General features: G+C 30.6%; 3 protein-coding genes across 3 annotated transcripts; all 3 read left to right on the top strand.

The window, feature by feature from the left end:
* Nucleotides 1-28,151: 28,151 nt before the first annotated feature.
* LOC112747212 (heavy metal-associated isoprenylated plant protein 16-like) lies at nt 28,152-29,090 on the top strand. Its single transcript, XM_072217090.1, has 3 exons — nt 28,152-28,197; nt 28,274-28,352; nt 28,423-29,090. Exons 1-3 carry the CDS (start codon nt 28,192-28,194, stop codon nt 28,770-28,772), a joined length of 435 nt encoding a protein of 144 aa, XP_072073191.1. The 5' UTR covers nt 28,152-28,191; the 3' UTR covers nt 28,773-29,090.
* An 8,688-nt stretch (nt 29,091-37,778) lies between these two features.
* Nucleotides 37,779-48,821, top strand: LOC112751059 (uncharacterized). The gene is made up of 8 exons (XM_025800053.3): nt 37,779-38,134; nt 40,359-40,417; nt 40,722-40,853; nt 45,482-45,939; nt 46,028-46,154; nt 46,537-46,815; nt 47,792-47,899; nt 47,996-48,821. Exons 4-8 carry the CDS (start codon nt 45,485-45,487, stop codon nt 48,641-48,643), a joined length of 1,617 nt encoding a protein of 538 aa, XP_025655838.2. The 5' UTR covers nt 37,779-38,134; nt 40,359-40,417; nt 40,722-40,853; nt 45,482-45,484; the 3' UTR covers nt 48,644-48,821.
* On the top strand, nt 41,651-44,267 carry LOC112749133 (uncharacterized). Its single transcript, XM_025797401.1, has 2 exons — nt 41,651-43,711; nt 43,800-44,267. The coding sequence occupies exons 1-2, from the start codon at nt 41,651-41,653 to the stop codon at nt 44,265-44,267; spliced, it is 2,529 nt and encodes an 842-aa protein (XP_025653186.1).
* Nucleotides 48,822-72,089: the final 23,268 nt, after the last annotated feature.

The following is a 72,089-nucleotide window of genomic DNA, read 5'->3' as shown; positions in this document are numbered from 1 at the left end:
CTGCTTGACCTTATCTTTTGACATATAAACATCAACGAAAATAAAGCAAGGAACACCAACTTTTTGCTGCATCATACCTAAGATCAGGGTTGTTTAGTTCCAATAGTTTGCCAACAACAACATCACCCTCAACTCCCGCATTGGTTTCAATTGTGTGCAGAGGAGTCTGGGATGTTTTTTGATACAGTGATACCTGCTTCATTTATTTATTTGATGTTAAATTAAATTGAATCTGAAAACAGCTTTAACAATTTTGATTAGGTTAGATTGGGATTGGGATTGGGATCGGGATCGAGTACTTTCCCGTACTTTTGAGAGAGGGCGTGCACTTCCTCTGCGATCTCAGATATGATATTTTGCGCCACCACCTTGCCATCGATTACGGAGCGACAACGGCGCAAGTGTGACGGAGCGACGACATGCACGAGAGCAGCAGAGCGACGAGAGGGGGCAGTGGAGCGAAGATGGCGCGGGGGCAGTGGAGAGGGAAGGTTAGTGAAATAGTGGAGGTGAAATGGAGAAGGCACAAATTGGGGTTAGTTAATTTTTTATGTAAAATGTAAGAAACGAGGGACGCAGGAAGTAAAAGCGGTTGTAATTTTTTGTTGATAAAAATCGACAGTAATGTCGTCGATTTTAGTTAAATAAAAAATCAACACTTTAACCATCTATTTTATATAATAAATCTACATCATTCGTCTAATTTTAAAAAGAGATCTTCATTGTCTAAATTTGTCAACGACAAAAGCTGTCGATATTATAGTTATTAAAATAGACAACCTGTTTGTAGATTTTTTTAAAAAAAATTTTAACCCACTACTCTATCGACAGTGTGACGATAAAAGGGAAGGTGTTAGAAGATTGCAAAAACAATAGACGATATGGCCGTTGATGAGCGGATAATTTATACGCTTTTTGGCATTATTTTTAGTATGTTTTTAGTATATTTTAATAGGTTTTTATTATGTTTTCATTAGTTTTTAAATAAAAATCACATTTCTGGACTTTACTATGAGTTTGTGTGTTTTTCTGTGATTTCATGTATTTTCTGGCTGAAATTGAGGGACCTGAGCAAAAATCTGATTCAGAGGCTGAAAAAGGACTGCAGATGCTGTTGGATTCTGACCTCCCTGCATTCGAAGTGGATTTTCTAGAGTTTCAGAAGCCCAATTGGCGCGATCTCAATTGCGTTGGAAAGTAGACATTCTGGGCTTTCCAGAAATATATAATAGTCCATACTTTACCCGAGATTTGATGGCCCAAACAGGCGTTCCAAGTCAGCTCAAGAATTCTGGCGTTTAACGCCGGAACTGGCACAAAAGCTGGAGTTAAACGCCCAAACTGGCACAAAAGCTGGCGTTTAACTCCAAGAAAAGTCTCTACACATGGAAGCTTCAATGCTCAGCCCAAGCACACACCAAGTGGGTCCGGAAGAAGATTTCTGCATTAATTACCTATTTCTGTAACCCTAGGCTACTAGTTTTCTATAAATAGGACCTTTTGCTATTTTATTTGGGGGGGAGATCTTTGGACGTCTAGTCCCTAGACCTTCGGAGGCTGGCCATTCGGCCATGCTTACACCATTATCACTTTTGTATTTTCAACGGTGGAGTTTCTACACACCATAGATTAAGATGTGGAGCTCTGCTGTTCTTCATGAATTAATACAAGTACTATTGTTTTTCTATTCAACTCAAGTCTATTTCTTCTCCAAGATATTCATTCGCACCCAAGAACATGATGAATGTGATGATTATGTGACACTCATCACCATTCTCACATATGAACGCGTGACTGACAACCACTTCCGTTCTACATGCAAACAAGCTTGAATGTGTATCTCTTGGGTTTCTAATCTAAGATTGGAACCTTCGTGGTATAGGCTAGAATTATTGGCGGCCATTCCTGAGATCCGGAACGTCTAAACCTTGTCTGTGGTATTCTGAGTAGGATCTGGGAAGGGATGACTGTGACGAGCTTCAAACTCGCGATTGTTGGGCGTGTGACAGACGCAAAAGGATCAATGGATCCTATTCCAGCATGATCGAGAACTGACAGATGATTAGTCGTGCGGTGACAGCGCATTTGGAACGTTTTCACTGAGAGGACGGGAAGTAGCCATTGACAACGGTGATTCCCAACATAAAGCTTGCCATGGAAAGGAGTATGAATGATTGGAAGAAGGCAATAGGAAAGCAGAGGTTCAGGAGGAACAAAGCATCTTCATACGCTTATCTGAAATTCCAACCAAAGAATTACATAAGTATCTCTATCTTTATTTTATGTTTTATTTATCTTTTAATTATCAATTCTCCATCACCATCTGAATTCGCCTGACTGAGATTTACAAGGTGACCATAGCTTGCTTCAAGCCGACAGTCTCCGTGGGATCGACCCTTACTCACGTAAGGTATTACTTGGACGACCCAGTGCACTTACTGGTTAGTTGTGCGGAATTGTGACAAAGTGTGATTCATGTTTAAGAGCTCCAAGTCCCTTGGTGCCATTGTTGATGATCACAATTTCGTGCACCAGCCGTCGATTTTAATATTTTATTTCTAATAATTTCTTTTTCATTTTATCGATGACAAGCCATCCAAAAATATCGATGAAAAATCTGACCATCGATTTTTAGTGTCGATAATTACGCTGTTTCTTTTAGTGAATAGACATAGAGGCATATTGGCGTGCACATACATCAAAGATGAAAAATCAATGCAACTAAGTAAAAGTTGATATTTCAAATTCAAGTCAATGCTATTCAACTAAATTTCAGCAATTGTTCAACAAAACAAATAGTTTTTTAACATCAATTCACACAAATTCAGCATATTCAACACAAATTTAACAACATTATCCATCAATTCTGTCAACTTCTAATACTTTCAATAATATAACACAAACTAATAATCCTAAAACTAACCTATCTTAACCACCTAAAATCTACTAAAATAAAAAAAAAAAACTCTAACTAAATTAACTAACTAAAATTAGAATAATAAAACAACGTAACCAAAATAGAATTTGAAGAAGAAAGAGAAACAGAGTTTAAAGAAAATTGGAATGCAGAACAAGGAGAGAACAGAGAAGAGGTGAAGATGCAGAGGCACTATGCTGTTGCCGGAGCTAGAGGTGGTGGAAGGGTGGTCGCCATAGGCTGGGAAACTCGCCGAATGCTGGGCAGCAGCGACGCGATGATAGTGGGGGCGACGGTGGTTTGACGACACAAAGAGAAAGGAGAAGTGGGAAAGAAGGAGAAGAAGGAGGGGTCGACAGTGAGTTGACGGCGACGAAGAGGGGCTATGATGGTGGTGGTCTCGGCAGTGGCGGCAGATAATGGTGGTGATGGAGATAGTGGAAGAAGTGAGAGAGGGGGATGGTGATGATGGTGGTGAATCTCGAACAAGGGGGAAGAGGGTTCATGATTTGAATTTACGCTCTATTATCGTCGGATTTACCGTAAGAGAAATTCGACGGTATACCATTGCGGTAACCAAAATGCAACGTTTCACTAATTGGGGTTACTGTCGAATTTTTCCGACGATAATTTCGATGATAAAGGACGTGCCAGTTTAATTTTTTTCCCTCCAAATATTACCGGTAGATTTACCATCGGAAACCTAAATCTACTGGTAATTACTTAACCTTACAAATTTGACGTCGTTACCGCCGGTAAATCCGCCGCTACTCTGTGACGCTAAATCCGACGGTATTCAACATTTTTCTGGTAGTGAAATGAATAAGAATAATAGAAATTCAAATTTTGTATTTTAGTCCAAATATCAGAAAATCTACACTTTTATAAACTTATGAATTTAAAATGGAATAATAAACGATTCCTAAAAATTCATTAAAAATAATCATTTAACTCATTAGCATCTAAAGAATTATTACCGAGACTTTTGATGTTAAAAAAAATTAATATAAAGTATAAGCTTTTAAGATGATATATGAACTCAAACTTAGATTTTTCAGAGTTAGAAGTAACACATAACGTCATCAAAGCATTTGTTCTACACTTAATTTTACAAATTATAAAAAAATGATAATTTAATTGATATAATACTTTAATTATTTTTCAAATTATATCTTGTATAAATATAAAGTTGATTTTTTATATAATATTATTTTTGATTTAATAGGTCCGACTGATATTTTTACCGATTAACTACTAATAACCTATCAGTATTTTTGCAAGTCCATTATATTAACGAGTTTTTTTTTGTTAGAGTCAATTTTGATATTTTTTTATTTTTTTACAGTATCTCTAAAATGATAAGTTAAAAATTATTCTACTAGAGATATCTAAGCTTTATTTAAATATTTATTATTGGTCAATAAATTAATACATGCATAAGACAAAATTCAAAAGATTGAACTTTGATATTTATTCTCCTTATTATGTGAATCAAGCTAGTGGACTCCACGAACAAAAAGGAAAACAACTTAGTTGACCCAATGATTAATACTTCAAAAGGTTTTCAATTTTCATAGTCTATGCCCACATCTCAATATCTCATGGACCCTTGACGATTTTCTATTAAAATAAAAGCCCAATAGATCAACATCGGATGAAGGAAAAAGAGCACTTCTCAATCATTGGTGCCAGAGATTATTCGAGACTCCAATAGCAGACAACAATAAGATATGGGGTTTATATGTGGGGTTGAAGATGACAAGTGAATTCTATCATCAAAATGAATTCTTTGTTTGCGATCCAACTGATTAACAGTGCCTTTGTGCAGCAACATCACTCCTCCACCTCTTTGATTCGGGCAATTCAGTCCCTACTTGCGAAGCCTGAAAACTAAAAACTTCAGCATGCATCATCATGTCTTTAGAGAGGCTAACCAAGTCTTCTCATTAGTGCTTCAATGAAGCTTCTTTCCTTTATCCTAGGGCTTTTGTTGTTTAGTCATTTTCTTTTTCTTTGTGCTTGTGGCCCCGTACCTTATCAGAAAATATTTAAGAAGTAAGAACACACATTTTTTATATATTTTTTCAAAAAATAATTTTTCAAATGTTTTATGGTTTAGAATTGATTTAATTCAAATCTATTAACTTTAATTGTTAAAAAATAAGTCTAAAAATATATTTTTCATAATCTAAATGAGTTTTTTCTTTTCGATAGTTCAATACAAATTCTATTATTTTAATATGTTTTAATTATATCTCTAGATAAGACAATATATAATGTTATATTCTATACTAACATGCATGTTACTGACACGTTAAATAATAGTTATAATTGTCATGCTAACATTATTATTAATGGTATTAACGTTTAAAAATATAATTAAAATATATTAAAAATATTAGGAAAAAATTAAAATAAATTAAATATTAAAAATAGTTTTAAAATTTGGAAAATGTGAGTAACAAAGATATATTTTAGCTGGCCCTTCTTAAATAATTGTTACATGTTAAAACGTGCTTTCTAGAGTAAAAACCCATGAACCCACTTGCTGCCTTGTGACTTGTGAGTTTTTTTTTTTATGATTTTGACATTTTTAATTTTCTTTCCCTCTAGTTTACGCTGCTTCACATTTATTTGTAGCTTCTCTAGTTCTCTTCCGTCTTTCAACTTCTGCCATCGCCTAGAGCCCGAATGCGAGACTGTTAGTCCTCTACGATAATAAAGTTGCATTTGTTTGTCAACTCCGCCAAAAAATATAAAAAATCTAAATAATGTGAATAATGCACTAAAAAATAAAAAATATTATATAAATTATCTAAATAAAAAAATAATTAGTTATTCCAAAAAAAATAACCATTTCAAATTTTAATTTACTAAAATATTTCACTCCAATATTTTCTTCTTTTTTAATTGGCTGTCACTCCCACCTTCATCAATAATCATCCTATTTTACTGTCATTGCTTGGCTTGTCACACGCTATCACCGACGTTCCTCACCTGTAATAAAAATAACCATCCACTACTTAAGGATAAAAATAATCATCCGCATACCTAATGAATTGAACATCCAACATATTTTAATTATATATAACTAAACCCAATTCAATCAAAATAATCATCCACATAAGAATTAAAATAACCATCTACATACTTACTAAAATTACCATCATAAACTGACTATTGAAGTAGAAGAAGAAGGAGATGAATGAACAGAACCAGCAACCATGATCAAGCTCCATTCACTCTACGTAAGGGTGATGAACGTACCAAAATACAGCTGCGTATGACAACGTATGTTGTTCAGACCTGTCGCGGAAGGTGACGTTATCAGCTGAAGGATGGGCGGCAGCGGCTGGCATCTGGGCGGCAGTGGGCTACGGGGGAGGATGCACGGCATGCGGCAGGTAGGCAGTGCGAAGGAGGCTGCCCGGAGCTTGTGCGGCGCGATCACACGTTCACGGAAAGGTTGATCGCATGTTTGCGAAGAGGTGTGACGCTGTCGGCTGAACGATGGGAGGCGACGGCTAGGGTCTAGGCGGCAGTGGGCTGAGGGGGAGGATGCATGGCCGGTGGCGGTTGGGCAGCACGAAGGAGGCTATTCGGGGCTTGTGCGGCACGATCGGACGTTAGCGGAGAGGCTGGGCGGCTTCGAGTGGAGTCTGGGCGGCAGGGGCTGGAATCTGGGCGGCGACGACGAGAATCTGGGCAACATCTGACCGGAGATCGAGGAAGTGAAGTAGCGGCTGGTTACTATGCAGACTGGAGTTTGCGAATAGAGGAGGGAGGTTAGCGTGATAATGGGTGTAACTGATTTGGTTTAATTTAAAATTCTTATTTTTTAAATTCCAAAATCTGAAATAATTAATAATTAATTAATAAAAAAATTTATTCCGTTTTTTTTTTTTATTCCATTCTTCATATTGTTTACCTCTCATTGTTTTCTCGTGCTTTTTCTTTGTTTATAGGTACTAAACATTAAAACAAATTAGAGATACTGAATTAATATATTTTGTATCATTCTTAATAGGAAAAAGAAAAAAGAACCCAAAGACGATTATAAGAAATATAACTTATTTTTTATTTTTTATTTTATTATTTTTATCAATTTTTAATAATTATATTTTTATCATTGTATTTTTTTAATTTTTTGTATGAAAAAATAAAAACTTTTATAATTTATTATAATTTATTATTAAATAAAATATAAAAATATTAATTTTTATATTTTTATGTCTTATTTTTAGTGTTTTGACTTGTTTTATTCTCAAAATCAAATGCAGTCTAAACGAATAAACTTTTCCAATAATAAAAGTCATTAAAACAAGATGAAAGATAATTTTCCGAAGAATGATATAATTGTTTTGGAAAAGAAATTGTTGCCTACATTAATAAATTAAAGTCACTTTAGATATGATAATTAATGAGTTTATCATCAGCCACAATTGAAAATAGGATATCAAATTTAAGGTATGTTTACTATCATACCAATCTTATATTGTTCTACTTGTACTTCCATAATTTATGTTTTTATAAGTTGTATAATATATATTATGATTCTATATAATTTATATGAATGTTTTAATTTTTAGGTGTTTGCTACGGTAAGATGATAAATTCATATGTATCGATACGTTTAAAATATAGACAAATAATAATAAGACATGTGGAATTTATTTTTCACGTCAGCATTTAATTTTTTCTTTTTTAAATATATAGTATATCACCACTTTTACTAAAACACCCTTTTAATTAAATAAAAATAAAAAAACATTTATTTATTTAATTTTATAAAAAGACTTAAACATCCTTCCTTTATTTGATTAGACAAAATATCTTTTTAAATTAATCAACTTTTAGAATTCAATTAATCCTAATTTTATAGTTTCAAATAATTGAAACAACAAAACAAAAACACATTAAAAAAACAAAAAATCAAAATTATTCTTCATCTGTATTAAACATATTAAAAAAACAAAAAACCAAAATTGTTCTTCATCTGGGTTCAGAAACCTTCTCGTGCAACAATCCACAACGCTATCAAAGCCAAGGATAACTTCATCATCTGCAGAGTCTCGCAGCGCCACGTCGCTTAAATACGAATTAGCGCACGTGCGTCGATCATCATCAACCTCCTGTAACGGCTTGAGGCAAGGCTTCTCTGTGGAGAATTTGGCTTCATCGTCGGATTCAAACAACACAATGGGATCAATGGCGACGTCTCTGGATGGCGGAACTTTGGAACCACGCGCAACTGCATGGAACCGGAAATCACATAACAAGAAGGTTAAGAATAACAATGGACAGTGAAACGAGGAAGAGTGAGTGAGACTCACATGCTTGGAGGAAATTGTATTTGGTAACGGGGGAAGTACGATCACGAGAACGAGTGTCTCTAGGGTTCGAGAACTTGCTGAGGATGCGGCTAGAAGCATTCTCGATGTGCTCGTCATCTCCGCCGAACTCGAACACATTGAATTTGCTGCTTGAAGCTGCGGAAGAAGACGATGATCGCGTGCGACGAGTCATGGAGCGAGTTCACTGAGTGGGACTTCTGAACCTAGATGAAGAACAATTTTAGTTTTTTGTTTTTTTAATATATTTAACACAGATGAAGAATAATTTTGATTTTTTGTTTTTTTAATGTGTTTTTATTTTGTTGTTTCAATTATTTGAAACTATAAAATTAGGATTAATTGAATTCTAAAATTTGATTAATTTAAAAGAGTATTTTTGTTTAATCAAATAAAGGAAGAATGTTTAAGTCTTTTTATAAAATTAAATAAATAAATATTTTTTATTTTTATTTAATTAAAAATGTGTTTTAGTAAAAGTTGTGATATACTATATATCTAAAAGAGAAAAAATTAAATGCTGACGTGGAAAATAAATTCCACATGTCTTATTGTTATTTGTCTATATTTTAAACATATCGATACGTATGAATTTATCATCGTATCGTAGCAAACACCTAACTTTTATATTTTATCCATACTGTTAGTTTGAACCCATCTTCATAAAATTCTAATTCCATTGTTATCTGGTTCGCCCATAAGAGGGATTATTGAAACGAACGAAAGTAGCAAGTAGTTGTATGTCATGTTCAGCCAAGTCGTCTAGAGTCAATTTGTCTTATATCAACCAACCTTTTTCTAATGTCCGGCGTGGGACATGAATAGGGAAACAAATTAACTAGGAAAAGATGTGGCCATATGTGTCATTACTAGGAAATTTTCCATTATTTTATTTTATTTATTTTTAATTAGACTTTATAGTTTAAAATTAAATTTTTTTTTATTATAAAATAAAAATATCTTTATTTTTGAAAACAAATTAACTAGCATTATATTTCAGAAATTTTTTTTTTAGTTTTCGTAAAGTTCACCTAACTATCTCTCGACAGATGTTATCAATTTTTTTAAAGTTCGTCCAACTTTTCGTGAACATCTAAAAATTACATTATATTCTTTATTCTTCTTTTTTTATCATTATATTTAATTGTATTCATCTATTTTATATCATAATTAAATACTCCTTATTTTATAAAAATATTAATGAATACAATAAAAATAATTATTTATTAACATTTTTTTATAATATTTTTATTATACTTATTAATATATGACTAGACTTTTATGATAGAAAATTATAAATATTTTGATAAGTGCTGATTAAAGTAGAGAACATACCCTCATATTAGATAGGGGCCATTATTTTATTTTACAATAAGAAACTATCGGAAGTATTAGTAAAGTAGTCCTTAAAATTTTGATCCATTATTACTTCAAATCCCAGGTCGTAATAATTAATAGGAAAAGTATGAGGAGCCAATATAATTACTCTACAATGTGTACAATGAGAATAATTTTGTAATTAAAATTAAATGATAATTAAAATAATTAATTATTATTTATTTATTTCAAATTTTAAATTTGAATGAAATTAGGATTCTCCCTTTGTTATTATCTCATTCATCTAATCCTCCCTCTCCTGTTGACCTAGCAGAAACCCCCTCCCCCAATTTGACCAAGTAGCCACCGAAGAGAGCCCCACCGCCGACGCTGGAGAACCAACCCCCATGAAATCCGTTGTAACCTGAGCAGTCGGCGCTACCCAACCGGTCTTCCCGCACGATTGGAGTGTTTTCTTCAAGCTTGGTGTTCGCTGCTGCCATCGTCCCGCGCGCCTCCCTCGTGCTACCGTCGAGCGTCAGTCGTCGACTAGGAGCTCCCCGTCACCGTCGCCTGGCCGCCGGACATCCGCACACCCGTGTGGACCTGTGTCGCACCATACTCATCTCTGAACGCCGCGTGTTCTTTGCGTTGTCTGTGGTCTGCCGTCAACGAATCTAACGCCACCGTTTCCTCTGCCTGATCGCGACGCTTCTCTTCGTCCCCCTCTTGGACTACAAAAGGTCAGTATAAAGCTATCGTTCTACTCTATAGTGTATGTTTGTTTGACACCTAGGCTTCAGATGTTCTTTGATTAGGTGTATGCTGATTTTGAAGTTTATGGTGGTGTAATGGGATTGAGTTCTTGTTGTTTATATATGGTGGGGCTCCATACCAGACTCAGGAGAGTAAGCTTAGGAGAGGCGTTGATATTGTTGTTGGCACTCCAGGTCGCGTGAAGGTATTGCCTTTATAATATTTGTTGGTTTCATATAATGGTTTTTCATTTTTGCAATATGATTCATACCTATTGCCAATGTTGATAATGGAAGCTTCAGTCTATTTAATGGCTATTGTTGATTTTATATAAGATCATATAGAGAGGAGAAATATTGACCTAAGCCAGCTAAAGTTCCATGTCCTTAATGAGGCTAATGAGATGCTCAGAATGGGTTTTGTTGAAGATGTGGAACTAATTCTAAGTATTTAGTTTGGTTTTTGCCTCTTTAGCTAAATTTCATTTTTTTAAATCTATAATTTATAAATTATTTGAGACCACTGATGTTCCATGCCAGTATTTGATTTTTTACTTTGTAGCTTCATTTTTTCCAGTATAACAATGGTCCTTGATTTTTACAGGCAAGGTACAAGATGTTAGCAAAGTTTAGACACTTATTTTCAGTGCTGCTTTGCCAGATTGGGTTAAGCATGTATGTATTGTCATCATCCTATGTTTCAGTGCTACTTTGCTAGCTATTTCTTAGGTAAAAAACCTAGCAATGATTCAAAAAAAGTGCAGCCAAAGAATTTAATACCAAACCAGCAGAATGGAGAGCCACCTCAAGAGAAGATATTTGACATAACAATGGATCCAAGATGAAAGAAGGAACATGATCATGCTAATTTGTTACATTTTTTTTTTTGTTGTTTAGTTTAGGTGTGATTGTAACAATCTTTTTTGTCTTTGTTAATCTCGTTTGACAAAAGTTAGAATATGTTGGACATGGGTGTGCTTGCGTTTATTTTTCATCTCGATGTATATATGGTTTTGATTCGTATTCATTTATTATCAAGCATAGATGAAGAGGGTGGGATTATATTATAAAGATATAGTTTTCAGGTTTGTATGCAATTGTTGCAAGAATCTATACTTGATTTATTTCAATGAACCATTTTACTTTGGCCAGAATGAACCATTTTACTTTATTAATTTCAATGAATTATATATATATGATTAGACATGATAGTTATTCTTTATCTTACAAGTAAGGTTAGTAAATTTGTTGCAAATTACTTTATGCTATACTAACTAGTCATTCGGTACGTAGCGGGTCATTTTAGATAGTGAATACATAGTTATCATTATTTGAGATACATTGGATGTTCATTTTTATACGTGATCGGATGTTCACTTTCGTTGTGAACGTGGATGGTTATTCTTGGATTCTTAGTTTTATTTGATGCGTGATGCTGGATCTGATTATCATGGTTATCCAATTTGTTACAAGTTTCAGATTGTTATTTAACATAGTCTTTTGATATATAGCTGGTCGTTTTAGAAAATAATTACATTGTTATTTTTACACATTTATGTTGGATGTTCGTTTCTATATGATATTGGATGTTCACTTTTACAGTATTCGTGAATGGTTATTCTCCGTGTTATTCAACTCATACTACCTGTAGCATGCATTCCAAAGAAATCATTGGATCTTGTGTCATGAACACTGATCATGTTGTCCAAAATCATAACAGATTCAAGTCAAATCTGAAAATATGAAAGAGATATCTCTATTCTAAGACATAACAAACTGGGTATTCGGTTCAGTATGTAATTGGATGGTTACTTTCATAAATAAAATAGATGGTCATTTTGACTCACTCGGAGGTGTGTCATGCCTGAATAACTGTACACCAATAAATTTACAGAAGTTTAAAAAAAAGGTATTCACTGGAAACAAGTCCTCCAAAAGTATCATAAATAAATCCCCAAGACTCTAAGCGGTAAGTAATTTATATAACTCAAGGTAATTAAATTCACAGTAGTTAAACCCTATTATGCTACTTCTTCCTCCCTTTGTTCTTCCTCCCATTTAGTAAATCTTCGGCATGTTGTATCAATGTCCTCATGCTAGGTGCCGTGAATAGTGATCTAACTTCCTCGTGCTAGTTCCTCTGAAATCCAATGCAAGTTTCTATTCAGTTTGTAACCAACAAAGGAAGATTATAAGAACATGAGCAAAAAACCTTATAGTCATTACAGATGCTAATACAAAAAATAATCATAAGAGCCATTAAGAGAAAAGACTTCCATAGCAAGAATTTAAGTGGTCTGAGAGACCGACTCCTCCAATTATAAACACAACAACCATAAAGGTAAATTAGATTCACACAAAGCAATAACATGGCACACCTAAACAGTAGGGTAATAAATGTAACTCAACCATCCAGGTATTTATTGAAGTAACCATCCGTACCACGTCGATCCAGAAATGAATATCCGAATTCGGAGTACGCTATAGGGACCAAATGTTCTATAATTAAATAAACTTATTTAACACCAAATATAAGAAAATTAATCTCTTTATGTGATATGTTCATAATAAAAATTAAAGTAAGTCGTATGTGTGATAGTGAATTTCTAGCTTGGACTTCTTCAAACAAAATAAAAATGGAACATCAATTAAAAAATGGAACATCAATTACAACTTTTCAAAATCTAAGCATTAGTGTAGCAAGCAAGGAAAATAAAAAAAAAAAAACAGACCAAAAAACATAATAATTAGAAAGGCTTTATATAGTGCTATGGCAGTTTCTAACTCTTCTTTCCAGAGTTGGAAAAAAAGCCATACAGAACTCAACAACTCAATAGTAAAAAGGAAAAAACCTTTTTTCCCCTTCCCCAAAAGGAAAGCTATCATATACAAGAAAAATGAACCGGGTGAACCCTATTCAGTGAATGATTTACTATCACAATGATTAGAACAAAGATAATAATAAAAAAAGGAGCATGCTTTTACTTTTTGAATGGAACAAGAAGATTAAATTAGAGATATGTACATGGTTTTCCAACCAAAAAAAAAAATTGAAGCTGAACTTGATGTATATGATAGTCTTTATTTCTTTAATTCATTAGATAATTCTAAATACATCCTGCAAACTCAAAACTTGACAGCTTAAGAAAATCAACTGAAGAATTAATTCAAATGCTGTGTTGTATATCTTAAGTTTTGAATAAGCGTAGGACAAGCCACCAAGAAAAATTCTCTTACACATTTCTTAAAAATTACGTCTTGAACTAGGAGAAGATGATGCATATTAAACACAAGTGATTTTCTTTTCTTTTCCAAAAAACCGTTTTTATGTCAGTCCAAGAAAAACTGATCATCACAAAAACCAATCACCACCATAATTGTTTTATCTAAATATCTCATTTCATTCATCATTTCCATCTTCATTATATTAAGGCCATGATACAAAATATGATCACAATTCATTATAAATAACATAAATCAACAAACCCAGAAAATCAAACCAGTTTTTTTAAATTAAAATAACCGATCAAAAGGAAAGCTAAAATAATAATAACAACAAAAGAGAGAGACCCTTACACCTAATCCAAAACTGGGCTAAATCACTAAATTATCCAACTTTACCAAATTAGCTTATATGAAAATAGCAAACAATTAAGTCAAGCAGTTGTTTCAATATCATGATCAAGAATACCAAAATTTTAAAACTATTCCCGCTAAAGTTAAATCAATTGCAACAATCTCAACCAATTTCTCATCCCACATGCTCCAGGATACTAAAACTGCACCTATTGCATTTTCACCATGTAGAATCAACCATCCCAGCAACATAATCTATCTCTAGAACAAGATGCAATAGCAATAATGAATTACGGAACGAAGAAACTAACCCACTTACCGTGGATGGTCGGCGACGGTCTGGTTATGATATTCGTGCTGGTCCCGGTGAATGGTCCACGGCAGGCGGCGACACAAGGCGTGGATCCTCAGCTGCGAACCGTGCCACGGGGATGCTTCCAGCCACGGCGTACAAGCGCGAAGACTGGGCGATGCTGGGTGGGTCGGCGGTGACGGATGTGCAAGGTTGGACAACAAGGCACCGGTCTGGTGGTTCAGCGCCGACGGTGCGATGTGGATGCTGCCAGCGATGGTGTATGGCAGCGAATAGGGGTCACCGACGTAGTTCTCGTCGGAGCTGATGCGGGTCGCGAGAATGGCGGGTGCACGGAGGAGGGGTTGGTGACCAGCGACAGTGACGCGGCGAAGGGGGCTGGTGAGCAACAGTGACGTGTTTGAGGGTTAGGGTAATGGATGGTCAACAATGGTAAATTGGGGGTAATTTGATTTAGGGATAGGAAGTAGAGTAAATGGGATTTATTGTTATTTTTAATTTAATTTAGACCATATAAATAACCCATTGTACATATTGTATAGATACTTCATTGTCTCCCTAGCGGGTCTCTAATTAATAATATGCATGTGTGTTGTATGTTGATTGTTGAATGATTTTGAAAAAAAAGTGAAAGAGTGACAAGTAGAAAATGTTTTTTTTTTTCTTTTTTTAAATTTTGGTCAGACATAATTGGTATAATAAGTTTACAATATTATGTTAAGGTTCATATAACATGTCTAGTCTAATAATTTATTTTTTAATGTTGAATTCAGAAAATATCTAACAATTTTGATAATGATAAATATTTGAATAAGATAATTATATATTTTACATAATGCAAAAATTTTTTATTAAAATTTTAATTTTAGCAAGAAACATATTAAGAAAATAAGTATTCATTGTGATATATTTTTACTAAAATAAAGAAGACAACAAAAGACAAAAAAAAGATTCTATGAGATCATATTTAATATTGAAGAAAGAAAATTCACTTTTAAAGATTGATCTTCATTATATATATCTCCAATTCGAAGGATAAATTAAAGAAAAAAAAAGTAATCAAAGATCTCAATTAAGAATTCATGATTTAGCAAAATAACATATGATTGATATATACACTAACAAGATCAGATCATATATTCTAGAGAAGTTGCTGCACTTGAAAATGAAGAACAAAAAAAAAAAATATTCTCTCTTCAATATATACTAATAGCTAAAGCATTGATGATGTGTGCAACAGCTAGCTTGATCGAAAAGAAAATTATTTCAATAGTGAAGATGAAATATCAAGCTGTGTATATGAAGAAATCATCCAAAGAAAAAAACAACTATTCGAATAAAATCTGATCACACACATTCTTATGTTCTTATTTTTTAGTGTGTTCATATTTTTAATTAAGTTTACATTGAAAAATACAAAAAAACAAAGACAGTAGTGTACATACAGAAAATCTATTTAATTCTTTTGTTTTAGTGTTTAATTTTAAAAGTGTGCTGGGATTAGAGTGCACTTGAATTCTCTTAATTAGGTTAGATTAATATCTAAGAGTTACTAAATTTGGGATAGTTTAAATGAATTATAAAAGTGTGAGTCACTCTTAGAATTAATGATTATAATCATTTTTTATTATAGTAAAAATTTTACTATAATTTATAGTAAAAATTATATGTAGATCTCATTGCACTTAGAAACTGAATCAAAATATTGTTGTATCATTTTCATTTATCTATATACTAATATTTTGAAAATCGAATCGCTTATTGAATTATTTTAATTTAACTAATTTAATTATGATTTAATTGAAACAATTGAATAAAATAAGAGTAAAATATTTAAATAAACTAAAGAGAGATCAAAATTATGTAAAAGTCTCAAAGTAAAAAATATTATTACATGTATATTCCCATGCATATTATATATAAATCGAATTGATTTAATTTAAATTAGCCATTTCATTAGTATTAAATCGAATTAACAAGATTCAAATTAATATGATACTAAAAGTTAGAAGCATTTTCACCCTACATATAAATCAAATTCACAAGATTCAAATTAGTATAGTGTCAAGAGTTAGAAATATTCTCTCTATATAAATTAAATCAAGTAGCTTCGATTTATGTTTTCATATGTTTCGAACGGTAAATCGATTGAATTCGATTTATTTAAAGGTTATGATCCATCTAAATAGATGCTTATCAATTCGATTTATTCTTAAAATATTTTCTTTTCTTTATATATATATATATTTTTTTTAAATATTTTTGAGTTTTTATTATTATAAAATTTTTGGTATTCTTTGTATTTTCTATCGTAAAGATTTTTGGTATTATTATACTATTAGTATTCATATTTTTAGTTAAAATATAAATAAAAAATTAATTTTTGTTTTCATTCACTCTTATAATAGAAATAAAAAATTTACAATAATATTATAAGGGTGAACCAAGACAAAAATTTACCATATACTTTTGAATTAAAAGTATCAACGAGACCCTATTAAATATAATTCAATTTATGACAATCAATAAGAACATATTTATGCCAAGAAGCAATAACTCAAATAGCATAATCTTTCCATACTCAATTAAGAGGTTGCGGGTTCAAATCTCCATATCTTCGGTAAAAAAAAAAAAAAAAAAAAAAAAACATATTTATAGTTTTTAGATTTATCCAATATTATCATATTTGGCTTTTATCCTACTTGACATATGACTTATGCTCTCATCATAAAAAAATTATAAAAGAAAATAATATTAAATAGTGATAATGAATAAAAATAATGTCATTTATATAATTACTCAAAATAAAAAATTTATATTAAAAGTATAATTTAGACTTCAAAATGAATTAAACAATATTGATACACAATTGCTTAATAATATTAAATAGTGATATAAATGACATTATTTTTTAACTCATTTTAAAGTCTAAATTTTTTATTTATATTGTAAGGGTGAACAAAGACAAAATTAAATTTTAATTTATATTTTTACTAAAAATATGAGTACTAACAGTATAAAAATACCAAAAATTTTTACGATATAGAATATAAAGAATACCAAAAATTTTATAATGATAAAAACTGACAAATATTTTATATATATATATATATATATATAAACAAAAAATTCAAGAATAAATTAAATTGATAAGTATGATTTAGATGAATTGTGGTCTTCAAGTAAATCGAAGGTTGTAAATCGAAACATATGAAAACGTAAATCGAACTACTTGATTCGACATATTTACTTGGAGAGAATACTTCCAACTTTTGCACCATATTAATTCGAATCTTGTTAATTTGATTTAGTACTCGAATGACTAATTCGAATTAAATCAATTCAAGGATAGAAATGTGTCCAACTTTTGGCACCATATTAATTCGAATATTGTTAATTCAATTCAGTACTGAAATGGTTAATCATAATTCGAATTAAATCAATTCGATTTGTACGTAAATATGTATGGTGAATGAAAATACATAAATTAAGATTTTGATTATTAATAAAAATACATAAATTAAGCTCTTTGATTATTAATAAAAATATTTTTACATTTCAATCAATATAATGATGGTGAAAAGTTTGGAGGATCCAATAACACTTCACTCAATTTAATTCATATTCAAAGTGTTCCAATAATCATATCTAAAAGGGCATTAATTTGAAACTTATTAACTTGAAATAAACTACTAAGAAAAAAAAGAAAAGAAATAAACTATCATGATCTGAAAAAGTTTCTAATAAGTAGTAAGGTTGATGATGCAAAAAATAAAATTGTAGAATGCAAAGAGAAGAATAGAGAAGTGAATTGAGAGAAAATCAGAATTAACTATCATGTATTAAACTAACTTCTTTATGTATAAGGCATTGCTATATATAAATATATAGAGATATATTGTGTAACTGAATTTTATAACAGAATTTCAGTTCTTGACTCAGCTAGACATAATTAACCAAAATCTGTAGCTTCTTGATCTTGATCCTTGACAGCTCTCCTCAAACTGAGTGTAAGGGATGAACAAACACGAAATTTGCCACAAAATTTAGAAAAGAGAGTCATCAATAGTGGCTTAGTAAATATGTCAGCCACCTGATTTTAGGATGGAATATTAGTGACAAATAATCTCTTATGTGTAACTTGGTCCCTCACAAAGTGAAGATTTAGCACGAAATGCTTAGATTTGCTGTGTAAAATTAGATTTGCAGCAAGAAGGCAAGCACTTTGGTTATCACAGTAGAGAGTAGGAGCTGTGGTGAGAGAGAGATGTAACTCGTGAAGTAGATTTTGTGTCCAAATAACTTTAGATTGAGCTACAGCAATTGCACAAAACTCAGCTTCTATGCTTGATCGGCTAACGGCATGTTGCTTGTCACTTTTCCATGCAATCAAGTTTGTTTCTAGGTAGACACAATATCCAATAACACTTTTTCTATCAACGGCGAAAAAAGTAAATAATCGAAAGTCAGTACAGGCTATAAATAAGAGAGCCTGATCCATACTTCTTTTAATATATCTAAGTATCCTTTTGAGTGCTCTCTAATGATTAACAGTGGAATTGTGCATATATGGACAAATCTTGCTAACAGTAAATATGAGGTCTGGTCTAGTAAGTGTCAGATATTGGAGGGCCCCTGCAATAGAATGAAATAATTTTGGATCTTCAAAATGAGAGGAATCATTAGCTGACAATTTTGAAGAAGCAACCATACGAGTTGGGGCTGAATTAGCCATGGTCATTTTAGTTCTATCAAGTAAGTCAGTTATATATTTCTTTTAATACAGTAAAATTTGAGAATCATTCACATAATTGGCTTCTAAGCCAAGAAAAAAATTGAATTTGCCAAGGTCTTTTTAAGAGAGAAAATAGAGTGAAGCTGCTGAATTAATACTTGTAATTCAGATGGGTTATCTCCAGTTAATAGAATATCATCAACATATGCACATAATAGAGTTACAGATGTATTAGTATGTCTTATGAATAAAGAAGGATCTGAATGAGTACTAATAAAACCAAACTTCTTTAATGTGGCAGATAAGGTTAGAAACCAAACTCTAGGTGCTTGTTTGAGTCCATAAATAGCTTTCCATAATCTGCAAACAATAGAAGGGTTAGTGTCACAAAATTTTTGAGGTTGTTGCATATAAACTGTTTCATGCAAATTACCATTGAGAAATGCATTGTCAAAATCAAATTGTCTCAATTGCCAGCCTCGAGATAAGGCAATTGAGAGCACAATTCGGATGGTTTGAGATTTAATCACAAGACTAAAGGTTTACTCAAAGTCCACACCCTCTCTTTGATGAAATTTCTTGGCCACAAGTCTAGCTTTGTATCTAATGACTTGGCCTTGAGGGTTCTTTTTCAATGCAAACACCCATTTTCTGCCTATAATGACAACATTAGGTGGTGGAGAGGTCAGATCCCATGTTTGACATTTTAAAAGTGCAGATACTCAGTCTGCATTGCCTGTTTTCAATGAGCATGTTTTAATACTTCTGAAGCTGTTTTTGGTGTATGATGTAGAAACTCTGAATCACTATGCAATGAGAAAGTTATAGTTAAAAAGACTCGAGGTTTAGAAATTTCAGATTTAGATCTAGTTTTTATTGGGTGAATGTTGGATGGTGATGGAGGAAGAGGAGGTGAAACTTGTGATGAAGAAGAGATAATAGGTGGTTACAGAGGTAACACTATTTCCATATCTGAAGTTTGGGCCAATAGATATTGTGGGATATTGAAGGTCACGATTTACTGATATAGGATGTGAAGCTAAGTGAGACAGATTTGAAGAGGGAGGGGAGGAGATGGAGGGAGAAATTGGTATTTTTAAAGGAGGTGTGTGTAGCTGAATTGGTGATGGTGGTCCAGGAATAACTTGTGCCGTAGGTAAGAGAGGTGAGGAGTCTGAAATAGAAGAATGTTTCGAAGTAAAATGGGAAGAGTATGGGAATCTTGTTTCATAAAAAACATTTCTTGATATATATAATTTACTTGATGGAAAAAGACACTTATAGTTTTTGTAGCTAAAATCATAGCCTGAGAATAAACATAAATGAGACTTGTAATCAAATTTATGTTTGTTGTAAGGTCTCAAGAGAGGGTAGCAAGCACAGCCAAATACTTTGAAAAAAGTGTAATCTGGTTGGTGATGAAAGAGTTTCTCCAAAGGAGATAATTGATTGAGAACAGGAGTGGGAAGTCTATTAATGAGATAAGCAGCAGTTTGGAATGCATAATCCTAGAACTGTAATGGAAGAGCAGTTGTGGCAAGAAGTGATAGACCAACTTCTATACGATGTCGATGTTTTTTTTCCATTGTCCCTTGTTATTGATGTGTATAAGGACATGAAAGTCTGCGAATGATTCCCTGCTCAATCAAATAAGTCTTAAAGGAATTAGACAAAAATTCAAGACCATGATCACTTTGTATAGCTTTAAGTTGATGTCCAGTTTGTCTTTCCAAAGTAGTTTTATATTGCTTAAAGTCGTTAAGGCTTCAGATTTACTAACCAGAAGAGAAAGAGAAGTGTATCTACTATAAGAATCTACAAAACTAATATAATATCTAAAACCATTCTTAGAAACTATAGGAGTTGGTCCCAAATATCTATGTAGACAAGTTCTAAGGGATGCACATACACAGATTGAGAATCTGAAAAAGGTAATTGATATAACTTTGCCATAGAACAGAATTCACAAACAGATATAGGACTAGAGCATTTTAAATATAAAATTTGATATTTATTCAGAATTTGTGAGACAGTTTTCATAGAGGGATGCCCAAATCTCTTATACCATATATCTATAGAATTATTGAGAATAGAAGTAGCAGTCAATGCGGTTTGTTGCTTTACACAATTTGGGGTTGGAGAAAGAGATTTTGGTACAAATAGATTGAAAAACACATAAATTCCATTCTTAGCTATCCCTTGAAATAGATGATTTCTGGTAGCCTGATCACGAACAAAGTAATGGTGAGGCCAAAACTAAAAAAAGACCGAGTTATCAACTGCAAATTTAGAAATGCTCAAGAGATTTTAGATTATTTGAGGCACAAGTAATAGATTGGTTAATTTGAAAGAAAGAGCAGTATTTGAATCATAAAGAATAGAAGAACCAGAGTTAGAAATCTTGATACCTTGATCATTACGTATATACAACTAATCTAATCCAATCTGATTCTCAGCAGCTTGAAGAAGGTTATTAGGTTCAGCTGTCACATGGTGACTGGCTCCAGAATTAGGATACCATGTTGTATTTTGTGAGGATGATGATGATGGTGGTGCTGCCAAGAATGCCCTAGGTTGATAAAAGGATGGTGGAGAAGTTAGAGGATAATATGATTGAGCTGAAAATGTTGCATTAGGTGACTCAAATTGCTGGTCAAATCTGTAATAATAACTCCAAGCAGCATGTCCAAGGCGATTACAAATCTGACAAAACAAGCAGTTGAGTTGGTAAATCTGCCACCTCTCATGAATCTTCCTCCTCTTCCTCTACCTCTAGAAGGATTGAAGTTTCTTTGAAAATTCTTATCCGAAGGGATAAAAGATTGAGATAAATTGGCTAAAAGAATTGGTTGTGAAGGTTTCTTGAATCGATTTAGCATATCTTCATATGCTACCAGGTATGATTCTGCTTCAACTACTGTAAACTTACCCATTTTTTCCATGAAAGTGCCAATGAGACCTTGATATTCTTCAGTGACTCCATCAAGAATGGTTTGAATATATCCATCTTCAGAAAACGGTGCTTCTAAGGCAATTAATGAATCTACTAATTATCTAATTTTTGTAAGATATTCAATAGTGGTAGTAGTGAGTCTTACATACTTTAATTGTGATCGAAGACTATGAATTCTTGCCCTTGATGATGCTGTAAAGAATTCAAGAATAGTATTCCACATCTCATAGAAGAATTTACAGTGTACAATCTTGTTTTTTAAGGTTGTATCCATAGATGCCAATAGCCAGATCATAAGAGATTTGTCCTGGAATCTTCATTCTTTGAAGGTTTCTGATTCAGTCTTTGTTGGCTTTGCTAGGTCTCCAAAATCCACCGTTTGAGCTGAGATGATCTCCTTCTTGAAGTGACTTTTAAGATTCTGGCTTTCACTATGATGATTGCAGTTTGTTTCCACGTTAGGAAATTGTTGTCATTGAGCTTATCAGAGATAACTGGTAAACAATATTTGGAGTTGGAAGCATTAGAAAGGATCATAACCATGATGTCAACCATTAGGCTCTGAATACCATGAAAAGGTTTCTGATAAGAAGTAGTAAGGTTGATGATGCAGAAAATGAAATTGTAGAATGCAGAGAGAAGAATAAAGGAGAAGTGAATTGAGAGAAAATCATAATTAACTATCATGTATTAAACTAACTTCTTTATATATAAGACATTGCTATATATAGATGCATAGAGACATATTGTGTAACTAAATTTTGTAACAGAATTTCAGTTATTGACTCAGCTAAACATAGTTAACTAAAATCTGTAGCTTCTTGATCTTGATCTTGATCCTTGACATGATCAATAACAAAGTCTCACTTAGTGCATTAAAAGATTTTAAGCATAAGATTTTCACGATTTCAACAGTTGAATTAAAAATTGAAAAGGTGCAAGTCAAGAAACCAAAAACCATTGCATCCTTATTTTGGTAACAAAATCCATCATCAAAAAAGACTTTAAAAAACAGTTAAAACCAATAAGAGGGGAAAAATAATAAATTTAAGAATTTTCTCTTCCTGAAAGAATACATAAATTAAGATATATTTCTGCAACACACTAATCATACTTTCTGTACTATTTGTAAATTGAAGAATATTTTCTCTTAAATACACATTATAGCTTGATATTTTGCAGGCCACTCCTGGGTTCAGGAAGGAGCTCTTCCTCCTTATTAATTTTATTCAGTGATGACCCCAAGAAATAAATACTACCAATCCAAATATCAAGGCTCAGGAGGTTCAAAAATTGAGGCAAAATTAAATCAGAATGTTAAATTGTGGAAGAAAAATTGGAACAAAAATTAATCGATCAATATTGTTCGAACCAAAATTCAGAAGGCACAGGGATGAAGAACAAACTAGAAAGAGAAAGAGAGAAAGAACAAACTGGGACAAGGGAGAAGAACAGACTAGAAAGAGAAAGAGAGAGGGGAGAGGAAGCAATCAAGCAACACACAATAGGGCAGGAGGAAGGCTGCCGACGACAACACCAGGACAGATGGATGGGAAGGACAACACAGACGTGCACGGTGGAGTGAGAAGACTTAGACGACCCCTTCCACTTTACTTTCGCACGCGGGAGCTACATGGCGGAGGGAGCAGACCAATGACTGAGAAGAACAATGACACAGACATAGCGATTGGAATTGACGGAGGGAAGAGTCACAGCAGCGGAGTATCTCAGGGATGGTGATTAGCGCATTTGCTCCTCTAGGGTTTGCGCAAAAATGTGAAGAATGGTGCCGTTTATCTTTTTGCCTCAAATTTTAATAAACTCCTCCCAAAATGTCATTTGGGGCGCTTTGGACACCAAATCGCCGTTATTCTCATCAGTTTTCAATGGAACATGTGTACACTATCAGAATCGTTGCTATTTCATCGATTGACGGCGGTTTAAGAAATCACTGACAATTATCCGTCGCAATTTACTGTTTATTTTGTAGTGTAATATAATAGTTAAATAAAAAAAATAATCGTATTTCAAAGGTTTATATAGGTGTAATTTACATGATATTATATATTTTTATGTTATAGAATAATAAAAAGTAACCAAACAAAAAAGTATTAATTTAGTTATATCTTAATTCATAATTTTAAATATATTTTATATCTTTTAATTTTTAATATATATTTAATTTAAAAATGAGTGAGCGAGAGATTGCTGACCTATGCTAGGATTTCAATTTGAAGGAGATAGGAGAGAACTAAGGTGTGGTTGTTGCTGTTAGAGTTAGGTTTATAACTAAAAGTTATATATATATATATATATATTAAAATTTATATTTTTTATTAATAATAAACTAATTGAATTTACAGATTGATTTGAATTCTGTGAACCGAAAATTAATACGTGAAGCAATTATGATCATGTACTATTAAGCCAGACTTGATTATACTAAAAAATCTGTCAATTGTAGAACTAAATTGGTCAGTTCGAGTCAGATTCAAATAAATACTTAAACGGCTAAACCCATAAACATCCCTATGAATATGGTTGTTTACGAGACAAATGAATTATCATTACCTTAAAGTCTCGACCACATACAGCAGCCTATCTTATTGTTTATGTTTTAGTTTCACTATTGTTGCATTGCAGAAGATAGAGTTGAGGATCATTAACGCTGAAAGTGAGTCGAGCTGAGTCGAGCTAGATCAAGCTTAATCTTGACTCATAAAAATTGAGTTTGACTCACGACTCAACTCATCAACTCATGAACTGACTCGAGCTCACAAACTAGCTTAAATAATAGGAACATAATCTATAATTCTATATTAATAAATTATAATTTATATATGTATATTAAAAAAATATTATTTTATATATTGCGTATCTATTAATAATTATGAAATTTTTATTTATGTCTTTCATCAAAATTAGATAAAAAATAATTATAAAATTTTAAATAAGAAATTAATATATGTAAAATTATATATTACTATTATATATATATATATAATATTAAAAGTATAAAATATATATAATTGAATCAGCTCATGAGTTAATGAGTTGAACTTATCCAAACTCAAGCTCGATTCATTTAATTTATGAGCTTAATTCCAAGCTCAAGCTCAGCTCATTAGTTTACGAGCTTAGCTTATTGAGCTATTAACGAGTCAAATTTGAACTAGCTCATAAAATGGCTTAGCTCACTTTCAGCCTTAATCTCTGTGCCCGGCTGCTCCTAATACCTCATAAGAATTCGAAACTCTATAAATAGAAGTCTAATTAAAAATATAAAAATTAAAAATTATTGCCATAAACTTATTTTATCCAATTGATTTCAATCCTTGAGTTTTAGAATGATTTTTATCATAATTTCGAAAATGAACTTGTGTTTATTATTTATAGAATTTTATTTGTATACATATATTCTTCCCAGAGAGATTAAGATTCTAGTCATTCACGTATTGTACTGTAAAAAAAAAAAAAAAAAATTATAATTCTTTCAATGTCTTGAAGTTTGGATTACTTTAAAGTATTCTTAGAGTTAGTGTCTTTAAAATTGAAGCTTGTTACAAAAGATAAGGTGGTGTGACATTCAAAAAAATTAACGAAATATTCGTTGTTATAACAATTTATCAAGCACCCACTGAAATTTGGTATATGATAAAAAATCTTAAACATCTTAGTGAAAAGAATCCAACACAAACAAAGATATAATATCAAATTTGTAATCTCTCTTCTTTAAACTATTTATATTTTGACATGGTGTCAAGGAAATAACGATGGCTAACACCGATAGTTTGTCATTCTATGATAATGAAATGTTGTGTAAATGTGGACCACGTTGGATATAGCTAAATTTGTGCTGGATTCTAATATTATTGAGTCATTTTTTAAAACCAACTTGACTCTAATATAACGTAAAAGGATTGGGAGTAACTTCATATTTAATTAACCGATTATAATATGTATACACTAAAATCAGCTATCAAACTATCAATATAAAATATATATTAAAATATAAATATACATTGAAAATAAATTTTATAATATAAAAATATTAATTTAAAACATAAAAATTTTATGATTTAATCCTTAATTTGATTTAAAAAATATTATTTTGAATCTAGATGGATTTATCCAAAATATAGTTGGAATTAGATCCAAAAGTAATGACAGAATACCCGATAAATTAGACAAAAAATATATTTTGAAACTTGGACTGAGAATTGAACACTCAATTTTGGAAGTAATTTTTTTTATAAGATATTCTCTAATTCGATAAGTCAATGATTAATTCGTTCTGAATCGAAGTTTTATTTAAGAATTAATCGGTCAATAAATTACTCTATATATATATATACAAGACTACAAAACAGAATTTAAATTTTTAATATTTAATTAAATAGATTAATGAATTAATTAATAGATAAATCCAAGTTAATTACGTATACCTAGTGGAATGACTTATTCATAATTCCAAAGGTTTTCATAAACTTTGCACGGACGAACCATTATGAGCAATGTTTTTGTTTAAACAAAAGTCCAATACATCAACATCAGATGGAAAAAAAAATATTAAACTTACTCAGCTTGGTGAACCATCTGGTGATCCTCAACTCTTTCTTCAGCAACCACGGTAAAACTGAAAAACAAAATGTAGTCCACTCATTAGCAGCGGGCCAGCATGCTTGATTTTTTTTTCTTTCTTTTTTTTTTTGTTATCTATAAATTTCTTGGAGTTCAATCTAGACATGCGTATATCTTGAAATTCTTTTTTTTTTTTTTTTAATTGCCAGGGGACAATGATAGCGTTTACATAATTACATGCATGCATATACTTAAAAGGTCTGTGTCGTCCCAGTAATTTCCAGGTCTTTTCCTACTCCATTAACTGACGTCAGTTCTCCCGTGCTCTCTACGTGCAACCCACACATAGATAAGTGTCTCCATCCAGCTCTAACGATATAAAATTATTAAATATTTATTTATAAAAATATACTAAAAGTCAATCAAATTTATTATTTTTGATTAACCGTTAATGAATAATATTTTACGAAAAATATTAAAAGTCATTAGAATTTATTGTTTTTAGCCATCATTTAACTATTAATTTAATTTTTTTAATTTTATTTTTTTAGTATAACAATTTAATAATATATTTTATTTCATATTTTAAAATATTAATGACTAACTGGTGATAAAAAATAATAAATACTGATGATTCTCTAATATTTCTCATATTTAAAACTGCAGATTAAAAATATGTTGTTAAATTATTAAACTAAAAAAATTAAATTTATAATTAAAAATGTTAATTAAAAATAATAAATTCATTTGGTTCTTAAATTTTTCTTTTATTAATTTTTATATTATATAAATTTAATACTAGATTAAAAATTATATTGTGATTGAAACAACTCACAAGGTATGAATGTAGAAAGATTTTTATGTTGTGTTTTTTAAATAATTGTACTCTTAAGAAAACAAAGAAATTAAATGAGAGCTTAAGACAAAAATGGAAGTTGGAGAAAAGTAATCGCCCGACAGATAGCCCCAGCATTAGGGGCCTGGGCCATGGGATATCAAATATTAAAAAGAAGGCTTTTAGAAAAAGATGTTAAAAACGATTTTTTTTAAGTTTTTTTTTTTAAAAATTAAAATTTAACACATATAATTAATTAAATTATATTATTTTTATTAAAATTAGACTAAATAAATTAATTTAATCAAAAAATTAATAAATTAAATTTTAAATTGATATAAATTAATATTTTTTATAAAAAAATTATAATATTTTTTTTATAAAAAATAATTAAAATATTTATATTATTATTATTATTATTTATATATATATATATATATATATTAATTTTAAAAATTTTAAATTCTAACCTTACGAAAGAGAAAAAAAGAATTAAAATTTAAAATTTTTAAAATTAATATATATAATAAGAATATTTTGGTTATTTTTTATAATAAAAATATTGTAGTAATTTTTTATAAAAAATAATATTAATTTAGATTTATTCAAAATTTAATTTATTATTTTTTGATTAAATTAATTTATTTAATCTAATTTTAATAAAAATAATATAATTTAATCAATTATATATGTTAAATTTTAATTATTAAAAAATATCTTTAAAAATAAAGACGTTTGAGACGTGTTGGAGCTCCCAATCTAAAAAGCTAAGTGACGCAGTTAGTCATAAAAAACGCGCATATACTCGCTATAAATATATTTATATAAACCGGCTATATACATCAGTATTCAGCAAACATGAAGGTATAACTTTACTTTTCTTTTATTAATTAACTATAGATCTACCCAAATTAAAGGCTATGTGTTGATCTGCATGCAGCAAAAAATAGTAATAGAGGTCACAATGGAGAATGACAAATGGAGAAGTAAGGCTCTGAAAACTGCTTCAGAGGAAAAAGGTGGGTGAATAATCTCATGCATGATGCGTACCATTCGTTTTTCAATAAGGTTAATTTTCATGTCGCACAGGCGTGACTTCGGTATCAGTGAATGGTGATAACAAATTGGAAGTGATTGGTGACAACGTGAACACGGTTTGCCTTGCTAAGCAGCTCAGCAAGAAGTTTTGCTCAGTCAAAATCCTCTCTGTGGAAGTACTGAAACCTCCCAAAGAAGAAGAAGAAGAAGAAGAAGAAGAAGAAGAAGTAGAAGAAGCAGAAAACCCTTCTCGTGGTGATGATGACGGTTGTGGTTGCGGCGGTGGTGACGGCAACATCCCTTTCATACCGGGACGGTATTATCCACCGTGTGATCGGGTGGTGGTTGTCGTCTGTGATTCATACAATGACTGTTATGAACCTGGTTGCACTATCTTCTGATGATGGATGGATATTCACCACCACGCCAATAATATACTGCAGGGCTACTGCATCTATATATATATATATATATATGGTTTAATAAAAATTAGACAAGTGATTATTCGAAAACTCATCAAGTTTTTGCTAAACTATAGACATAATGCAAGAATCTTAATCATCCATCTTGTATGGTTTCACGTACAATACTAGATAAATGATTATTAAAATCTTGGTTCCTGTCTATATTTAACACAAAGACATGAGTTTATGAATCTGTCTTTGTTAATATTCCAATACTATAATTCCTCGAACAAGCATGCACGTACACTTGAATAATTAGGGTTGATTTAGTTGAATACCCTTGTGTTCAACTTTCCTTATCATTATTAGGGTTGATTCAGTTGGACAATCCTTAGTTATATATATATATATATATATATATATATATATATATATATATATATATATATATATATATATAACCATATACTATAAGACCAAGTCATTTTAATAATTAAATTTAACTAAATTAGTCTAATGTAGTGATTGATAATAAAAAATTTTAGTTAAAAAAAAAGAAGAAAAATTATAAGAAGAATAAAAAAGACTTAATTAAATTTGATTAAAAATAATTTATTTACCTAATATTTTTTTTTTAAAAGTATAGTTAGGTCTCATGTTCAATAAATGGTTAATTGTATATTTCCCTGGACAACGTATCAAATCACACAATGGGGTCATCTTCGCTTACTTTTAAGCTGTGTTTAATAATTTTTTGTGCGTAATATATGTGGTGGCTTAGGACTTTCTTTATTGAAAGTAATTAATTTAGATCGGTGGAATAGTTAATTTATTTATCTATTTAAATAAATATTAAAAAATTTAAATTTTATTTTATATATGCAATAATTTGTTAATAAGTAATAGATTATTTTAAATAGAATTTTGATTTGCATAAATTAGTCGTTATTCGATTCAAATTAAAAAATACTGTAAATAAAAAAAATATTTTAATTAAAAGCATTTTTACTTATCCAAAATAAAAAACAGTTATGCTAAATATATATTCTTTTAGATTACTTTTAATTTTAAAAATAGGATAAGATAAGACATTAAAGATAAAATACAAAAATTAATATTTTTATATTTTTTTTTAATGATAAAATGAATATAAAATAAAATAAATACCAAAAAATACAATTTATTTTTATTTTTTCTTTCATACAAAATTTAAAAAGAAAAATAAATTCGTAAAAAATGTAATTATAAAATATTGGTATTAACAATAGAAAGAAAAAAATAAATTATTTCCATCCAATATCTTTATGGTTTTTTTTTTACAAGAAAAACAAAAAATATGCTAAATTCAATATTTCATAACACAGTAATAGTTTTATTTATATCTTATTTGTCAAATACGATTTTATATCTCTGTATCATATTTTAGTGTGACATGTTTGTAATCAAACGCTCCCTTACCCGTATAGTTTTATGGTTGACACTGCATTTATAGTTTATACATTCAAATTTGTTTATTCCTCTTCATCTTAATTCTCTGAGGTCACTTTCTTGCCGTCTTCATCTAGCTTCAATAGTTTAACCAAATTGAATAAAGTATGAAATAATCAAACAGATCCAAACTTAAAAGATCAAATATTAGTGTTACAAGTTCAAATACCATAATTTGAGAAAGGAGGAAGAGGAGGGAGGCAACAATTACATGTTCCAATGGTTTGTTTAGCGTAAAAATTTATTAACATGGTTTTAAACTGTAAAACCTGATTAAAAATCAAATAAAACTAGAGAAAAGTCAATGACTACCCTATATACATGTGGCCACCTCTTTAAACTTTTTTTTTTTTTTTTTTACCGATTCATGTCTCTAACGTGGAGATTAATTAGAAATGGTTGGTTAAGACAAATTGACTTTAAATAAAGACGACTTGGCAGCACATGCTGCATGCAGCAACTTGCTATACTTTTGTTCATTCTAATATTATCTTACTTTAATTATGTCCAGAAACAATAAGCCTTTAGCACAATTCGATCGAGTTCACTAATACTCAATCTGATGAGGGCCTATTATTCACAAGAGATCATTGTTTTGGGAAACAAACCAGACAAGCCAGTTGAACTGAAAAAAATTCTAAAACCGATGCCTATAGTAATTCGAGTTGGGAGCAGATTTATTTGAAGAAATATAATTTTTTACAATAATGTTTGAGAAGCAATAAAAAATTAATATAAATTTACTTTATTTATTATTTATTAATTTCAATAATTAATAAATACTAAGTTTTAGCTATTTTAGCTGATTTTTATTGTTTCCCTAAATATTACCAAATTTTTTATAATTATATGTCTTTTTTTTAACTTAAATTAAAAAAAAATAGTACCATAATATGATATTAAAATTTATATGACTAAAATTAAGGTTTAGAGTTTGATTTTTATTGAACCAACAAAAAAAAATTAAACATAAGACAACCAGAAAAAAAAAATCTTACTTTAAGAGATATTTTAAAAATATAATCATTCATGTATTTTATTCTATCATCTTAAACTTTAAAAAAAAAATAGTACTAACACACATAAAAAAATTTAAATATTATATAAACCTATATATTTTAGAACGAAAAATATTAAGAATTAAAATTAAAATTTAAAATATTAGTCAAATATTAATTAAAAATAATAATTTTATTAATCATGTAATATTACTCTTTTGGAATGGCCATATACCTTCTCCTAAAAAAGTAATTGACTTTCCAAAAAAATTTGCATGATTTTTATTATTTCATTTGCAAAGAATTAAGGTGAATTTTAGTATACAGACCAAAAAGTCATACAGATTTAAAGATATGCTTACACCACACTTTCTAAAGCCACGCTTTTCACTTTAAACCGTAACTCTTCATAAAGAAAAGCGTCACCTAATAGAAAAAAGTAAATTAGAAGATTTAAGAGAAGAAATAATTAAGTTATCAAAATTAATAGATCAAAAATTAATGATTTTAACTAATGTTAACTGTAATGACACCGAATTCTTAAAATCAATACAAAATGATTTTTTTCAAAATCTTTATTTTACTATAAGTTTTATTGAAGGACTTCAAAAACCTGAAAAAACTTATTTTTCACACGGAATTTCTAAGAAATGTTACCATAGAAATGATTCCCCACATCTTTATCATACTTTTAAACCACAATTAAATTCTATAGTAGATATGCTTGAAGAAATATTAGTATCCATAAAATTTCAAAGAAATAAGGAAAAAGAGAATCCTAAAGAAGAAAATTTTCAAAATATAATCAACATAACAGATTTAAAAGTAAAACCACCACTAAAATTATGAATATTGAAGAAAAATTAGAAGAAGTTACAATGCTTTTTAAACAATTAAAAATGGCTCAAAAAAATAATATTATGGAACAGGGTTTTCAAATAGAAGAAGAATGAGTAAATTCTGAAAATATAGAAAATGAAGAACATATCCTAGATTATTCAAGTGATGAAGAACCAGCAATTCCAATACAAGTAAAAAATGAAGCTGGAACATCTAAGGATAATCAATCTCAATTTAAATGGGAGACAGGTTTTGATAATTATGCTTTTAAAAAAGGGTTTATAAATAAAGAATCAAAATATACAAAAATACCATCAAAATACGTTCCTAAAATCCAGAAAATGGAAGGAGAAAGAATGCTTGATTTAGACTGTAAAAAGAATGAAAAAGAAATTTTCGAAAACTGATTGAATTCCTTCTTATTAGAAGCCTTTACTAATCCAAAACTTAGTGAATTGTCTGGAAGAGACATTTGGAATTACATAGGGTTTCATACTAAAGGAGCTATAAGAGATTATATGACATCAATAGAAAACCAATTAATAGAAGAATTAGCAACAAAAATAACAGCTTATGATAAGATATTATATATAATGATGATTCTATATAAAGAATTTTTTGGAAAAAATATTATAGATCATAGACAAGAAGTCTATAATAAAGAATATCAAGAAGCAAAAAATCATTTAGCTAACATTCAGATATATGATTTATGTAATGTGGAGTATTATATATGTGAATATAGAATACATTATTACAAATTAAAAGAAGATAAAAATCATTATCTTAGTATGTATATAACAAAACTTCCATATCCTGCTAATGAATTTATAATGGGAAGATTTATAAGAGAAATAAATAGAGGGACAATTGAAAATAATTTTGGAGGAGCAACCTCTGCAATAAGAGAGGAAATAAAAGAACGTTGTATGCAAGAAGCAACTCAAAAAAGATTTGCAAATATAATTAGAACTTGCTGTCAGGATAATGAAGAGATATCTCAAAAATATGGTCTTAATAAAAATTTTCAAAGAAAAAGAAAATATCAATTTAGAAAAAGAAAATACTATCCAAACTGGAGAAAAAAGAGGTATTTTAGAAAGAGAAATAACAATACAAACAAAAGACAAAAAAATGACTATTGTCCAAATAAAAAAGAAAATTGTAAGTGTTGGTATTGCCAAGAAGAAGGACACTATGCAAATGAATGTCCAAAAAAGAAGGATAAAAAGGATCTTACCAAACAAATAGAAATTACTAAGTCTTGTTTCATGGAACCATTAGAAGAATCTGATGATAACTTAGACTATATTTTTGAATATGTCTCGGAAACAGACTCAGAGACTGAGTAATAATGCCACATTTATTACCATAAAAATATCAGAAAAATTCATAAATGCTTTCATAGATACTGGAGCAACACAATGCTTTGCTAGTACAAATATAAAACTTGATTGGAAAAAATTAAAGAAACCATTAAGAGTTAGAATAGCTGACAAATCAATACATAAAATTGACCAAAAAGCAGAGATGGCTGAAATTTTTATTCAAAATTATAGGTTCATTGTTCCATCTATATATATGTTAGATTCTGGAATGGATTTTATCATAGGAAATAACTTTTTAAAGCTATATCATCCATTCATTCAAGAATTAACATATATAGTTTTAAAAGCTCCACACGATTCTTCAATAAATCAAAAATTAAAACGTATAAAAATACCAACTACTACTATAGATAAGATCTTAAAATTTAAAATATTTTTTATATTAGAAACATGTTATTTAAATTTATACTTTCAGATAAATATCCCAAAAAATAATCTTGAAATAAAGATAGAAGAACTTTTGGATGAAATTTGTGCTGAAAATCCTTTAGATATTAAAAATACAAATAACGAATTAGTAAGCATTAAATTAAAAGATCCTACAAAAGAGATAAACGTTCCAAATAAAATTCCTTATTCCGCAAGAGATAGAGAAGAGTTCTCATTAGAATGTAGAGATCTTTTGGAAAAAGGAATTATAAGATTAAGTAAAAGTTCTCATGCGGCTCCAGCCTTTTATGTCGAAAACAATAATGAAATTAAAAGGGAAAAACGAAGAATGGTTATTAACTATAAGAAGATGAATAAAGCAACTATTGGTGATGCCCATAAACTTCCAAGAAAAGATTCTATTTTAGAAAAAATCAAAGGAGCAACTTGGTTTTCATCTCTTGATGCAAAATCAGGATATTGGCAACTTCGTTTAGACGAAGAAACAAAGAAATTAACTGCTTTTACTTGCCCAACAAAAGAATCAACAAGTGTGTTGCTCTATGAATGGAATGTATTACCATTCGGATTAAAACAAGCCCCAGGTATTTATCAAAGATTTATGGAAGAAAATCTAAAAGAGTTAAATGAATTTGTTTTAGTGTACATTGATGATATACTAATTTTTACAAAACAGGATAAAGAAGATCATCTTCAAAAATTATTAATAGTTTTAGAAAGATGTAAAGAAAAAGGATTAGTTCTTAGCAAAAAGAAAGCAAGAATAGCAAAACAAGAAATAGAGTTTCTTGGATTAATTCTATCCACTCAAGAAAAGCTAAAACTTCAACCAAATGTTCTAGAAAAGGTAAATTTATTTCCTAATAAAATAGAAGATAGAAAATAATTACAAAGATTTTTAGGGTGTATAAATTATATTTCTGATCAAGGATTTTTAAAGAATATAACAGAATACACTAAAAGCTTATTTCCAAAAATAAGTACTAAAAAAGAATGAAAATGGGATGAAAAAGATAGTATGCAAATTCAAAAAATTAAAGAATTATGTGAAAAACTTCCAGAACTTTATATTCCAGAAGAAAATGACTACTTAATAGTAGAAACAGATGCTTCAGACATAACCTGGTCAGGATGTCTAAAAGCTAAGAAAGCTATAAAAAGTTTGGAACAAGAAAAAGAATCACTAGATTCTAAATATTCCCCAAAGGAATTACTTTGCAGGTATATTTCAGGGACTTTTACTCCAACAGAACAGAGATATACCACTCATGAAAAGGAAACTCTAGCAGCAATTAAATCTCTTAAGAAATGGAAAATTGATTTACTACCCAGAGAATTTACGTTAAGGACAGATTCAAGTTACCTAACAGGTTTTATACGATATAATTTAAAAGTTGATTATAATCATGGACGATTGGTAAGATGGCAATTATTTTTGTTACAATATCCAATAAAAATTGAATATATTAAGGGTGACAAAAATGTTATTGTAGATACATTAACAAGAGAATGGAGTTCGTCTACAACACATTAGATCAAGAAATTCAAAAATATGAGCAAGAACTCGAAAAATGCAAGCATTGTCAGTAAATAAGGACACAAATCTAATCTCTCAAGAAGGCCATTGAAGCAATGAAATCAACACAGCAAGCAAAACCATCAGAGTTCAGCCAGCTAAGCATGGTGGACAAATCAGGTGAAGAAAAAATTTCAGAAAATAAAACAATTGCTGAAATCATTAAAAAATCCACCCAAGATAAAAAAATATTATGTAATTTATAATGGCCCCATGAAAGGAGTATATGATGCCTGGGAGAAAGCAGCACCATTCACACATCAATCAAGGATAATTCATAAAGGAGGGTTTCTAACACTGGAAGAGGCAAAGGAATCCTTCAGGGAATATGAAGCTCTCCATCCAGAGCAAACCCTAAAAAGAGCAGATAAAGCTCCAATTCAAACCCAGAGAACAGGGATAATCAGAAACATTCCTACAAGGGCTGAAATCAAGGAAAAGAAAAGGGTCTGTAGATCAAATCTCAGAGAAACCCTTAACATAGTCCTGAATTGGACTGAAGAAAAAAGGACAATTTTGGGATATTATCCTATTGCCAAAGAACAACTAACAAAGCTAGTTATATTTCCAGATGCTTCCCCATCTGACACCTATAAGTTTTTTCAGTATGGATTAATTGATACAATCTTAATTTTTAATGATCTAAAAATTATTAGTGAGTTTCCTGTAGGATTCGTTGATGCAGTAAAGAGATTTAAAAATATGATTGACAATGTAAATCCAAGGGATATATCCCTAAAATTTACAAACAGTCAACCTATTTTTAATGAAGAAGAAGAATGCTTGGTTCCAGCACACCAAGTAATATTCATGTCCGTCTTCCCAGAAAATTTTCAACCAATTGATTAGATTCAAGATTTAACGATTTACAGTCATGAAGGAAGGCTAGCCAGCACATTAGCAAGGGTCTTTGAAAGAACTCAAAAAATAACGAAGGAATCTCACACAAGGATTAATTATAAAAGTAGAAATACTCTGCTTGTGTCCAGTAAAAGAAATGAAATTGAAGAAAGAGAGATGAGACTCTTGGTGGAATTTGAATCAGAATTCTACAACTTATCTGGACTTTTAGAAAAGCTCCCTGAAGGGATAAAGAAGAATCTCTGCTATTTGATAAAAGACAGAGAAGACCACAAGTGCCAGCTATGTGCCTCAGAGATATCTGAAGAAAGCAATAATGAAACGGAATCAACTCACATGATAAAGGAAGAAGACAATACATCTGAGGGTCACATGATAAAAGAGGAGGACAGCGCATCTGAAGCATCTCTCAACATTATTGCATAGTGACGTAAGCGCTTAGGTCATAGAGCACCAACAATATAGCTGGTGCAAGAGAACAAACAATGACGTAAGCAATGACGTCATAAGAAGGGTAAGGATGGGAATTGTCCATCAAACCCAACTATTATAAATAGGTTGCTTAGGCAATTGTAGAAATCATCAGACAATAGGAAGCAGGAGGCTAAGAGTACTCATATGCTAGGAGAGCAAGGAGGAAGCTGCTGAGGCGATTCTATAGTCTGAGGAAGAATTTCCTTAGGGAAAAAATAATTCTAAACTCCCCTCTGGAATTAGTATCTACAATCTCTCCACTGGAGACAAAAACACCTTATGTAAAATATACTAAATAAAGGAAGTTTTTCTCCAGAAAGGTACATCTTCATTCTAGTCTTTCAATTATGAATTATTTAGAAAGTTTAGAATTACATTACAAGAAAAAGCGTGTTTATCGACGGCAAAAATCGACGGCTATTTCTGCCGTCGATAATTTTCGACAGCTTGCTGTCGATATTACTAGAAAAAATAATTAAAAATAAAAATATTAAAATCGACGGCCTTGTCGTCGATATTTTTATAATGCATTAATTTATTTCCCTATTATCGTCATATTAGAGGCGAACCAGCAGTCGAAAATAAAATCGACGAATATGGCGTCTATTTTATTATTTTAAATATCGACAACCTTGCCGTCGATAAATTTGAACGGTCTAGATTACCTTCTAAAATGGGATGAATGGTCTAAATTTAATCTATATAATAGACGCCATTTGTGTTGTTTTTTTATATTAAAATCGACGAACGTGTCGTCTATTTTATTATTTTAAATATCGACAACACTGCCGTCGATAAATTTGAACGATCTAGATTACTTTCTAAAATGGAATGGAAGGTCTAAATTTAATTTATATAATAGACGATATGTGTGTTGTTTTTTTTATATTAAAATCGACGATTTTGTCGTCTATTTTATTATTTAAAATATCGACACCTTTGTCGTCGATAAATTTGAATAAAATCGACAAACAGGCCGTCGATTTTTATCACTAAAAACACATTTTCTCAACTCCTGCTTCCAAAGTTCAGAAACGCATGTCTTCCCCAAATTCAAGCTAGGTATTTTTATCCCTAAAAACGCTTTCTCTTCAACACCGCCTCCGTCCGACACCACCACCGGCGACCACCATCGCCTACCCTCTCTCTCTTCCTTCTTCTCTTTCTTCCCCATTTCTCCATTTCTTCGTTCCTGCGTGCGACACCCCTGTTCGTGGAGTCACTCTCTGTCCGCGTCTTCAAGCACCGACAAGCAACCACCAGCGGCGGCGACCTTCTGTGCCACTGCGAGATCACCTCCACCCCACCGCCTCTCCGTTCTTCTTCCTCCTTTCATCAATGCAGGTTCCCTTCCCCTGTTCCCTGTCTTTCTTTTCTTTATTTTCACTGCTTTTTAATTCTGTTTTTAGAAATTTTGGTTAGGCTTAGGTTTGTTAAAACTTGTGTTTCTGGACTGAAATTGTTGTTGGCTGTATCTTTCTGAAATTACTGGGTTGAATGTTGCTTAGATTAAACTGAAATTTACTGTTTTGAACTCTGCACACCACATGTTCGGAGAAATGCCTGAATGGAATTTTTGTATGTAAGGCTTTATTATTATGATTATTATTAGGTTTATTTTTTCAATTTTATAACATTTTGATAGAGTAAAATAGTAAATAGTGAATTGTATCTAACTAGGGAAGAATCTAATAACAAGAATTATATTGATTAGAACGAATGGGTGATATTTGGAATTTACCACAGGAGGAAGAAGGAGGTATCATAGCTGCTTTGAAATTAAGCTATGGTCAAAGAATTGAAAATAGAAATTTCTAATCATATAGAAAGAAGGACAAAGGTGATGGTATAATTATAGATCTTGATAACAAAAATACAATTTTAAAGTTTTAATCCCTTGTCTTGAGTTTTGACTTTAGGAACACAATGTTCCCATTTAAAAAGCTTAATAGACAGTGGAAGAAAAAAGGAAGAGTGTGTAGCTGTTTTAGAGAGTAATAGAAAGGTCAAAGAATAAAAAGAGGAGAAAAATTGGAGAACAGCAGAGTTAGCTGCTTTGATTTGATATGTTTTAGATTAAATGAAATTAAAATTCATAAATTCAGAAGTTGAAGGGATTTTATAACAAAAAGTAGCACATGCACTAACTAACAACCAAATGATATTGATAAAATTTGTAAAGCTGAATAAAACAGAATAAGGAAAGAAAGGGTGGCTGCCAGAATTCTAGGAGGAATAGAAAGATCAAAGAACAAGTGGAGAACAGAAGAGAGTGTTGTTCTACAAGGAAAGTATTTGTATAATATAATCATATGATTGATTAATCTTTGTGTGAAAAGAATCAGAGTGTTCCATTCTGGCTTAAGTGATTGTTTGTTGAAAAAAATATATCCTTATTAATGATTATATTATACAACTTGTGTAAAAGAAAGAGAGTTTCACATTTATACCGTAAAAGGGATAAGCAATAAATCCAAGGAGAAGAATTCAACTATATATCATATTTATACAGTTGGTATACTTAATGTTTTCCCTTGATTGGTCCAATGACATTCCATGAGTTTTTTTTTTTTTTTTGTTAAGCAGGGCATGAAAATGAATCCTCCATATATTAATTAATCGTATAATATAAATAGAATCTTGTTATTTGTTATTTATTTATTATTATTTTAATAATACAATACTATCTTCTGTTATTATATATATGTCTATGTCTATAATCACTTCCCAAGCAAACTAATCAAACCCCCATATCTTTTAAGTGGGTGTTTACTTTTTAACCGATTATTCCATTGAGTGTGGCTTAAGTCACATGCCTTCAAAGATTATGCACTTTCTCATCATTTTTTTGATATATTTGCCATGGATGAGTGATCCATTATTTAGTGGGGCTATCATCACAGGACACAGATCATAGATTTATCTATTTATAATTATGGATCAGTGGTTTTAAAGCTAATATATTATTATTTGGCAATCACTAATCAGCAATCTGATTATGCAAACAGTAATCACTCTCCTTCCCTTTTGAAGTAACTAGTTATAGTGAATAATCATGTTTGCATTAACTAATTATGGGAAAAAAAAAGAATTCAATTAATTGAACCCAAAATCATAAATTTCTCTCAGGTTCTTTCAGACGGTAAGATCAAGACTAATTGGACAGAGTTGTTGCTAGGCCTCACAAAATTTCTGATGTAATTATGTGCTGTCATACTCATATAACATTATCACAAACCTATATGGCACATTTTTTGACATAGGCAAAATGACAGGCATTTCATAATTTGCTTTCAATACAGTTCTTTGATTGCTTCTCTAAGGTGCTCAACTGTATCTCATTTTGGTTTTCAACTACTTTATAAAGTCATCCCACGTCAAATTACTTGTATATTTCTGAATAATATTCAATTTGTATGTTTGCTTCATGAAGATATACAATTATTTATCCTTGAAACTAGCAGGAAATTTAGAGTTATATCTAGAGTTATATCTATAGATTGCAATGATTCCCTGTTCCTAACTATATATTTTGATTTTCTAACAACAACATATACATTTGAAGCAGCTTTCTTAAAAGATTCCCTCTCTCTCTGGTGCTGCAAAGTTAGGGTTTCCTATGACCAGGTACACTACCCTTTTCATTTCTTCAATTATTGCTTGCTGTAATTTCAGCTCAGGTATTAGCAATTGCCAACTTCTGCTTATTCTTCATGTGTTGATTTTGCAATTTGTTATGATATTCGGTTACTGATTAAGCATTTTGTTACTAGCTGATTCTGTTTTCTGGTTTAGCTTCTTGGAGCTTAGTTAGTTTTCTGCTTCTTTGTGAAGTATGAGAAATCATCAATATTGAAAGAATATTCAGTTTTCTGCTACCGAACTCAAGATTCTGATATACTCTTTTGCAATATTTGATATTTCTATGCAGCATTTCATAGTGGGAATTGTAGTGGTGTGGGTCAATAGAATCTTTTGATCAAAGAAACAATAGTGGAGTATTTGGTTCTTCAGCATATACACTATCACAAAGTATTGGTAGAGTTTAAGACTCCCAAAAAAGGTATTCAAGGTTTAACCTTCTACTTTTTTATTTATTATGCATGCTTATCTATACTTACTTATGTATGCTTGTTTGTGTAAACCATTCATAGTAAAAGTATAAATTATATTGATGATAAGATTTATTTGTTGTGGTTTCTCGTTGAATAAAAAAATTAAAAAGTGAATATTATCCTTTTGATATGTAGGAAATTAAATTCATTAATAATGGAAAACCAGAACCGAAGGTGGATGTATGATAGAACATATGATCAGAGGCGGGGTCTTAAACCCAGTTTTATTAAAGGGGTAAATGAATTTGTGGATGTGTGTACTAGAACTCATGAATTTCTCAGAGGAGGTTTAGTTAGGTGTCCATGTGCCAGATGTCAATGTGGGACGTTTAAACAGTTGATCGACATTAAGATTGATCTATATACTCATGGGTTTAAACCTAATTATTGGGTTTGGACAGAGCATGGAGAAGAGATACCCACAGAGAATCAGATTAGGATAGAAGAAGATATTGAAAGTAGCTCTGAATTAGGTGGTGTTACATGGGAAGAAAATTTTGATCGTTATCATGAGATGGTTGTTGATGCTTTGCAACCTGAGTTTCACATGTACATGCAACCAACAGTGGAGGAACCAAATCGAGATGCCAAGAGATTTTATGACCTCTTAGATTCAGTTAGTAAACCCTTGTGGGAAAATTGTATCCATTCACGATTGTCACTTGCTAGTAGGATGCTGAGTATAAAATCAGAGGGAAACCAATCTCAGGGATCTTTTGACTAGTGGGCAACTTTGTTTAGAGAAATGCAAACAACTCCAAATGAAATTCCTGCTAATTACTATGAAGCTAAGAAAATTGTTTCCCAACTTGGATTTAAGGAGGTTAAGATAGATTGTTGTGTCAATGGTTGTATGATATATTACAAAGAGGACAAAGATCTTAGACAATGTAAATTTTGTGGGGAGCAGAGATTTAAGCCTAGGAAGGGAAAAAATAAAGAGGTGTCATATAAAAGAATGCATTATTTGCCATTGATTCCAAGGCTACAAAGGTTGTATGCATCAATGAGTACTGCCCCTCATATGTTGTGGCATCACCAAAATCGCAGAAATGACGACGTGATGACACATCCTTCCCATGGTGAAGCATGGAAACATTTTGATACCAACCATCCTCATTTTGCAAGCGAACCGCGTAATGTTAAACTTGGACTTTGTTCTGATGGGTTTTCTCCTAATGTTCATTTTAGCACACCGTACTCTTGTTGGCCTGTTATAGTTACCCCTTATAACCTTCCACCTCATATGTGTATGAAAGACCCTTTTTTGTTCCTAACGTGCATCATACCCGGAAAAGAAAATCCCAAAGCAAAAATTGATGTTCATCTTCAACCATTGATAGATGAACTTAAAGAGTTATGGGATGAAGGCGTCCTAACATACGACATTCATAGCAAGAGGAATTTTCAGTTAAAGGCTGCATTAATGTGGACAATTAACGATTTTCCTGCTTATGGAATGTTATCTGGTTGGAGTACGGGGGGAAGATTAGCGTGTCCAGTATGCATGGAGGATACCAAGGCCTTTTGGTTAGATTATGGCGGAAAGAATTCATGGTTTGACTGTCACAGGAGATATTTACCTGAAGGTCATCCTTATAGGCGTAATAAAGTTGGTTTTAAGAAGAATGTTGAGGAGGATGAAGGACCTCCTATTAGGCTTAGTGGCGAACAGATCTGGGAAAGAGTTAGACACTATCCTAAAATAGTTGACACAGGAGGACAAGTGAGATTGACCGGATATGGAGTGGAACACAATTGGACCAAAAGGAGTATATTTTGGGATCTCTCATATTGGAAAGATCATTTGGTTCGTCATTGTTTGGATCTAATGCATATTGAGAAGAATTTTTTTGATAACATAATGAATACTGTTATGGATACTGAAAGAACAAAAGACAATGAAAAGGCAAGGTTAGACATGGCTGTGCTTTGTAAGCGACCAGATTTGAATTTGGTGCAGGTACGCGAAGGTCATTGGGCAAAGCCTAAGGGCAACTATGTCTTGACACTCCAACAACGAAAAAATGTTTGTAAATGGGTACAAGAGTTGAAAATGCCAGATGGATATGTTTCAAATTTACAAAGGTGTGTCGATGTCAAAGGAGGAAAATTGTTTGGGATGAAAACTCATGATTGTCATGTATTTATGGAGTGTTTGCTTCCGTTAGCCTTCAAAGAGTTACCAGACCACGTGTGGAAACCGTTGACCGAAATAAGTCAATATTTTAGGGACCTTTGTTCATCTACTCTTCGGGTTAGCGATCTTGTACAAATGGAAGTTAATATTCCTGTTATTTTGTGCAAGTTAGAAAGAATTTTTCCACCAGCTTTTTTCGATGTAATGGAGCATCTACCAGTTCACTTGGCATATGAGGCACGTGTTTGTGGACCAGCTCAGTATAGGTGGATGTATCCCTTTGAGCGTGAAATAGGCACATATAAGATATCAGTGAAGAATCGGGCTAGAGTAGAGGGTTCAATTTGTCAAGCATACCTGGCTAGAGAGACATCAAGTTATTGTTCTTATTACTTTGAGCCACATGTCATGTCTAAGAGAACAAGGCCGAATCGGAATGATGATAGTGGTGTAAGTTCATCTGAGCCTACCCTTTCTATTTTTGATCAACCGGGTATTGCTGGGGGAGCCAACAAAGACAGATGGTTAACTAGTATGGAAATGAAAGCTGCTCATTTACATATCTTGTTGAATTGTCCTGAAGTCGATACATTTAGAAGTCAATACGAGCATATCCATGGGAGCAATAATTCTTTATCCAACTTTCCATCATGGTTCCGTGAGCATGTAAGTTTTTACATTTTGTTGACTGTATCAAAATATGTCAAAGTAAATCTTGTTTTTCTAAATACTATATTTTGTTTGACAAAATCAGGTAAAAAATCCCAGTAATGACATAACTTGTCCTCATTTATTGAGTTTAGCATTCGGGCCAAAAACTAGGGCCACGAGTGTTGGTATGTTCAAGGTTAACGGGTATAGATTTCATACTCCTGAGCATGCATCTGGAAAGAAGACAGATGATACAGGCATATATGTTAAAGGTGATGGAGGGAATGATGCATCTGATTGGTACGGCACTCTTAAAGAGATTTTGATTGTTGAATATCCAAGTCTTGTTAGTTTAAGAGTCACCTTGTTTTACTGTGAGTGGTATGACCCTACTAGGCCTCGGGGAACGCGTAGGCACAAAGACTACAAAATAATTGAAGTATTACCCACTAGAAGATATGGGAGTTACGATCCATTCATTCTTGCGCAAAAAGCTAGACAAGTGTATTACATGCCATATCCACAAGGCTGTAAGTCTAATTGGAAGGTTGTGATTACATGTAAACCATGAAAAATAATGGAGGAGGCACAAAATGAATCTGAAACTGAGGTGTATCAGAATGATGAGCCTCCACATGCTAGGATCATTTCAGAAACCGAGTTTCCACCATCATTAGCATCTACGTCAGGAGATGTTGATATGATACAACTTCAAGTAGCTGACCTCCAGGTTCCTAACGTAAATAATGAGGAGGACGATGACATTGAGAACTATGATGACGATAATGCTTACATTGATGATGATGGAAGTTCAGAATTCTCGGATTGAGGTTTTAGTTGTAAGTTTCCAACTGCCAAAAAATGACATGCAACTCTGTCCAATGACTAAAGTCCAATTGAACTGTGTGATACTGTGATGACTTTGGATTCAAGTCATTTTTGTTTTGTGATTTCTTTTTCTTAATCTGTATATGGAGTTTATCATCAGAATGGTTAATTAATTCGCAATTTGTTTATTTATTATAGGTTTTTTTCCCTTTTGAAATCAAATCTGATTTTGAAAATCGCATGTAGTTAAAATAGAACATAAATAATTATATTTCTAATAACTTTATTTTAATATATATTTTCGAAAACCAAATTCAGATTCTATGATCTCTACCATATCTAGCTATATACCATAAGTAATATTTTAATACAATAACATTCTTAATCTGATTAGAATAAATGATTACATTAAGAATCCTAGTAAAATAAAGAAATAATAGGTGGGGTGTGATGAATATGATTTATGGGTTTTGTTAGGAGCAGCAGATGTTATTATCAGGATCCTGTTGTGTATAATTGTGTCAGCTGGAGGGAAACCGGAGATGCACAATAAGACAATAGAAGGAGCAACCAGATAAATCAAAATAAGTATTAATTTCTTGAACAAATTGATCTGGTTGCTGCACTATGCATAATGTATTGGAAGCATGAAAGAGATAATGGGAAACCAGATTCTGCTGTCAAAATAGAATTGGTTGAAGTTAGTTATGAATTTCCAGATATAGTAATTTAGTTATGTTAGTTACTATGGCAGTTGATGAAGACTAATTGATATATATATATAGCCTCTGACTTAGGTAGAAGACTCGAGGCTTGTAATAATTTTCCAAATACTAAATCAAACTTCAGATTCATTTTTTATTGCTTTCTATTCTCTTCTTCCTCTGCTATTCATTTTTTAATTGCATTTTACTTTAATTAGTATGGATAATAACTTGCTTATTTTAATGTGTACAGGATATGGTTGGTAGAGACGGAGATCGCGGCCGTGGCCGTGGCCGTGGCCGTGGCCGAGGCCGAAAGGGGAGGCCTAGGCTTTCTACTGGTCAGCCCCTTGACTTGCATGCGGATCCATACTCTCTCGTTGGGTCATCATTTGACACGACTGCTCCAACCAATGGGAGACCGCCACCTATTGCTACTACTACCCCCTCCCGTCAGGAGCCTCAGATACAAATGATGCCTACTCCGGGTGTGCCAAGATCATGCACTCAACAAGCCAATGAACCTTTCAATACTGCCTCACATAGTGTGCAGAGTGATCCAGCTATTGTAGCTCCCAGTCGACCAGGATCTTGTGGGGAAAGACAAACCACATCTAATAGTACCCAAGATGCTCAGGGTCAAGGAGCATCCACTGCCACTGGTCACTCCAGCACAAGTGCTCCAAAGCTTAGATATGATGGTGCCAAATGGTTTGTTATTTGCTTTAAATTTTATGAATAACATGTCTCATTTTTACTAAGTAATATGTCATTATCATTTTTTTGGTTTTTGATGTAGTTGGCACCCACCTAAGCTTGGATTGAAGCGTATTTCTCAGGTTTTTAAAGAAAACTACAACAAGCCTTGGCTGAGTTTTGATGAGGCAGATGATGATATTCGGAAAATATGGTGGACTGAGTGGAGGGTAAATTTTATCTACCTTGTTTTACTGTGTTAATGAACTCTCTTCTGCTTCATTTGATTATTAAAGCCTAATATTGTTGAAGTTTACCCCTGCTGCCATCCATGTGCAAACCTTTGATTTGAATTTAAATCTTCACAAACATCAAACATGACACCCATTGGATTCTCGACAATAGTACTATTAAACTAATTTTATCTAAACCTCATTATTGTTTTTTGTTTTATCCTAATATTTTACATAATTTTGCTATTAGAGAGAATTCTGATATCTTTAGATTATTATTACTTGTTAAACTCAGCATTACTTGTTATTTATTTATCAACAAAATAAATTTGTATCTGTTCAGAGGCTAAATTTTATTCCAATGATTTTTTTAAAATAGAAATGCTTTGACATTATTGATACGGAAGAGGATGATATCTATCAAGCTTGGAGGTTTAGGGCTGCCAAGCGCTTGCGAGGTATGCTCCATGCCATTCGCAAAAAAGGTGCCCGTCCATATTGGATCCCACCAGAAGTTCTTGGTGAATTGATGAGACGTTGGAACACTGATGCCTATAGACAATTACAGGCAAGAAATACAACTGCCAGGAAATCGACTCGAGGTACTTCTCTTCACACTGCAGGAGGCACCACCTTTCCAGAAGCGAGGTTACGCTTAGTAAGTTGCTTATAGAATTTGTAATTTATATTTATATTATACAGAATTTGAATATAAATTGATAAAATAAATAATATGTATTTGCATGCACTATACATAGAAAGGACACAGTATATGGATCATCATCACACTTCATGCTGATATCATCAAGCTGCTATTTTCCAAATATACAAAGATGAGAGCTTTTTGTTTTGCTAGCAAGCACAGTGGGAAGTGGGAACTGCACATAACATATCTCCCATCCCACACATGAAAACAAAGCAATCATCAATTATTTCTTTGGAAGAGGGAGTTTAACTGATTTCCTTGGCCCATTTGCTGGACCCCACATTATTTATTTATTTATATAATTAATCAATTATTAAATCTTGCAGGAGAAAGAAACAAGTACATTAAACATTTAACAATGAACTACTACTTTGCTTATAACTTTTCCAACCATTAATCTTGGTTTTCTTCTGATTTAGTAAGTCAGCACCGAGCAATAATATTTATTCCATTAAAGTAGACATCATTATTTTGTCTCTGATGACTAAGCCAAGGTTTTCTAACTCCAATTATGATCATGCTTCATAGTTAATTATTATGCTTATGCATGTAAGAGTGTTACTTAATTACTGTATGCAGTCTTCTAAGTAAGTCATTATCTATTTATCTTGTGCTTCATGAATTGCAAGACATGATGTTGGGGGCCATTGAAGGGTACCTAAGTACCTTTTTTTTTATTATGGCATAATGACCAATTTGGATTATTACTGAAGTAGACATATGCTCTATAAGTTGGTACCAAAAGAGAGTGAAATCTGGTTGTGCTTTGGTAAGCCTTAATCAATAGAGAGTGAAATCTGTTCTTAATAATGATCTTGATCTAGTTTCTTCTTGAATTGATGCAAACTGCTGAGTTTTATTTTCTGCTTAATCAATTGCTTAGTACAATACATCCCATATTACATGATAATTTGGTTACATTATGTAGAATCATTCACTTGGAAGACAATCACGTATGGATGAGTTTTTTGAGCACACTCATACTCGCAAAGAGGATAGGACTCAATGGGTTGATGAACACTCCCGAAAGACAAAGGTAACTTACCTTTATTAATTGTAACTATTTTGTTATCTAATTATTATACATTATTAATACTTATAGTAGTTTATCAATAATTTCTCCTCATTGTAGGATATATTTCAAGAGCGTATGTTTCAGGCTGACCAAGAGCGGCAGGCTGCTATAGAGGCTGGTGTAATTGATCCACCGCCTGTCTCTGAGGAAAGCATATGGATTGAGACAGTGGGTGGAAAACAAAGAGGTAGGGTATATGGCATGGGTGAGGTAAGGGACTCTTCCATGGTGCGGCCTCGAGTTGATGGGCCAACCACGACCACCAGCGCTGATGTTTTGGATCTTAGAGAACGAATCATAATACTCAATAGGGAAGTTGAACAACATGCCGCTAAATATAGAGAGCTTGAAGACCGCTACCAAAGGGAGAAAAGAGAGTGGCAACAGACTGTTGAATCCTTGCGTGAGGATCTCAACACCAGTAACTCACAGATGGATCAATTTAGTCATCAGTTGAGCAGTTTGACTGAGTATGTGAGAGCCATGGGTCCTAGTAGTTCTGGATCACGTGTTCCCCCACCTCCTCCTTTTACTTTCCCAAGCTCTCAGAAAAGCACAGCCCCAGCCCCAGTCCCAACCCCAACCCCAGGTAGAAAACTTCCACCTATTCTGCAGCGACCAGGACAACCACAGAGTTCTCAAAGGGAGGATGATTCTGACGACGATTTTGATGACTTAGATGATTATTTAGACGAGTATGAGTAGGTTATTTAATTACTTTACTTTGAATATTTTGTATTATTAGTAGATTGCAATTTAAACGAATATAAGTCTAAGTTTAGTTATTTATCTTGTCTTGAGTCTTTATGTTAGAGGGTTATTTATTATTTTGATAAGTTTGTAAACTCATTATCTAATATTTAGTATAAATTTTATTTTTATATTTAAAAGTTTATTTGTCTTGTTATCTAATATTCTGTTTAAATTTTATTTTATATTTAAAAGTTTATTTATATTAACGGTTTACTATTTTTCAAATAGAAAAAAAAATTAAAACATATAACTATTAAAATCGACGGCAATGTTGTCGATTTTATTCAAGCTTATATCAACGGCTTTAGCGTCGATTTTATTAAACATATTATAGACAACAATGATGTTGATTTTATTAAGTTAAATATCGACGGCAACAGTGTCGATTTTATTAAACATATTATAGACAGTAATGTTGTTGATTTTATTAAGTTAAATATCGACAAAAAGGCTGTCGATTTTATTAAATCAATTATCGACAGAAAGGACGTCGATTTTAAATAATAATATCGACGGCAATGTTGTCGATTTTATTAAGAATGTAAAATTCTCACACCCATATTACAGACGGAATGGACGTCGATTTTATTAGATTATTATCGACGGCTATGAAAGCCGTCGATTTTATTAGCATTTTGAAAAATCGACAGGCTTTATAGCGACCAACTGCGCCGTTTATTTTGCCGTCGAATTTCAATATTATCAACGGCTAAGCCGTCGATTTGGCCGTCGATTTTAACGACGTTTCTTGTAGTGTTAGCAGGAGAATCTGATTATTATAGATTAACTGCTTTATTAGATAATGAAAAACAGGTTGTTCTAAAAACAGAATTAAATCTCAAATCAAATGAAAATTTTAATAAACAAAATCTTTTAAAAGAAGTTTTTAATAGAAAAAATATAATATACTATGGAAAAATTCAACTAGAAGCCCCTATAAAGATAAAATCCGCCAATGGAGAACTTGAAATAGCTTTGATAAATGATGAAGAATTGAGTAAACAGATCGAGAAAATTAAGGATCAACAAAAAAGATCTAAAATTGGATGGATTCATATTAGTACTATACAAGTCTTAATCAAATCTACATATATGAAAGGAATTAATTCACCAATAAGCTTAGCAATCTGTGACAAAAGAATTACTGATGACCCAATAGATCAAATAATTGAAATTGTTCATGGAAACCTGGAAAACGTAAATGTTAAATTTAATGCCCATCTTGGATATGCTATACCTTTATCAACTGAAAATCTTGGAAGATCTATAAGTCTGGCTTATAAATTCCACAGAAAGAATCTAATGGAACAAGACGATGAACCATTTTCAATTACATATGCAATAAATTATGCTTTAACAAATAGCCATCATAGTATAATATTTAAAAACAGAGAAAGAATTTATGTCGATGAATTATTTCAGAAAATTGTAAAAACAGAAATACCAAAATATAAGGCTATTGAAAACCTAGTTCTATTATTAAAAGAACCATCAGGAAAATTAATTTTATCGAATTTTCAAATAAGAGAATCTAAAATTAATAGCCCTTTAAGTTTATCTAAGTTAAAAACTAAAGAAGAAAATTCTGAAATAAAAGAATTAACAAAAAAGGTCGAAAAATTAAATGAAACCCTAAACACTAAATTATGACAATAAATAAAGAAAAAATATATGTAACTTATCAAGACAAGAAACAAGAGCTCTTTGAAAGAGAAAATCGGTTGAATTATTTACAGTTTTCTGAAATAAATCAAAGAGCATTTGAAGCTCTAAAAATAATCTATGACAAGTTAAAAAGAGAAGTTGAAGAGCTAGAAAAATTAATAGAATCTCTAGAAAATAGTGATGAATCGATGATAGAATTTGCAGAAATTCTAAGGTAAATAATGAAGCATACAAAGATTGAAAGACCAGAAAATAAAATAAAAAGAAAAAGGACGAAAAAATTAAAAAGTAAAATAAAGGAGTATAAAAGGGAATTAAATAATCTTCAGATCGAAATTAATGACCTTATAATAAAAAGGGTAGAAATAAGAATAAATATAAACAAGTTGGAGTTAAACTTAAAAAATTTATAAATGCCTGGAAAACCATATTATGACTTAAAAGAATTAAAGCTGTTAAAAGAAAAAATGGAGAATGAAGTTGAAAAATTAAAAAGATATTTAGAAACAACAGAAAGTGTAGAAATAAAAGAAGTTTTTGAGGATTTGAAAAATTATATTAAAGAAAAAGACAAACAGATAAAAGATTTTATATACAATAATCCATGCAAAAAAGAATATTACAAACTAAAACAAGATTGAAAAACTATAAAAATGAAATCAGAATTATAAATACTAGTAATAGTAGAAATGGTCAATACTGTTGTTTATGAATTTGCAAATTATTTAAACAAAATATCACCAATCGAATCTATACAAATTATAAACTTATTCGGAGTAAAATTAAACAACAGTATCACCAATCGGATCTATACAAATCATAAACTTATTCGGAGTAAAATTGGTATCAGAGCCAAGTTAACGATTAAGGGTAACACTTTTTTTTTAAGCAACACTTTTAGTGATACGCTTTTAAATTAATAAACAACCAAATAAAAACAAAAATCTATAAATCTGTACCAAAACACATCTGTACACTAAATGGACCCAAGAATTAATTAGAAAAATCATCATACTTATTATTTATTATTAGATTATTATAGAAAGATCATCATTTGTTGTGATGCTGTAGGCAGCAATGTCTGAGAAGTTTGTGAGTACGATGAAGGCTTCTATCACACGCAAGTGAAGTAAACGAGAATGAATAAAATTTTAATTTTAATTATTTTCCTGTTGAAATCTTTCTGCTCGACTTTATCTACTTATGGGTTTTAAAATAATAATTATTACATGATAAACCAAAACGTGGGGAAAATGATAAGGTGTCTTGAAGGCATTTAGAAAAGCCTACAGAAGCCATCTTGAAGAAAATAGTGGTTGCACTTGGGATGGAAAATATAGAGAAGAATGCAGCTAAGAATAATAAATACTAATATAAAATAGTTATAGGCTTATAGCATTTGAGTTCTTTAAATTTGTATTATGATTTATTAGCTTTTAAAAGAAATTTGTGTAAATATTCTAAATTTAATGAAATATTTTATTTTATAGGTTGTTGTCTCTCATGTAAAAACATTGAATATAATATAATTATAATTAATTTCAAGATTTTAACGTAATAAAAATGAGAACTAAAAATGAACATCATTAAAATTTTAGTATTATTTTAGCAATAATAAAAATAACAACTAACAATAAATATAATTTTAATTTCAGTATTATAAAATTTTAGTGGCCACACAAAATTGATGAAAAATAATTGCTAAAATTTATAGATTTTTTGCGATCACTAAAAGTCTTTATCGATAATTTTTATAATTGATGCTAAAATTTTTAGTAACAAAACATAATAAAATAACTAATATCTAATTATCAACAAATATGTTAGTGACTATTTTTATTATTATTTAAGATCAAATAAATGGTTACTAAAATTAATTTTTCTTGCAGTAATTAGTTGATGTAGATAGCTTTTAGTTATAGTCTTAAAATTAGTTTATAATTTCATATGACTTAATTAGTGTCTACTAATTTTGATATGGGCAATGCTACGTAACCAAAATATTATAGATAATAAATAAATGTATATGATTAATAGTATTTGCATTGATAAGAGAGTGTGAATCACTCTCTTAATTTAATTGATGTAATTAATTTCTTTCTATCATTAATTATCTTTCCTTATTTAATTATACAAAAAGTTAATTCCAAATTTAATGTGAATCAAATTGCAAAAATTTCTCCTTCATTATTATTACATGTATTTATAATTGTATAATTTTTTTCTTCCAAATAAAAATTTCAAATTCTTATATTTTTAATTAAAAAAAAAACTCAAATCACCTCAATACATTTTATAAAAAATAAAATATTTTAAATTTGATCAATTTTTATTTATTGAAAATTAAAAATATCTAAAATTATTGGTTCATGACCTGCAAAATAAAATAATAAATAATAATAAATTAGCACCAATTTATTGATTATGGATATTATATATATAAAATTATAAATATTATACGTATAAAAATATGAATGTTAAATTAGAGAATTTAACAACTTCTGGTATACAACTCATATTTTACATATAGGTTATTATAAAATTAAAAAATAAAATTTAAAAAATAATTATTAATTCGTCGTATTAAAATCAATAAATAAGTATACATATGAATAGTAAACAAAAAATATTAAAATTATGATCCTTTGGTGTACATGTAAGATAATTTGAAATATATAACAAGACACATAGTTTAAAATTTGGTAATATTAATTGTAAAAATTTGTTAATTATAAATATTATATGTATGAAATTATGAATGTTATGAGTATGAAATTATGGATGTTATTAATATAAAATTTTGGATGTTATGTGTATCTTACTTAATTATGGATGTTATGTGTATGAACTTGTGGATGTTATGAATAAATTTGCCAATTGAATAAATTAATTTAGGTATTTGACATTTTTTTTCAAATCTAATTATAGTAAAATTTAGAAATATATGTGAATTAAAATAAATCATTTTCACTTTAAAAAACATGAAATAAATTTTTAAATTATCAAAGACGGTGATTTAAAAATTATACGTTGATTTAAATGTATAATGACTTCAAAAATAAAATATTAAAATATTTTGAATCATGATTTATTAGTATATATGTAAAATAATTTGAACTACATAATAAAATATAATTATTATTAATTTTTATTATATTTTTATATATAAAAATCAAATTATAAAAAGGAATATTAAGTATTGATTACAATAGTGCCTAATAAAAAGGGATATGATTTTCTAATTAATATCATTAATTAGCAGATTTGATAAGAATGGTGATAAGTAGAATAAACGGTGATAAGTAAAATGATAAGAGAGTGAAGTAAAAAATAAAATTGTTATTAAATGATATAAATAAAGTAAAATATGAAAAATTTTGGCTGATTATGGCTGAAAAATTTTGGTTACCAAACTTTTTCCTTTTGATATATAATAATTAAGTTCATGTGTCAACATTAATGAATACCCCGACAATACCACATAGGGACATTTAATTATTGTCCACAAAGCATTATTGTGAAGTGAAAGTTTTGTATGGATTAATAATATAATAGACTAACAAAAGTCAATAAGTTAGTTATTTTAAAAAATTAAAGATTAAATTAATTAATTCGAACATCAGTAAATTACTAAATTATTTTAATTTCTTCGGATAATGTAAGAGAATTAACTTTTTTTAAATTGACATTAACTAATTTTTTTAAAACATAGATAAAAACTTAAATAAACTGATTGTGAATTTAAATTTACGCAAATTACTTAAACAAAAAAACGTTGCGTGTATGTTTTAATCAACATTTTTATATAAATCGAAGCATTCATACTCGATTTAGTATCGTTGGTAGTAAATTGAAGCATCTATATTCGATTTAGTAGAGAGACATGCAAATTAAATCACTCTCATTTAATTTATACATGCATGATTAAAATTCCTAGTAAGTCGAACGAGTTTAATTCGATTTTTCACGCACATAATGTAACGAATAAATCGACACATATATGGCAAGTCGATTTACTATGTATTTAGCAAGATATATAAATGGATGTAAGTTAATTTGATTTACTATGGTGTAAATGTATATAAATAGCTGTTGAATGTGAATTCTTCGTCATAGTGACATGTAATGACTAGTGATGAGAGTTTTATAGTTTTGGTGCACTATAGAGAACCGATTAAGAAAAAAAATGCATTCTAGAATTAAGTTTACTAATAAGGATCCGCTTAATGTCTTTTTCAAATCTTTAACGAGTTTCACCGAGTTTCAGAATACTATAATCCGAAAATTGGGGCTGTAAGACGTGAAACAGGTGAAAAAGTTATTCAACAGAATTTTGATTTTCGTGTTGCGAAATGATGTGAAGTACGATTCGTTCGTCATAGGTAGCGACGAAGATTTGCAAGTTCTAACCTCGTTAAACTTATAATAATAAAAAATCATGAACTCTAATCAAACATGTTAAATCTATTGGTCAACATACTTAGTTACCCCTTATCCAACATGCATTTGTGATTTGAATACTCTAACACACTACTATCCTTATATCAATACTTTTACCACTATTCGAGATTTAAATACTCTAACAATTATAATATTCAAGTTCTAAACGATTTAATATCACTAAGCAGCTTCTAGCTAACACACTATTACCCCTAAATTAATACTCTAACTACTACTAAAGTTTAGACATTCTAATTATTCTAATAATCAAGTTCTAAACGATTTAATATCATCACTAACAATTATTTATTTCTTACAAAAAATAAAAAAAAATTTTATTTACTAATCTCTTCATGCACGCTATCAGCGATATGTGCAATTCCATCCGATCGTAGATTCGATTTGGGTCGTCTTCCATTTCGATAGCCTGCGTTATTTTTTCTGGATTTTTGGATTTAGTGGGGTATGATTTGGTGAAATGTAATTTGAATGAAGGTTATTTCGATTTACATTGAAACACCAAGCTATATAAATTGAATCAAGGCTTTTCGATTTATTTGGATGTAATTTGAATTCAGTCAATTTGAATTACTATGGCTACAAACTTTGGCCTAATTTGAACTACCTTAATTCGTATTACTATGGCTGACATGAAACTGTGTGCATTGCTTAATAAATCTATTAGTTCTAATTTGATTTAGTGGGAGCATGTGGCTAAAAGCCATCGCTAATTAAGCTTGAAACAGCGTCATCATTATCTGATCTTAAATCTTAAAGCCCTGAAACCATCCTCGTCTTCCTCCTTAAATTAATCTCATATTTGATTCAATACAGAAACGTCCCTAAAGTAAGAGACCTTAGGCTTAGTCTTTAGAAATTAAAATCCATCAGTAACGTGGTTCTGGTCAACAGGTCAAGCTATTCTCTTTTTGATCCATGTCGTACAATAAATACATTTTGGCTTTTTTATTAGATGCATGTACGTATTGTATGGTATAAATTTCAAAACTGAAGCCCATATCAACCAACTCTCACATGCTGGTAGATAGGGACGTACGCTTAGTCTAGTGTATGTATGATTATTTGTTACACTTGTGGGTATGTAGGGTTTAGAATTCGAATTTCACGTGATAGTAATGCAAAATTCCACTAGCTCAACTTGATATTTTCAAGATGTAAAAGAATCATTTAAAAAAAAAAATTGATCGAGTAAAAAACAGAGAGTGAAGATTTAATCATTTTTTTGATTTTATAACTTATAATGTGTGAATTCAATTATCTTAATTTAACCACGAATAAACATTTATTTTTATACAAAAATACTATTTATATATTAAAATTAACTATTAAAATCAGTTACTAATGTATTTGTATATAAATATATATAATTTAATTTATTTTTAATGTGTATGGTATTCCAATATATATTTTATACTGTAATTAATTTTAATAGCTAATTTTAGTATACACGTAACATAGTCAATTTTTATATTTTGTTTTTGGTTTTTTTACTAATATGGTCCAGTTAACTTTAAAAATGATCTATTTTTGTTTTTGGTTAATTTGTTTAGTTAAATACTGACCTACGGAGTTAAATATCACAATAGCATTTAACAGAATTAACTAATATCATAAATTTAAATACACTATTTTAAAATTTTATAGAAATAAAACCAAAAAAAATGTCTTTTATATAACGACTTAAAAAATATATTTTTATGAGTATCTAAAACTTATTTAAGACGATATTTTATAATACAATTATAAAAAAATGTTCAACTACTAAGAAATAAGCAAGAAGCTAGCTAGAATGGTGTGACAACTAAAAAATAAGTTTTTTTCCTTATATTTTTTTCCTTGTCATTTTCTTAAATCCAGCCTCTAAAGATGCACGGCGTTGTCATTTTCCAATTTAAATCCCAACATTGCCCCATCTTTCAATTTGCACCTCTCTAATTTGTCTTTCTCTACCCACCATTTTCTCTACTTAGTTGTTTAGGTGACACCGTTTTCTGTAGATTGTTTGTATAGGTCCTTTATAACTCAATTTATTTAAATGTTTTTTTGAGTTAGTTTGATTACTATATTTTTTTTAGGATACATGAGTTTCATATTATCATTGAATCAAATTTTGTATATTATTTTATAAACAGTCAGTAACGTTTTGAAAGTAATAATGTATATTTTTTGTTTTTTCACAATGATAGTCTAGAAATATTTAATATATATATAACACTGCACAACTAACTTTTTGCTAGGATTTTATTGCTAAATTGATGTGGCATGGTCCTTAATAATAAACTTTGAATGAAAAAAGAATAAATTCGACTACCTAACATTCAACTTCCAATATATAATTTTTTAACAGAGAATAAGAGATTATATATCCCCCCCCCCCCCCTCTTTTTCCCCCTGAATTTGCTTCATTTCCCTCCTATCAGGAGTAAACACAATGACAATCTGTATTTCCTAATTGGCCGTCACTTAAATGAAGACGTCCATTATATTTTCTGTTGAAGTCACCTCTTTTAATTGAAATAAGTGTCTCAAATTATGATTGGCTTTTTAATTTGATCTGGTTTTAATTATATTGAACCGTATTGAATCAAACCATAAATTCAAATTATATGGTTCAAATTTAAAAATATCAATATATCTTTAAAGTTAATATTTTTATTAACAGATTTACTTAATTTTTTTTACTTTAATAATAAAAATAAAAAATTAAAAAATAATTTATAATTTATATATCTAAATATAAATAAATTATGATAAAATGAATCATACTAAAAATAAATATTAATTAATTAAATAATTAATTTAAATCTAAAACGTTAGACAATTATTTATATTTATAATTAAATTAAATATTTACTAACTGTTAACAATTATAATTTTATTAGTTATTTAAATATTTTTGTTCTCATAAAAATTAGAAGTCTAATTTAAAGTTTAGAATGATATTTTGATTGTAATTAAGTGTTAAGGATAATTTTATTTAAAATAAAATATTATTTTATTTAAAGTGCACTATTATAATTATAATTAATTATTGTGCATTAGAGCATCTTTAATACTAATGCTAATTCTAATTTTAATTTTATTTTGAATCCTACAAGAATATTTGTGAGACCATCTATTATAAATAGTGATTTAAAATTCAAAGTGAAGTTTATTCTTTCAATACTTAGTCTTAGTTCATTTCAAATTTTATATTATTTTATCAACATAATTATACGAATGACAAAATTTTATTAGTTCTCTATTAAAGTGATACCGTATCTCTAATTAATATGAATTAGAGTATGATTTGATTTGAAATTTTTGTATTTAATTTTGGTATCAATATAATAGTGTAGATAAATGTATTTACTCAAAGTTTACTAAAGATTATGGAGTAATTATTTGTCTATATGTTAATGATATGTTAACCATCGGAACAAATTTAGAAGAAATTCGTGTAACGAAGGAGTATCTAACTTCTAAAATCAAGATGAAGGATTTGAATGAAGTTGATATAATATTAAGCATAAAAGTGCATAGAATGAAGTTGGCTTTACTTTAAATCAATCTCGTTACATCAAAAATGTATTGAAAAAATTTGATCATCTCACAGTTAAAGAATCCAATACACCCTATGATCCTAATTTTAAATTAGAAAGAAACATGAAAGACCTATAGTACAATTAGAATATGATAGTGCTATAGAAAGTTTAATGTATGCAATACATTGTACCAGACCTAATATATTATTTGCTGTGTGCAAATTATCAAGGTTTATAGAAAAACCTAGCAATCAACATTTGAAAGCTATAACAAGAGTTCTTAGTTATCTCAAAAAAATCATAAACTTGGGATTACATTATAGTGATTATCCCACAATTTTAGAAGGTTATTCCGATATAAATTGGATTACAAATCTTAGTGATAACAAATCCACTTAGGATGAATTTTCACCCTAGGTGGTGGAAGTTGGGTCTCAAAGAAATAAACATGTATTACACATTATATTCTACTATAGAGGTTGAGTTTGTAGTTTTATCAGCTGCAGGTAAAGAAGCAGAATAGTTAAAAAATTTGTTATATGATATAAAGTTGTAGCCACAGCTAGGGGTGTTTGCGGTGTGGTTTGGTTTGGTTTTTGAGAGAAAAGTCATCCGATCCAATCATTCAATTAAACTGCGGTTCGGTTTGGTTCGATTTTTTTATTGAGGCCATCCAAACCAAATCAAACCAATTAAAATCGGTTTGGTTTGATTCGGTTTGTTCAGTTTTTTCAATCAATTCAAAAAATATACTATCATACTATTTCACAAAGTCATAACATTGAAATCGACAAGCACAAATACACAATAGCTAACAAAGTCTTGATCCAACAAAATACATTAAACTTACTATAAATAAATAGCAGAAACAATAAATTAAATTAAAAGAACAAATACATTATTGAATAATGATTTTTCACTCTAAAGAATGCACATTGATATAAATGTCTCTTCTGAAACACTCCATGATTTAAATTTTGAAATACATAGCATATTCTTCTCTAATTCATCTTAAATGAGAAAATTTGAAATAGGAAAAAAAAGGCATCAACAACTATCATATCCAGTGCATCTGCGTTTGTCTCCTATATAGTATGATGTCAGAAGTTTACAAGCAACATAAATTACTTAATAAAACAAAGTGCAGTGGTCAAAGAAAATAGTCATTTTGTTTTTGTTGATTGTGTTAATTAAGTAGACCCGCGAGAGATAAAAGAGAAGAACAAAAGAATAGTCACTGCATTTTATGTGGCAGTGAATAAAATTTCGGTATTATAAACCACAGTGGTATGATGAGATCACATACTCTAGTCATCAAGTAAGAATATTGCAATGACATCGTACAACAAACAATGAAGGAGCTTTACAGCAGATGGTTGCTGCTGTTAACATTGTAAGGGACTTTAAAATGGCAACTGATGTACATAAATAGTTACAAAGATCTAATATGACATGAAATCACAAAGAAATCAATCCCAAATGGATTACAATAAGCCATGACGTAAGGAACACAATAGATAAAAAACAATAAATAGCAGAAACACAACAAATAAATTAAAAACAGAACGATACCAACAACCAGCAACAATACCAACAATAAAGTAATTGAACAAAAGTAATTCAACAATATCCAGTTTCTCATGACATATACTAAATCATTAGATCAATGACGAAGGTAATCTAATACTTCAAAACTGCTTCTATTTTTTCATTATTCAAATATCTTACTATACTGATTTCAATCTCTTCCTATCAAGATTCAGAACCTCCAACACTTGATAAATCATACTAAATCACTTCAAAAGTAATTTTTTATTTCATATTATTTTTCCAAAAAATCAAATAATAATAATAAACCAGAAGCAGTTTCAAATAAAGTTTTCAGATATTTTCAGCTAATTGTATCATTGAACAAGTATGTCTATCTGATTGAAGAAATGGAACACATACCCTTCGACATCAAACAACACTAAGCTACTTCAGAGTATGATAAAACCTATTTGACCAAGGTAGGTTTTCAAGATAACACATCTTCCGGTAGTCACATAATTCTTGGACAGAGCATCTCCTAAACAAATACATTGAACAGTGAACCACAGAACCAATTTTCCTAAACAAATACATTGAACAATCAGAAGCAATTTTCCTAATCAAATACAGTGAACAGTGAACCACATAACCAACAATCAGAAGCAATTTCCCTAAACAATGAATAACAAATAAACCAATGAACAGTAAACCAGCAATCAGAAGCAATTTCAATAAACAATGAACAATAAATAACACAATGAACAACAATCAAAAGCTGTTGAACAGAATAAAACAATGAATCAATAATTATTAAATAAAAATTAGTCAACGGGCTCCATATCTGACTTGAATCAGTGGCTGAGTGGCTCGGTGCTGTGCTATGTTGTGGGTGGCCAGAAACGCTGCTGGGAAGAAGGTTTCGGTGTGCTGTGTTGTGTTGTGCTGTGTTGGGTGGCTCGGAGGGAACTGGTAGAAGGCTTCGGCGCTGCTGGGAAGAACACTGCTGGGTTCGTGCTCGCTGTCGCTGGGAAGAGCGCTGCTGGGTCCGTGCTCGCTGGGAAGAAGGCTTCGGCGGCGCTGCCAGGTGCTGGAAGGAAGGGCTTCAAGCTCGAGACTCCAGTGGAGAGAGCAAGAGTGCGAGATTGAGAGAAGAGAGCAGCTAGACGCCTAGATCTAGGTTTACATTTGGGAGTGTGGACTGTGGAGGGGGGTTAGGTCGCGAGTGAGTCAAGAGAGGAGAGTCACATTAGGGTGGGGGGTGTTTGTTTTTTAGGATTTTTAATATACCGGTTCGATTCGGTTCGGTTGGGGTTTTCATTGTCAGAATCGAAAACCGAACTAAACCGCAATAAGAACAGCAAAATGTATGTTTTTGGTTTTTTCGATTTTCAGTTTGTTCGGTTTTCAGTTTTTTCGGTTCGGTTGATCGGTTTAGATCGGTCCAGATCGATTTTGAACACCCCTAGCCACAGCAGATGATAGTCATTTCAATCTTCTGTGATAGTGAATCAACCATGTCTCAAATATATAATAAGGTTTATAATAAAAAGTCTAGACATATAAGTCTGAGACATGAGTTTGTGAGACAACCAATAGATGATGATTTAATTACTATCACTTATGTAAGATCTCAAGAAAATTTAGCAGACTCTTTGACTAAAGATTTGTCAACGGATAAAATAAAAAAGACTACTGCAAAAATGGGATTAAAACCTATTATTGTTAAATGATGAAAATCCAACCTTATTTTAGTAGACCACTCATTTTAAGGTTTAATGGGTAATAACAAATTATTTAATAATTGGAGCACTAATGTATATGATTGAGTGCTATTTACAATAAATTAGGAGGGTGAGTTAAAACTCTTAATAGAATAATAATATTATTTATCAAAAGATTCTAACTATATGAATATAGGAGTGGTGCCGCTCTAATCGAAAATTTTAGAGGTTTTATTCTCGTAAATATTCATGAAATCAGGATGAGTATACGGTTATATAAGTGCTTAAAATTATAGACTCTTGAGCTTGGAGGGTATAAGTAATGTGTGTGCTTTTTGGTACTAGCATATGGAGTATAATTTTAATTGATTAGACACTTATTTACTTCGTTAGAACTTTAAAATTTACACTAAAAGAATATTTAATCTTAATGACACATTCTTTATGCATATACTTGTATGATATTTAAAATTTTGTGAATAGTGTGAGATTAAAAGGTATTTACAGATTTAATTAATGAATATTATTAATATTAATAAACGGTTACCAACTGTTCATATATTGTTAATTATAATAATGATACATAATACCATTTGGTTAAAGGGACGCATTCTTTTAAGAATGGCGTATGTTTGAAACATGTACCTATTGACAATAGAAGAGTTATAACAATTTATGTAAGTGACAAATTATAATTGTTATGTGTAATAAATATAAATAAAACTTTTGTCTACTTTTTATACATACTAATTAAATGTGTATTTTAACTATTGAAATATTTTTTTATTAAAAAGAGTTAAGAATTTTTTATTATTACTAATTAAAAAATTCATAAATTTTATATATTATATTCTAAGAGAATGTCATCAATCCTATAATAACTAAATGTAGAAACAAATATATCTCTAAACAAAACAATTTAATTATACTTTAAAATTAAAACACAATTAAAATTTTGTTATTTTTTAATCATAATTACCCAACACTTCTTATCTAAGAATGTGTCTCAGCAAAGACGGATAAGTTTACTTTAATTCTTTTGGACTATAATATTTTGGCTTAATTTGGTAAATACTTAGGTGTTTTTAGGGGTGATCATGGATATTGGATACTCGATTATCCGTCTGAACTCGAATTGAACCAATTAAACTGATCCTGAAACTAACGGGTAATTAGGTTTAATTCGAACTAAATCAATGACTCTGTCTAGTAATTGATTCGGGTAACGATTTTGGCAATGCAGAACTCATCATACCAATCTGAAGATCCGACTATCTATTAATTAAATAAAAAAATAAAAAATTAAAAATTAAAATATACATATCTTTTAATATGTTTGAATTTTAATATATTTAGTTTTTAATGTGTTTGGTATTTAATATGTTTGAATTATTTTTATTGATTTTACATGTTTATTGCATTTATAGAATTTTTAAAATAAAAATTTTATTTTTTACTTTTTTTTATAAATTTCTGTTTTATTGGTATCCAATTATCTGAACCAAATTAATCCGTTTTTAATCGATTTGGTTTGGTTCAAATACATAAAAAAACGTAAATCCAAATTAAACTGAAACAATTACAATTTAATTAGTTCAGTTTTAATTTTACTCTAAAACCGAACCAACTCAACCCGTGATCATCCTTCTTGTGAGCCATGAAAGGATTAATAAAGCTTCATTCCTTGAATGAGCTGTTTAGCATTTAGAAGGAGAAGCTTCTCAATAGAATAGAGCTGGCCACATTTGTCTTGTTCAAGACAAAAAAAAAAAAAAAAAAAACTCGAGATTTTACCTAAAATTAAAATTTTAATTTAAATATATAAAATATAAAATTATAATAAAATTTAAATTGTATGTAAAATTATAAAATTTAGTGAAAATTTTACAAGGTCAATGATCTCATTTAAAATTATAATATATATATATAAAAATTAAAATTTAAATCGATATTTTAATTATTATAATGTTAGTTATATATTTCTTTTATTTCAATTACAGAATGCATGTCACTTTTGTTTCTCAAAGAGTTTATTGATAGTTTAGTTTGCTAATTTATTTCAAAATAATATTAGAGAGCTAAATTTTTTTAGCTATTTTAACAAAGTTTTTTATTTTAAAGTATAAATTTTTTATTTTAAATTTTAAATTTTAATTTTAATTTTAGATATTCAAAAAATAAGAATTTTAAAATTAAAAAATAAAAATTAATTAATATTAACAAATTAAAACTAATTTCTTATATTTTTTATTTTAAGTGAAAAGCCGCCTTATTAATGGTGGATATTAATATTATTATTCCTTGGAACACTATGATTTTTTTAAAACAAAAAACTCAACACAATAAGGTAAAACAGTTAGAAAGTACAAATTGAAGTTACTAGATAACAAACTAGAAAATTAAACTGTAGTCATCTTCGACATTGTCATCAACAATTAGAAGGATCAAAAGCAACCTATTTTTTGTAACTCCTAATCGACTTGTTGATAACCTCCGCAATACCTGCTTCTTGATACCTGAATATCCTGTCATTCTTTTTCAGCCAAGTATTCCAGATGATAGTACAAAACCCATCAATGGACAATGATCCGATAAACCTCTCTGCATGCCCACCTTTAAGCCGCGTCTCAGGAAACTCTTCAACCCATTCCATTCTAACCAACACCCGATCAATGCGACCACACGATTGGCCCCTGAACCAAGTAAACTTACGGTCATTCAGCGTTAAATCCTCCAGCTTTATATCATGTATCCAATTTTTAGGACGACTCATTCTTGCTTTCTCCTTTTGTTTTGCTTGCCTTCTTTTCTGTGCATTCGCTTCTGAGGCTTGAAGAATAGCCATAATGTCTTCTTCCTCGCCATAAAGAATAGCACCTGATTTTACCACCAAATTCCAAGCCACTCTATTTTCAAATAAATCGTCTTCCCAACTTCTTCCTTACTTTTCTAGATTTGGCTCACTGCCTATATCCTTTCCAGAACCTCCAGAATCCTCCAAGTTCCTTAAATCCCCTTCCTCTTCAAAGCAATTTTCATTCATCACTGAATTTTCAACCCCCTACATCTGATTCTTCCGCTTTAACATCCCTCATCCTGCTTGGAGCAGTGTTCATCTTCACACTCCCATTTAGCCTATTTGCGGTGACATAAGTACTATTCAAACTCCTTATCTCCTTCCTAATTACTGTTTTTTCTGCCATACCGTCACTATTTATGTAAGCATTTGTACCAGCCTCAACGAGCATCACGGTCATCTTCTCATTAGAATGTGCCCGCATTCCTAACACAGTTTCTTTTGTCACTATATTATTTTCTGCACCTTCGACAGACCCCAACCTGGCGCAAACTGGTTCAACAGTGACTCCATGAGGTTCTCGCTCTCCACTAAACACCACACTAGCGTACTCTGTCCAAAACTCCACACAGTCACCGTCACCGCCTGTTGGTCTTCTCGCCCCCTTCATTGCCTCTCTCCTACCAGTCCCATTGGCCCTACATTGAGTCGCACCCTCCACATCCCCTACACAAAGTCCAAACTCTTTGACCCTCTTCCACCTCGATGGCGCAGTATCACCGTCACAAGCCCCCGCGACAGCCACCAACACAGCCTTATGGAGACGCATGACTAAGTACTCGCCATCACATGTCACTGCAATAGTACCGTCATTGCATCTGAAATTATGCCCCTCTCCCACAAAAAACGATGATCCTCCCCTACCCGTACTGCCATTCATCCAAATCCGCAATGGTAATAACCATTCTGCCCTCATCTTAATCATCCTCCTGTGAACCCTATGTCATCATCTCCGCCGCCATGTTCCAATGGAGCTTCATCGGTTTATTAGGTGTTTTAATATCCTTGGTGTAGTCGTGTTCAACATTAGAGATCCCTTTTGTTATTGGTCCTGTTGTCTGCACGCTCTTCAAATAATTCTCCCCGTGTATATGATTTTTTCCACGATCAAAGAGCTCTTCTGCAAAAAAAACTATTGTTGTTCGCATCTTTTTTATTCTGCTTGTTTTGACATTGACATTCCTCTTATATTTAACTTCTCTCATATAAATTTCTTTAGTCCGCAGCCACATTCGATTCATTTCATTTATTCCTTGGATCACTATGATTGCTTCAAAGAGATACGATGGCTTGGCAGTGAAGGACTCTTGGATTTCTAATGTAGCCTTGCTTGATAAGTTTGTTATTGTTTGACAATTATGTTCTAGTAAGACCTCATAAATAAGACTACTGAGTTTGGAAATAAATTAATATATATATCTTATGATGACAAAACACTGGTTGGATAAGTCCAAATTTTTAGTCTTGTTTAATGCACGTCTATGATATATAGATATTTGATACGAATATGAAACATAATACGATATGAAATATGTAGATATACGAATTTAAAATTTTTATAAAATATTAACATAACATATATATAAATATAAACTATTTTTTTAGATAAATTATAATAATATTTTAATATTTTATTATTATTATTATTAATAAAATATACATTAATTTCTTTATTATTTTTATGTTTTTATTATATAAAATATTTAAAATATTTTTTGTTTTAATAATTAATAATATATACCATTTCTAAACTCATTTCAAGAATACATGTTAAGAATAAGTCTAGACACGCTAACATATAACAGTATTTAAGTATGTCTAACAATATCTGAGGAAGAATTTTTTACTTTTTATTAAGATACGGTTAAACACAGAAAATACACCTGTCGAATGAGTATCGATGAGTGTGGTATCTGAAATGTGTACGACATGCAGACATGACAAATTAGAAAAATATTCTTGCTACGTAGACGTACTTATTAGTGTTGTATGCCCAAATTGGACAAGAGAAAGTATAGGGAACAATGCTTTTTCTAAACAACATAAACAATAGGTTAAAAAAGGAAAGTTAATTTCAATTTTAAAAACCAAATTTTGAATTAATTAGGTTTAATCATAATTTTGAATTTTTTTGGTTTTTGCCGCAACTGCTCTCTCACAATTTTGTGCCACCACCGCCGCTGCTGTATCGCTACCCTGGTGCCCCCGCAGCTACTATCTTGTTTCTTGTTTTTTATCCACTAAATTGGAGGATGTTCATTTTACTATGTATGCGGATGGTTCTTTTCATTATAAAATGGATGTTTATTTGGGTATACCATTAGTATTTTAATTGATTTTTTTGATTCTGCATGCACATGCTCTGCAAGATGTTTATTTTACTATGTATGCAAATAGTTCTTTTCACTAAGATGTAGATGTTCATTATTAAACACCACTCAAAGAAAATTTCCAATTTCTTCTCCCTATAATATATGGGTTAAAAAAAGAAACAGGTACGAATGTGATAAAAATACAAGGGACTCACGATGGGGAGGGTGATGGGGCAACGACGGACCCGGTCGGGCTTGGCTGTTGAAGATGTGCGGTAGAGAGGACGATCGGCGCTGGTTCTAGGTTGCGACAGTAACCACACTGGGCAGGGACATGGCGTTGGGGAGGATGCTAGCAAAGGTGCGTCGAGGCAGCGGCGGAATATAAAAGGAGAAGGTGGCTTCATTGCGGTGACGGCGGGTGAATACGGCACTGAGAAGCTTCGTGCCATGCGACAATAAGCGGCGTCATAGGGGATGAGCGTTGTCACAAGGGCTGTAGCGGTCAAGGTTGTCAAACTCGTGAGTCTAAGTAAACTCGTGGAGCTGACTTAGACTCAACTCGCGAGTTAACTCGTAGACACATACGAGTTTACCTGTTATGAAGTTTATATATATATATATATATATATACTCAATTCTAACCCTTCAAAATTAACAATATCAATTTTAAAGCACATAACAAACTAAAAAATAGCACACATTACAACAAATATTTTAAAATATACATTCAAATTCTCCATAATTATTCTTATACAACATAGAACACACAAAATTAAAAATTCTAAATTTGTAATACTAAATCTTTAATTGAACATTGAACAATATCAAATAATCAAATTATAAATTATACTAACGTTGTAATTTATCAAAGCTGCAATACTGAAAGTAAAAAAAATTATAAATTTTTAACTCTAAATAACCAAAATAATAAATATTTGACAATTCAACATTCAATACAAGTTCAACAATATGTTTACAACTTACAATTAACTCTAATCAAAATAATTAATTACTAACAGACATGAATGAATGATCATCTGGCCATCTAACATAAACGATAACCAATAGGCTAAAATTAGAAACAATAAAATTCAAAAAAAAAAAAAAAAAAAAAAAACCTAAATTAAAAAGCAAAGACTCAAAGAAGGAGCAAAGGCATACACAACAGAAGCAAAGAAGGGGCAAAGGCTCAGCAATAGCGGATCGATGACAAGTGTGCAGCAGACAACGACAGTGAGGGTGCAACAGCAGCACGAAACGACGGCAACAAAGAGTCATAGACTTCATGACGGCGTGAACCAGAGCAGAGATAGGACTATAGGAGAAGTAGTCGAACTCGTGAACGACGACAACACGACGGAGTTGCAGATAGTGGAGACGCGAAGAAATACAGAGCAGAGAGTAACAAAGATAAAATCCACAAAGACAATGGCACAAATCAGAGTAGAGGTAGCAAACGCAGTCGAATAGCGACAGCTCGACGGGGAACGGTAACTGCGATAGAACAAGGAGAGAGTGAGACTGAGAGAAACAACATAGATGAGTGAGTTGTGTGAGTTTTCTTTTATTTTTTGGGAGTGTTATCGTAATCCTAATAGAAATAGTATTGTTTTTGGTTTCAAAATGACACTTTTTTTTTAGCAAAAATGGAGAAAAACACAAACTCGCTAACTCGGTTCTGGACTCGCGAGTTTGACCGAGTCCAGTTAAGTCTAGCCGAGTTTACTCAGGATCGAGTCTATGTCCGAGTCAACTCAATTCCATATCTAAACTCGTACGAGTTTACGAGTTAACTCGCGAGTTTGACAATAATGACGGCAGTGGAATGATTGTGATGAAACTAAGGTTTAAGATAGATAAAGGTGAAAATAAGTAAATATATTATTAGGTCTGCGGGTGCAGTTCGTTGTTCACATTGTTCACAACTCCGGTTGCCTACCTAGCGGAATTGATTTAACAAATAAAAAGCCCAATTTATCAAGTATGGTAAGAATTGTCCGTAAAAAAATTCATCTCATACAAAAAAATGAAAGCAAATTCATCTGAAAAGTCTTAAAACACCTTGATTCAACTTTTTTTCGTCGAAGCCTATGTAAAATATTAGGAGTGATTGGAGGTGGCTTTGGGCATGCATTGAAAATTCCTTAAAAGATCGAATGGCAAACTTAAAGATGCTACTAGTTAGAAAAGAGGATATATGGAATAGGTAGAACTAAGACATTAAATGTAAGATATTTTACATAAACATTTAGCTTCATAGTTTGATAGTTAAGCTTTGTTCTGTTTTTCTCACGGAAAAAAAAAAGAACGGTTAGCCTATATACAGTTTTACACACGTTACTCTAAATGTGACATTCCTTGAGACCAAATTTCTCTTAAATCTTTCTTTATATGGTTCGTAGAAGATTTTATTATAACATCTCACTCTCTTTGGGCCCATCAAAAGAGTTTACCAATTCAGCTTGATGCATTATTTCATTAGTTATACCCAAAACACATACCTTCCCCTTATTACTACTCCCTTAATTATTTCTACTTTATTTACAGTTACACTATCAAGAGGAGAATATATATATATATGAATATTTACTTTATAAATTTTTAAAAAATGAAATAATTAAGATATTAAGAAACTACTACTATACACTCCACTATATATTTAGAGAGAGGCAGAAAGTAAATAAGCACCTCATTCTAAAGTTTTACATGAAAAACCAATAAGAAAGGCTTGTTTCACCGATAGGTTTCAACAACACTACATAAAGCTACCCATTTTGTCTCCAATCATGAAGGTAACATCTCATATCACACTATATATTATATACATATAAATTATTTTCACATACATAAATATAATTAAAAAAATATTGAGCTACTAAATTATCTCAAACCGAATTTGTATACATATTTTGCATTTTTTAATTTACATAAATTGCTATAGGTGATAGGATTTTACATTTTGTTTATAAAATTCATACACTTACAATGATTTATGAGCGATATTTCTAACTTCCTTAACAAGTGTATACCGTTTTCTAAGGATATAAATTTTACATTTTTATTTCGTAAAACCTACAAATAAATAAACCTGCAATAACTTATAAGCAAATTTTTTATTTCATTAATAAATTAATCGTTATAGCAGTTTCAATTTTAGGGTTATACATAAAATCCAACCCTTTGAAACAATTTATTGGGAGAGGATCATTTTATCGTTGTTATTCTTAATCCTACGTATTATATATTAATTAAAGTCAATTAGATTATTATAATAAGGGAACATTGTCTTTGGAGAGAGATTAAAAAAATAACTTTGGTTTTGCCTAGTATTGATTTTATAGAGAGATATTGTTTTGAATATTCAATTTCTAGTTTATCATATTAGCACACTTTACCACTTTTGTATTGTAGTATGCCATAAGCCCATAATCTAATATCTTTTTCATCCTTTGAGTGAGTTAAACATTAATAAACACCTATATTTTTAATGGGTTTTGTTAAATATTACTTTAACAATACTCGTTAAAAGTTAAAAAAAAAAAAAAAAAAAAAAAAAAAGAAGAAGAAGAAGAGGTTTTTGTAGAATTCAATAAAATCCGTGTATTTATTGTCATTGAAATTTTATTTAAAAAAATTGTATATAGAAACTGTTTAATTTTAAAAGTTTAATAACTATTAAAAAATGATTAAAGAAAACTCTTTTATTATCCAAATACAATTTTTTAAATAAAATTAGAGTTTAGTTAACTTGTGTCGAAGGTAACTATTAATAAAAAATTTTAATTTTTTCTACTTTAATAAATAAACAACAAATGTATTATTGGAAATTTAAACTTTCTCTTTTTTCTATACAAATCTTTTTAATTTAAAATTATTAGAAATATAACTATTCATTGTTTTCTTTTATCAGTTAAAAGTTTTGAAAAAAGTAGTATATGAGAGGAATCTTAAAATGTGCTTTTAGAGCACATATTAGTTAAATTCATAAAAAATTAAAAATAAATCAATTTGACATTTAATAATTAATATAGTTGTAATTAATAGTGCTTTAATTATAACTACTTGGCTTTGAATAAAGTGTGCAGGACCACTTTCAACTATAAATTTGCACATAAAGCTTCTAATTTTGTAGTAGCTAGCTAGCTATATATGTAACATTATATGATAGGAAGGAAGTGTGATAAGTGATGACATGCATGTGAAACGCTAACTAACTATAAATATATGTATTCTTGTGCAGCAAAAAATAAGCATAAAGATGCAACTGGATTGTGACAAATGCAGAAGCAAGGCACTCAAGCTTGCATCTCAAGAAAAAGGTAACCACGTATCAACTATCAAGTAATTAATTAATGCTATGATTTCAATTCAGTAATTAGTTAAAGGGGGTAACAAAAGCATCAACTACTTATAGGGGTATGAATTGTGAAAGTTCTGTTGAATTTCCTCCATTTGTGATATTTCTCTTCTATCTTCTACACAACCCTATTAACAAGTACTTACTAAGTTTGAAATTTTTCAATATTGGTCTTAATAGTTTGATCTTAATTAGTTAATAACAAGACTTGGTTCCCCTAATGAATTTTTGATGACCACTAAATTATTCATCATCATCATCAACATTATTATTATTCAGGTGTAAGCTCAGTGGCATTGGAAGGTGATGATAGAGACCAACTGGTGGTGACTGGAAAAGTTGATGCGGTGTGTTTGGTTAGGGTTCTTAGGAAGAAGTTTAAATATGTAAACCTCATGAGTGTCCAAGAATTGAAGGAGAAAGATGATAACAAATGCAAGCAACATAATCCTTCTGCTCCACCATCTGCTCCTTATTGCTACTATCCGGTTTATTATAATTCTCATCCATCTCCGAATAATTGTTCCATCATGTGACGAATTATACTGATTATGATATTAATATAATTAATGATGATAATAATTATTATTTACTAGGTCTTCTCAGCTTCTTATATGTTAGTAGTTGCAAGAAATTAAATAAATGTACGATTTATTTTTATCATGTTCTATTTCTTTTTTCCAATTACTATAATTTTAGAAGTTGGTTGTGATATCTTTCATTTTAATATATCCTTATTATTAATTAATTAAGTAAAACAGAGCATGCTGAATTATTTTGTTCTAGTCACATGGAAGTGTGTCTTTTACACTTCATTATTCCATCACTTTAAATTGGTAAAATTCAATCCAATCGAAAACTAATGTGATTTTTAACTTAGTCAATTCAACTCGATCTTTCTAACAAACAGAAGAATAATTAGGTTTCTATTTCGGAAGGGTTGCTCTATGTTTTGGGGAATAACTGAA

This window comes from Arachis hypogaea, chromosome 15 (assembly GCF_003086295.3).
Source record: "Arachis hypogaea cultivar Tifrunner chromosome 15, arahy.Tifrunner.gnm2.J5K5, whole genome shotgun sequence".
Lineage (NCBI taxonomy): Eukaryota > Viridiplantae > Streptophyta > Magnoliopsida > Fabales > Fabaceae > Arachis > Arachis hypogaea.
Note: the sequence above shows the minus strand (reverse complement) of the source record. Positions and strands in the feature narration are given on the sequence as shown.

Coding starts and splice junctions, on each gene's coding strand:
- LOC112747212 (XM_072217090.1), top strand. Junction 28,353..28,422: donor AACTGCTTCAGAGGAAAAAG/GTGGGTGAATAA, acceptor CATGTCGCACAG/GCGTGACTTCGGTATCAGTG.
- LOC112749133 (XM_025797401.1), top strand. CDS start 41,651: ATGCAAACAACTCCAAATGAAATTCCTGCTAATTACTATGAAGCTAAG. Junction 43,712..43,799: donor CATCATGGTTCCGTGAGCAT/GTAAGTTTTTAC, acceptor TGACAAAATCAG/GTAAAAAATCCCAGTAATGA.
- LOC112751059 (XM_025800053.3), top strand. CDS start 45,485: ATGGTTGGTAGAGACGGAGATCGCGGCCGTGGCCGTGGCCGTGGCCGT. Junction 45,940..46,027: donor AGATATGATGGTGCCAAATG/GTTTGTTATTTG, acceptor TTTTTGATGTAG/TTGGCACCCACCTAAGCTTG. Junction 47,900..47,995: donor AACACTCCCGAAAGACAAAG/GTAACTTACCTT, acceptor TCCTCATTGTAG/GATATATTTCAAGAGCGTAT.